Raw genomic sequence first — 72,089 nt, forward strand, 5'->3', positions numbered from 1 at the left:
CAGAACACATGTTTCATATTCTGTCATATTATTAGTGCAATCAAATTTTAGTTTCATAGTGATTGGGTAGTAATCTCCTTCTGGAGATATCAAAACTACTCCAATACCATGCCCTAAAGCATTTAATGCACCATCAAAATATGTCTTCCATATATCTTCATTATGCTCTTCTTTATCAATGTGCAATACAGACATTAAGTCTTCATCTGAAAAATCAAATGTCATAGGCACATAATCTTCATGAGCGAGTTCTGTAAGAAATTCAGCAATAGCACTTCCTTTGATTACCTTTTGAGATACATATACAATGTCATATTCAGAAAGTAATACTTGCCATCTTGCTATTCTTTTCGACAATGAAGGTTTTTCAAAGATGTACTTGATGGGATCTAATTTTGCCATGAGCCAAGTGGTATGATACAACATGTATTGTCTGAGCTGACGAGCTATCCAAGCTAATGTACAACACATCTTTTTTAATGGTGAATACTTTGACTAGTAATCGGTAAGCTTTTTGCTTAGGTAATAAATGGTCTATTTTTTCCTTCCTGTTTCATCATGTTGTCCTAAAATACATCCCATTAATTTTTCATGCATCATTAAATACAGGATAAAAGGTCTTCTAGGGACAGACGACATTAATACTAGCGGGTTTAATAGGTATTCTTTAACTTTTTCAAATGTCATTTGACAATCTTCATCCCATTCTTCTGACTCGTGCTTTTGAAAAATCTTAAATATAGGATCATATTTGACTTTAAGTTGAGAAATGAAATGAGCAATATAATTCAATCTTCCTAAAAATCCCTTACTTCTTTTTGCGTGAGCGGATGTGGTAGCTCTTGAATGGCACATATCTTATCTGGTTCCAATTCTATTCCTCTTTTATTGATAATAAATCCCAGTAATTTTTTTGAGGTTACACCAAAAGTGCATTTAACTAAAATGAGCTTGAGCTAAAACTTTCTTAATCTTTCAAATAGCTTTATGAGATTAGTCAAATGATTTTTTTACTTCACGGGATTTAGCAATCATGTCATCTACATACACCTTTATTTCTTTGTGCATCATATCATGGAATATAGTTACCATGGCTCTTTGATAAGTTGTCCTAGCATTTTTCAAACCAAAGGGTATAACTTTATAGCAAAATGTTCCCTATACTATTACAAAAGTAGTCTTTTCCTTATCTTCTTGTGCCATTTTAATTTGATAATAGTCTAAAAATCCATCCATGAATGACAATAGAGAATGCCTAGTGGTATTGTCCACTAAAGTGTCAATATGAGGTAATGAAAAATTATCTTTTAAACTTTTTTTATTCAAATCTCGATAATCAACAAGCATTCTCACTTTGGCATCTTTTTTGGGTATTGGGACTATATTTACAACCCATTCAAAATATTTGACCACTTCTAAGAATCTCACATCAAATTGTTTTTTCACTTCTTCTTTTATTTTCAACAACATTTCAGGTTTCATCATTCTCAACTTCTATTTAATTGGTTTGCACTCAGGCTTCAACGGTAGCTTATGCATTATAATTTTTGTATCCAACCCTGACATATCTTGATACGACCAAGCAAATACATCTATATATTCATGTAGTAACTTTATCAATTCTTACTTTATTGGTGATGACATTGAAGTACCAATCTTAACCTCTTTTTTAGTTTCTTCATCCCTCAAATTAATAACTTCAATGGCTTCTTGATGAGGCATGATTTGCTTCTCTTCTTATTCTACTAATCTCAATAATTTTTAGGATATTACATGGTCTTCCACATTCTTTTCATCATCGAGTTCACCAATATAAACAAAATTTTCAAAATCAAATCTTGGAATATTGTTATGATGATCTTCATATTCATTATTCAAATACCTAAAAATAAGTGAAATGGACGAAATGTAGAAAGATGTATAGTAATGTAGGGAATTAAAATTAAAGAGGTAAAAGAAATAGACAAATGTGATACACTTGTCATTTATTCAATTGAAAATGAGGAAACAAACACACATAAAACATTTAATGCTTTTAACAAAAGCATTTAGATTAGGTTCAACACATTACTTTGGAGAAAATTTAAAAACAACAGGTAGCTCCTTAACATGCCAATTTTTCAGTTATGCACCAAAAAGAGTAAGATAAACCTATAGACAGCTTGTATCTTCGTTTTTCTTTTCTTCACCCACCATTTGTATAAAAAATTCAACGAAGATATCATTCAATGATGGTGTAAACTCTTTTTTATGTTGCCTGCTACATCTGGATAGATATAACTAGCTGGGATGAAAGTCACGTAAATGAAAAGAAAATATAGGCTTTTGGTTTCTACTTTTTACCCCAAAAAATGAGCCAACCTTTTTTCTCTTTTTTTCTCTATGAACTTCATTCTTTCTTTTCAAGTTGGCTTGTACCCCAACCCAAATCGATCATCTTTCTTAGGCATTATCCATGGTCGTTGTATCCCTTACAAGTCAGCCCACACTTGTTGTCTTTTCTCTATCACTTCTTTAAGTGCCATCTTGAAAGCTTTGGATAGACATGGAATAGACACTTTTGATCTTTCACTTACATAAGTTGCATTAATGAATTCAAAAGATCTGAAAAAACATTTTGAAGCTTTATCAGTTGCTTCAACATATAATATGGTAAAAGGTTTAGTCACCAATAGGTCTTCTTTACCAGCAATAATGACTACATTTTCATCAATTATGAATTTTACCTTCTGATGCAGAGTGAAAGAAACAGCTCCTGCCATGTGATTTCATGGTCTTCCAAAAAGATAACTATAGAAAAAAGCGATATCTATGACTTGAAAGACTATATCAAAATTACATGGTCCAATTTAGATTGGTAGCTCAATATTGTCTATCACTTCAATACGAGTCCCATCAAAAGCTCTCATTATCATATGACTCATTTTCATGTAAAACATGTTAACTGGTAATCTAGATAGTGTAGTCATAGGCATGACATTCAAAGAAGATCCATTATCAATGAGCACTTTTGCGAGTGTATGATCCTTGTATCTTATAGAGATATGTAAGGCCTTAGCATCACCTCTACCACCATATGGAATTTCATTCCACTAAATGATATATAAATTTCCACTGTGATGTTTCTCACTATACGATCAAGTTTCTCCATTGATATATTATGAGCTATATAAGCCTCGTTAAGTACTTTGAGTAAAGCATTTTTATGAGACTAAGAATTTAACAGTAACGAAAGCATAAAAATTTGAGTTGGTAAGCAATTTAATCATTCTCCCACACTATATTCACTGTGTTTAATAAGCTTTAAAAACTCACAGGCCTCTTTTTCTATAATCAAATTTTTACATTCTTTATCTAAGACTGAGGTTGAGTAAGTCTCTTGATCGTTGGATGATTTATCTTTTTTTTTTTAAGCTAGTTTCCCTTTTTTTTGCTTTTTTTTTTTCGTGCTCTCTCAAGTGCTTCTAGGGTATAGCATGGCCCACTTCAAGTTATACCTCCAATGTCAGTTACGTTTGATGTACTTGTATCACATGAGCCATATTGAAGAGAACCATTATCCAAACCTTGTGACAAGATATTACAATTATATTTCCAAGGGACTCCCATATCTGATTTGTACAAGAATAGGTTAGGGACCTCAATTGTCATTTTTGGCATAGTTGTACAAACTGGTTCGCCAATTTTAGCACTTAAATTTTTATCATAAAAGATTGTGACATGCTCAAAATTTATGTGAACTGGCTTATTAACCTTAGCACTCGATTTCTCTTTATAGAAGATGGTAATAGGCTTAAAATTCATTCAGTAAGGCCTACTTTTAGATGAGTCTTCAATCATAACATTCATTGAACTTTTTTCATGTTTTTCATAAAATTCAACCAAGAAAGAATCCATCATTCTCTGTAACTCCTATCAAAATGCTTTACAATCTTGAAGTGAATGACCAACCATCCTCATCTAGAATTCATAAGTGTAATCTGAATTATATGAAAATTTTCCATCATCTGAGTTTTCAGGTATTGGATGAATCATATTTGTTTTCACAAGAGTAGTAAATATTTCATCCATAAGGGTTCTGATCTCGCTTACTTCTCTTTTAATATTATGAGTTGTTTCACTATTTAAAGCATTTATTGATCTTCTATCATGATTAGGTAATGGATTGGCCTCCACACTTAGTCTGAACTTAGTTATGAAATTTAAAATTTCATCATCAATCAAGCTTTGCACCCTACGTTTGAAAGTTGTACAATTTTCCAAGGAGTGACCCTAAATTTCATAATGATAGTCACATGAAGCTTTAGGATCATACCATTTTGGATATGGAGGTTTCAAAGGCTTTATTGGCTGTCGATCCACTAAATGTTTTTGGAATAACCGAGGGAACAATTTCTTGTATGTCATAGGAATTGGATCAAATCATTATTGCTCTCGATTTTTTTGAGGTTCCATTCGATTAAAATCTATGGTATTTGCCTGAAGGGAAGGTCGTGGTGAAGGTGCTCGAGGGTGAACATTGGCTTGGAAAGTAGGTGTCTAGGTTTGCATTGGTTGGTAATGGCATGGGTTTTAGGAAATATTAAAAATGATTAGGTAAAAAAATTGGTATACAGGATATAAATGGTATGGGATGAAAGGGCTTAGTTTTGGTTTTTTAATGGTGATAGCTTGCACTTCTGCTTCTTTTTTCTTGGATAGTCCTCATTTCTTTCTTTCTATTTTTAATGGCATTTTCTATTATATCTCCCATAATCACCATATCAGCAAAGTTTTTCATGGTATAACCAATGAGCTTGTCATAGTATAATGCTTGAAGAGTATTGATGAACAAAATAGTTATTTTTTTCTTGGTGGGAGAAGGTTGAACCTGAACAGTAACATCTCACCATCCTGGGCATATTCTTTAAAATTTTCATTAAATTTCATTTTCATGTTTTGCAAGGACAGTCTATCTAGAGCCATATCTGTAACATGCTTGTATTGAGTAATAAATTCTTTAGCCAGATCTTTTTATGAATGAATATGACTCCTGTCTAATTGAATATACCATCTAGCAGTAAATCCAGTAAGACTATCTTGAAAACAATGGATAAGTAACTTTTCATTGTTTGTATGCCCAGTCATTCTTTGACAGAACATAGTGATATGTGCCTGAGGACATTTTGTTCCATCATATTTTTTAAATTTTGGTACTTTAAACTTTGGTGGGATTACTAAATCTGAAACCAAACTGAGTTCACTAGCATCAATTTTGCCAAAAATATTTACACCTTCAACAGCTCGTAGCCTTTCTTTCAATATATCTAACTTTTGCTATGCCTTTGTATTCTCAGATTATTTTGGCAAGCCTTTCTTTAGTTTTTCATGTTCTCTTGGGTCATCTAAATCTAGGACCATAATGGGTTTAACATAACTTGCTCCAATGTTTAAACCAACATATCCTTGACTACGTGGTTAAACTGTGAAGGGAGGTAAATTAAATTGAGCATGTGGCTACCTTTCAGATTGTGTCATTTGTGGGTGCATTTTATGAGAGGTTTGAGCATAGGGTGGAGTAAACCCTGGTGAATACAATGGATCTTTCCTATCACTAGTATTTTCTTAGGTTTGAGGCTTTTTTTTAGTAGTTACTTCTTCAGCTACCTTATTTTTTTGTCATTTTCCTTATCATGTCCATCATTATAGCCATTTCTTTTCAAGTCTCTTCTTGAGTCCTAGTCATTTGTTCTATCAACTCATGTTAAAACCTAATCATTTGCTCATGCATATCAAATTGAGCTTTTTCTATTTTTTTTATTTTAGATGCTTGCTTGCTTTTTATGGTTTTGACTTGTGAGTGAGTGTTGTAATGATGACGAGTGGTCTAATCTATGTTTTCTTGATGGCTTAACTATCCTTGCACCTGATTGAGTTAAAAGAAACTTTTTGAGATTTGTTATTTTAAGGTCTCTTTCTTTTAGTCACGATGCATTTTTTTAAAAAATGAAACACACATATGATGCACGAATGTATGAATGCAAAAGATGTGCTTGTTATATATCCAATATTTGCAAAAGATTTTAAGTCTAAACTTGAACCACCATATCATAACTTCACATTATCCTTACTAAATACTTTTTTCATTACAATATTAAAATTTTCAAAAGAAACGCCTCACATGCTTGTACTGCTCATAAGCATTCTTTAAAAAATTGGTCAAGCATTGGCTATGCTATCCTAGGTAAACCTTTTCTTTCACTTGTTTAGCTTCTTAGGCCATGTCTCTTATTTTGAAGTTGACTTCTCTTATCTGTTCTACTAGGCGAGTGGTTTGAAATTTTTTCAACTGATATTTTTTTTCCAATACTGTGCTTTATGTTCAAATTGATCTCGTTCCTCTCTTAAAACTTGAATGGCTTCACATCGATAATGCATTTGCTATTTCAAGTCATCTACGAGACCTTGTAGTACCTTTTTTTTTCCACGGATAGACTAAGTTCTTTTTCCTTAGATAATAATTAGACCGAAGCTGTTTTGCATTTTTTTTGGATTTTTCAAGCTCTGTAGTCATTATGGCGATGGACTTATGCCAGCTTTCAGAGATTTTTTCTTGTTCTCTTTCAAGCCTTCGAGATTTTACTTCACTCTTATCAATCTTATCTTTCCACTCATTAATCTCATGCTGAAGCCTTTTTTTTCAAGCTCTTATATTTCTTTTTTTTTCTTCAAATTTAGGCTTCATAATCTTCATATCTTCAAGAATCTTTTCATAATGGGTGTCTTTTTAGTGGCATGGTTTGTTTTCTTTAGGACCAACTTTGCTTATGACCCGTTGATTTCTTTATATCGATATTCAGGTGTGGCTTTGTTTGTATATCCCTCATGATCTACTCTCCGAGTCTGCTTTTACTTTCTGATAATCTCTTTTATCTTTCCTAGAAATCCTGATTCCTCAAAAGAGAATTTCAATTCTTGAAGCCCGTGAGTAATTGAGACAAATTGCTTTGACCCTAATTGTCGATGAACCAGTACCGGATCATAGCCTATACCTTTCCACAATCCTAAAAATAGAACCCATGGCTTGTCACCACATTTGTATAACATGGCTTCTCATGGCATCCATGGAGCTCTTCATATAACTTGAGCACTAGTGAGATCTTGCAAAATCAATACCCATTCTTTCTTGGTCTTTGATTCTGGCCACTCAACATTGTAGCATTCTTCAATTGGCCTATTTTTATTACTATAAGTAGGATAAAATTTACCCATAAGATGTTGAAGATGATTTTTTACCCAAATGTAGAGTAACTGTACACATCGTATGAAGCATCATTCTCTTTTTCGGTAATGATTCAATGATCTAAAGGTCTCTATCAGTATAAAAGGAACAAGATTGATTTTATTATCCATCTGCTCAAGAAAGTCAATCACTGATACCTCAATGTGCCCTAAGACCTTTTAAAAGATGATCAAGCCATAAATTACCAAAGCTATCATTCTCATGCCTCATTCATCCTGTAAGTGTTTGATGATGTAATAATGTAAGATTTTCACGGGATGCAAGCATTTTTACCTTTTGTTTGGATATACGAGTTCACATTCTGAATGGGGACCTCCATCATATATGCGAGTTTCTTTTGAGATCTAAGTTTTTGATCTTGCCAATAGATTTTGTTTGGATTGGAAAGATGCAACCATAATAATGTAGTATATTCTTCGATCATCGGGGTCATATCTATTTCATTGAATATGAAACATCTGTATGCAAGATCTCAAAATTGAACTAAAGCTTTTATCAATTGATTTTTCATAGGCACCTCAAGCAGTGAAGCAAAATGATGATATTTTTCCTTGAAAGCCATCTTCCTAGAAGTTGTTACACCGCACCAGATCTTGACCAACTCAGAAATATCAGTTTGTTGAAGTCCTAACTTGATTTCTTCAGGCAAAATTTCTTGTTCAGATTTTTTCAAACAATTTCCCATTCTATTTTAAGCTTCTAATGATAGAGTTATCACCACATTGATCTCTTCACACACAATGAGCTTCGAAGCTGAGAACATCATAATGGTGTTTCCGAAGCAAGACTAAAAATCTTCTTACTAATATTCGCATATTGAGAAGCACATCCCATATGCAAGTGTTTATGATGATGCATGATCATTAAACAAAAGAAAAACAAAACAAAATAGGGTTAGTAATCACATTAAAATAAATATTCCCTCATGTGTCCTAATTTAGGGTATAATAAAAAATGGTATAGCCCTATCTAAGGTTGGTTTCTTAAGGTTCACTATATGCATGGTTTGGTAATTAACATAGGCTAAAAAAGTTCCCAAATTGATCCTCACTGTCGCCCACTTTGGACTAGTAAGGCCCCCAATCCTCACCCATAATAGGCTATCGATGAAAATGGTTCAATTTGAATGGAAGTATTTTGCTAGCCCAAGCGGAGGTATTCTACTCCCTCATAAAAAGGAATATATTTGAGAGCTCAGGTATAAAGTTCATGCATGAATGCAAATGTGCACGTGTGTGAAGGAATGTAACAAATAAAATTAACAATATAATTAGCAATAATATAAAATAATAACATATCACAACCAAATGAAAAAAAAAATTAATATTTGAGGATGAGATAAGAAATTAAAATTAAATATCGAAAAGACTATGAAATCAAAATTTGGATGACGCATGTTTAATTTTTTTGCTTAACTCTCAGGTATCCCTAGCGGAGTCGCTAAGCTGTTATAACAATTTTATGTCTGGGAGAACTTGATCGCTAGACTTGGTGAAAATTTTTGGGGTCGCCACCAATCTTTTTATAGGGTGTGATTGCCACCCAAAATATCATCTTTTAATAAAAATCTTAAAATTAATTAAAACTTACTAAAAGAAGTTTAGGTCTACGAAATCAAGATTAGGTTTAAAAGTATAATTACAAGTGAGAAAAATATTAGCACCCTTACTCACCCGTTCGAATAACGATACCATTTAAAAATGCATAATCCTATAATTTTGATAACATGATCTGTTTTTTATTTAAGTTTAATTTCCTAAAATTTATTTTAAAATATTTTTCTCTGTTACAAAATTAGCATTATTATTATTATTATTTCATATTCTATAAATTCTCCAACGCTTTGGTGGAATTTATAGAAAATCATTATTTAGAAAATATTTCAAGAAAATTGACCATTCACAAAATTCTCGAAATTTCGTCATAAGATTTTAATTATTTGTTTTAAAAAGAATTTTAAGAATATTCCGACTCTTTGATGAGTTACCAAAATTTATTAAATAAATTTTAAGATTATCCCGATTCTCCAGTGAAATCTTAAAAAATTTTGAACAAGTTTTAAGATTATCTCAATTTTGGCAAGATCCTAAATAAAATCATTTTTTTATAGTTAAAGGAATTAATTAATTAATCTTTATTATGATTATTTTATAAAATTTTATTATTTATTCTTTAATTATATTTTTTTTATAAAAAAATTTAAATTATTCTGACTCACTGGTGAAATCTAAATATTAATATCTTATTTAACGAAAATCGAATTCTTTCAATTTTCTATATATTTTTTTAAAAAATTCAAGATATCAATTATTATTAATTTTATTTTTTATTATTGTTTTACATTGTTTAAATCAGTCTTTATTTTAATGAAAATAATTTTGGATTATCCCAACTCTATGGTGAAATTCGAAAAATTATTTTTACTTGCAATAATTAAAGAAAACTAAACTCTTTTTACTTTCTCTAAAAATTATATTCAAAATATTCATTTAAACAACTTATTTTTTTATTTATCAATTTTTATTTATTTTTTAGCAAAAGTTATTTTTTAAAATTATCCCAACACTTTGGTGAAATTTAAATAATATTTTTGCTTGTAATAAAATTTATTTCCTTTAAGTAGTTATTATTATTATATTTTTTTATTTATATTTTTTTAGGTCCTTATTTTATTTTAGTTTCATTTTTTATTCTATTTATTTATTTGTTTTTAAATGATTATTACTAGTAATAATATAAAATAATAAAAAATAATAATAACATCATAAAAAATAACAAATAAAAATAAAAATAAAAATTGAAACAAAAAATAAAAAAAAAAGAAAAAACCTATGAAAGGGGTCTGGTCGATGCGCGGATCTTGCGCAGGTCAAGTTCGGTCTAGACGCCCAAAACGACGTCATTTTAGGGCGCCTATAAAAGGCCTATTTTATCTTTTATCTTTATTTTTTTCCTCCTAGAGCCTCTCTTTCTAAAATCCCAGCACTTCTCGCCAGCCGTCGTAAAATCCAGTTTTGGCCATTCGCTGCCATGCACCGATGGCCAAAAACTTCAATCGGTGTCGAAAAATTCAAAAATTTTCAAATTCCAACGATGAACCTAGATTTCGATCATAAAAAAATTCAAACAGTCATCGAAAAATTCAAATAATTATCAAAAAATTAAAAATTTCTCAGATTCCAGCGACCCAAAAAAATCTTAAAAAATTTTAAATTCCCAGTAATCCTTTTTGCTTTCTAAACACCCTTCACAGCCTAGATTTTTCAAAAAAAACTACAACTTCCTAGATCGAAATTTTCATTATCAAAAAAATTTTTTTTTTGTGTTTGCTATTGGTTTTTTTTTTATTGTGTGTGTTCCCTCTTATTGTTCTTCTTTTTGTTTTTGTGTTTGTTTCTTGCAGAGATTAGCTCTATTTATAGAGCTTCTGAGATTCAAGATCCCATCTTTTGAAATCCTTTTATGAAAAATTTAAGTGTCTATCCGGTGACTTTTGGTCAATGGATTTCATGTTGTCATGTTAGGCAATGTCATGAAAAAATTTAGACCACTTAGCAGCTTGATTTCAACTGTCAAAATTGAAATCAAAGATTTTTTTTTTTACTTTTTTTTCCTTTTGTTTTAAAGATTAATAATAATAATAATAATAAGAATAATAAACAAAACTATTCAATAATAAAAAAAGAAGAACAAAATTGGTGCATGTTATATTTTTTTCTCATGCCTAACCCTATAAAAATTTTACCCGTTTATAACTATATAAACTTGTTTATTTAGAATCTTTTTTCTCTTAAAATTTTTCTTAAAAATTTATTTTCTCTTAAATTTTTTTTTTAAGTCTTTTTATTCATCAAATAATATCTAACAAATCTTAAATAAATTTATTATAAAATTTGAGACACTATATCGACATATTCTGCTGCACGAACTGCTGCCATCCCTTCTATCGTTTCTGATTCTTTAAACCCTGCAACCACACTGTACAATGACCCCAGTACCTCTTCTTTACTATTCCTCGCAATACTACCTATTCTAGCAATCGTCCTAACTTTATTCAATGCCCCATCAAAATTGATCTTCACAGTTTCACCTTGGGGAGCTTACTGCTGTACCATTCGCATAGTTTTCACTATTGGCTTTCATGCGAACGTAAATAATCTTCCATGTACTGGTTCACAAAATCCGCAGTTTGTTGGCCTAATCTCATCACCTTATTCTTCACGGCATAATTTTTGCTTTCCCATATTGCCCAGCAAAGCATGGCAATTTTGCTAAATGACGCCTTACTGTTATGTTGGCCAAACACGTCATCCATTCAGGTATGATTTATGCATGTGTAATCTGCCATGTTTCATTTCATTGTGCTTGATCTCACGCTTCCTTTGTAAAATGACAATCCTTGATGGCATGTATGGAGGTCTCATTTAATCTATTACACCATGTGTAGCTAGCTTGATTAATCATTTCCCAAATTTTCAGAGTGCCAAGGACTGGTAGGTAATCGTGGCACAACCTTCAGGTAAAGACTTTTATTTTGCTTAGTATCACGAGCTGCCAAATCTGGTTCCATACTTGGTTTGTTTCATTAGCAGTTGGTCCTCCTGTGCCTATATCATTCTGGTTGTGAGAAAGTTCCTTCATAACCAACAAATGGTAGCCACTCTTCGCACTATATTCTCCCGACTTTGTGTAATGCCAAACCCATGTATCCGGTTGATCACTATTAGTAATTGGGATAGCCTTTATTTCCATCACTGCGTCTTCAAGAAACACCATATATACTTTTGCTAAATCCCACCTCAAGCTGTCGAGGTCAAGCAAATCCCGTACCAATTCTATCCCTTGTTTGTGGTCTGCATTAGGCATAGGTCTAAAGTTTCTTGTTATTGGAATCCACGGGTCTTGCCAAACCCTAATATTCTCTCCATTGCCCGCACGCCATCTCATTCCTAGCTCCAGTACCTTTTTGCCCTTCCATGTACTTCTCTATATATAGGATGGTGCTTTGCTGAGATCAATATCAAGGAAGTCAGACTTGGGAAATATTTTGCTTTAAGTACCCTATGTATTAAGGATGAGCTGTTTTGTAATAAATGCCACCCTTGTTTAGCAATCATTGATTTGTTAAAAAGCTCCACGTCTCTAAAGCCTATGCCCCCCTCCTTTATTCTAGTGCACATTCTCTTCCAAGCCATCCAGTGAATCCCCCTCTACTCCGAAGATTGTCACCACCAATATCTGCTGATGACCATGTTAATCTCATAACATAGTCCTTCTGGGAACATAAAACATGACATAGCGTATGAGGACATTGACTAGAGCATAGACTTGATGAATACCTCATTTCCCCCTTGTGATAACCATCCGTAGCTCCACTGCCTGATCTTCTTTACCATTTTTTTCACAATTCCTCCAAAGCCTTGCTTTTTCCCCCTACTAACAAACATAGGAAGTCCAAGGTATTTCTGAGGACTAGAAGTGGCTTGTACCCCAAAGGTGTTCTTAACAATCTTCACAACATCTACTCTTGTATTTTTACTGAAAAATAAGCTCGACTTCTCATAGTTGATTTGCTATCCCGAACCTTCTTCGTATACCTTTAGCAAGTCCCTCACATGTTTGCATTCCTTTTAGTCTGTTTTGAAGAAAAAGTAGACTATCATCTACAAAGAATAAATGAGTGATTTGAGGCTTGCACGTACCCCATGTATCAAGCCATCCCATTGGTACCTGGACAGGAGTGCTGATAGATCATCTTTACAAATCAAGAACAGGTAAGGAGAAAGAGAGTCTCCTTGCTAGAGGCCTCATTCTGGGGAGTACTATTAGTCACATGACTATTAATGACCATTTTGTAGGTAACGAAAGTGACACAACTCATAATAATTGACCTCCATCCAAGACCGAAACCTAATTTTTCCATAATGGTATTAAGACAATACCACTCAACCCAGTCATAGGCCTTGCTCATGTCTAACTTAAGAGCTGCCCAGCCAGCCTTGCCCATTCTCTTTCTATTCATGCTATAAAGAAACTCATAAGCAATAATGGCATTATCAGAAATTAAACGCCCAGAGACAAAAGCACTTTATTGTTCGCTAATACAGAGAGGGATTACATTCTTCATTCCATTAGCTAGGGTCTTGGCAATGATTTTATAGATAACATTATAGAGCCTAATAGGCCGGTATTGGGACATTTTCCTAGGATTATTGTTTTTTGGGATGAGAACAATATGGGTATTATTGATATCCTTCAAACAACCATTCCTATTAAGAAAATGTAAACAAAAAGCAGTAACATCCGACCTTACAATATGCCAAAATTTCTTATAAAACAGAGCAGACATACCATCCAGTCCAGGCATTTTATTTAGTTGTATCTGTTTTACTGCATCGTAGATCTCCTCAGCTACAAACTCTGATTGGAGCATATTGTTCATCTCATTTGTAATGCAAGGGGATTGTTTCCAAGATTTTATTAGTAACAGCTGGTTTTTGTGATTTGAACAAGCTGTTAAAGTAATTTATTGCTTGTTCAGCTATCTTCAATTCATCATCATGCCACCCCTCTTCATCTTCCACGCCTTGAATTCTGTTTGTCCTTGCACCTTTTTAATGCTTGAGCATAAAAAAATTTTGTGTTGTAATCCCCATCCTTAAGCCAATTAACCCAGGCCCGCTGTTTCCAGAACAATTCCTCTTGTTCTAAAGCCTTGTTTTGACATGATTTTATTTCTTTCTCCCTGACAAGCATGTCCTCATTGGCCGGTTGTTTTTATAGCTCATAAAGGTCCTTTCTGAGCTTTTCTATATTATTACTTGGGCCATCAAACTTCTTCCTAGTCCAGTTGCACAAACTTTCACGTGTCTTCTTCAGCTTTGCCTTCACATCATAATTTATTTCATCAGCCCAGCAAGATTTCTCTATATCCTTACTTTCGGCTTCAGTGGCCCTCATTGTTTCAAAACTTTTTTTCTTCATTTTTGACAGTCTTTTCCTCGTTGCTTTGGCTCATTCAGTGTCCACCAAGATCAGATAGTGGTTTGAAACTGAGCAAGCCAAGTGTCTTACTAGATAATTTGGGAACTCAGTCATCCAAGATCTGTTTGATACAGCTCTGTTCAATCTTTTTCGTACATATCCTTGTGAGTTATTCCTTGTGAGTTATTGTGCTCACGATTTTATTCTTCAAAAGATACCTAACAAGACGGAGATGGTGTGAACCCTTTTATGAGATTCAAGGTCCGTGACAATTGCACCCCCAGATTAATTACCAATTTCGTATTCCTTCCATCTTTGTCTTAAATGCAGATCCTGTCGTTAAAACCCTTCAGTCCCGACCGTCTTCATCTTTTCCCTGGACGCCTCTGTTTGGTCTCTTATATTGTTGAAAGCCAATATCCATTGGACCACGTAATTACTTGGCATGCTAAGCTCATCACTTGGGCCTTTTGACGTGGGCTTATGCAGTGTTGTTATTGCCCACTTTATTAGGCCTTGGGTTACCACCTTAGATACAAAATTTGACATTCCCTGTATTTTCGCGCTAGGGATATGCTCAGTATCCTTGTTTCTTTCGTCACAAAATGTGCCAAATCCTGTTTTTCATGCACGTGATTACTCCCCAGAGTCCCCACCATATTCAACTTCCTCACAACTCCATTTCGATCATTGGCGTTGGATCGACGTTATGATTGTATGTTTCTCTCCCATTCCCGTTCCTTCTAGCCCCTGCATTTCACTTTTCCCATGACGTGGCTTTGTTTTTAAGCGGTGATGCTCGAAGCCAACTTCCATATTGTCTTGTTGATGAAGATTGTCCCTGTTCTCTCTTCCCATGACTGCATTCATCCTTCCGTAAACGTAACAAAAAATGGGTAATCTCTCGTAGCTTAATCTGCCCCATACCTCCTTTTCGTGCCCTATCCTTTCACAAACGTAACAAAAACTAGGTAGTGTCTCATAACTTAATCTGCCCAATACCTCGTTTTCCTTAGCATATGTGGTTAGTAGCACCGCTCTCCTTAATGGTCTTGTAATATCTACCTCTACTCTAATGCGTAGGAACGAGGCCCAGCCTCCTACATCAAGGGTTGCATTGATAGATTTGAGATTACCTAGGTTTTTCCCAAATATGACTTGCAATTTCCTAGTTTCGCATCTCTAATGGCAGACCATAGACCCAAAAGAGTGCTGTAGTAAAGTTGTAATCCTCCGACTTTAATCCACCATCATATTCCTTGAATAAAATCAGTTGTTTATCAAAACTCCAAGGAGACCCTTCTGTCACTCTTTTCACATCAGCATAATGATAGCACCCAAAATTATGGTGTTTTTACATGCTAAAATTGGTGCTAAAATTTAAACTTTTTATGGATTTTAGTGCTTTAATGTTATTTTCTTGTTCTTAAGGTCTTGGAAGTGATTTCATGCAAACCATGCAATTCATGAATGTAGGAAGACATTCAGCCATACAAGGGAAGTTAGTAACCGGACCCTATTTGCTCATCACCACTTATTCATGCAATTAAGAAAGAATTTCACATGCATATGGACTCCCTTATTCAACCAAAGCTAGATTCAAGAGGAGTGCTTAATCATTTGAAGAATTCTACTTGCATTAGGACTTGTTCATATGGCCAAGAAAAGAAATTGCATCCATGAAAGATTCTAAAGAGATTTGGCCAATCTATTCTAAGAAGATTACATGCAATTTCAAAAGCACACGTATTCTATCTATGCGGCTACTTCAAATTAAAAAAGAGATTAAGCTTTAATGCAACATTTTGAAAAATTTCAAGCTATCATGGACTTTTGCATGATCAGTTAAAGGTGTTTTCATCTAAGAAAAACTCTTTTGATTGTTCTTGGAAGAGTTAAACATGGACAAGGACTCTATTCATTTGAATTACAAGACTTGGGATAAAAAGCAACTACATTATCTTGGAAATCCTACCTTAGTCGAACCTAGGATGAATATGTGATCAAGATGGAAGCTAGCATGATCAAATGGCCAAGTTCTCTTCTACAAGACTCCATTCAGGCAAGGTAATTTGAACATGAAGAATCCATGTGCAGCAAGGCTCTTTAAAGATCATTGTAACCCTCGTCCATTAGCAATTAAGTTGAAATTAAACTCTTGCATTCCATACCTCCTAAGGCCGAACCTACCTTTACAAAATAGGAAGGCTGTTCACTTGTATCCCACACGCCACATCCCTCACTTCTTCTTTCCTTTTTTTTTTTTCTTCTGTTAGTTCTTTTCTTTAGTTATTTTTTTGTTTTAATTATTGACTTAGATAATAGATTTGTTAATAACAAAGTTGTTTCATAAATTCTTTTCTTCAATACAAGTAGTATTTCTTTTCAAGATCTATTTTACTCCAAGCATTCTTACTTCACTATTTTCAGCAATCATTTTTATTCTTCTAGTTTAATTTGTTTCCATGCAATCTTTGCTTTCTAAGTTCTCTTTTATGCAACATTAGCTTTGGCCATAACTCTGTTTCGTACAAGCTTTTAAGTTTCATGTTACAAATATTGATCCCATTATATCTTTTAATTTCAATAATCTCAAGTTTTCATTATTTTCAAGTTTTCAATTATTTTGTTAGATCTCATTTGATAACTTTATTTTTGCTTACCAAATGACAGTTGGTAGAGTTAAGATCTAAGCTTGCATTGTTTTTAATATTTCTTTTCTTGTTTTGCAATCCAATCCTAAATTTTTATTTGTTTAGATATAAAAGCCTAAGATTTCAACTTTGGTACTTGAAAGCTATCCAATATTACAATCTATAATCCCTTGAGAGACAATACTTAAATACTTTCACTTTATTACTTAATCTATGCACTTACAAATATTACAAAATTAGGCAATCACATAAGATAAAAACTTAAAAAGGAAGAGGTTGTCCTGCGTGTCAACAATATCAACCTCTCTTGCCAGCATCCATATTAGCTTTAGTATACTTTTCATGGCCTTCTTGTTGTAGCATCGATTGGTTAGTAGTTTCTCAACCATCCATGCCTTTTTGCCATCAGCCTCTTTCCTTGATCTTTTTGTGTGAGCATCAATACCGACTTTCTCTTCCAAAGAGGAAGTGTTGTTGGCAATTATAAAATCTTCCAAATTTTTTGAAAAAAAATAAATCAAATATCTAATAATAAAAAATATCTAAAAATATATTCAATTCGTCAACAAAAAAGTCGACCTAAAAAATCCTAAGACTAACCAACATATTAAATCTCAACACATATTAAGAAATAAAAATACAACCAAAACAATAATCAATTGAAAAAATAATCTATAAAAAAAATCAACAAAAAAAAACTTATCCAAAAATAACACAAAATTCTTTAAAAAATTTACCAAATCTAGAATTACTTTTTTTTTCAAAAAGAATTGTCTTCTAATTATGAAAAAAGTAAAATTAAAAAAATAAAGATATTATATTTGATATTTTTTAATAAATTTAAAAAAAAAATGACAATCAATCAACACAGATAACCATATAAAAATCTCTAGATATAAGATTTTCAAACTTTTCTTCATTTCTTTAATTCTCACTGAAAAGATTGAGATGAGATTAGATAGATTCTTGAGACTTTATTTATTTATTTTGCTTTGTTCAAAAAAAAAAAAAACCCTAAAAAAAGGGTTCATTGATCAAAAGAAAATTTTCAGAAAGGATAAAGGAAGAAATCAGGTGAAGGTATTTGGAAAAAGAAATGAAGCAGATGAAGGGAGAGTAGAACTTTTTGTAGAGAGTATGAAGAGCAGCTGAGAGAAAAAATTAAAGAAGAAAATTGATTAATGTTTATTTTTTAGTTTGTATATATATGTATATATATATGCATATATCAGGTTTTCAAAACAATACGTTTAAAATGGTAAAAAAAAGGAGGCATCTTAAACCTATCTAACCTGACTCATAGTCAATCAAGACCCAATATTAAACAGTCTTACATCCATAAATTGGGTCAAACCCAATTGTAATTTAGGTACGTACCTCATTTGTTATATTTTATTTTGCTTACGTACTTTGTAATTTTTGTGAATGAATTAAAATTATGAAATTACTTTAAAAAATAAATTTTAATAATATTTACAAAAATAAATTATCAATAAAAATTTGTTTTAAAAATTAATCTATTAAAATTTATTAAAAAAATATTAATTTAATATATATTAGATCATGTAATGAAATACAAATATTTAAAAATAATAAAATGCTTATCAAATTCTCAATTGCAGCTGCAATTATGTTTACATTATTAGTTTATGAATAATGACTTTTAATATATTTAATTTTTATAATTAATAAATATATGGTGACGTTAATATTAATATTAATATTAAAATACATTAAGATAAAGACAAACTAAATATTTTTTAAAAAATGATTATAAAAATTTTACTCTCATTGTTATACACGAACAAAAAATTACAAAAAGGTGAAAAAAAATCCTTAAATAAAAATTCAATAATCATCCAAACCCTATTGTTTTATAACAACTAATTAAATCATCAAACATATATTTTCATTAATTAAGCCTTTATCAAACAAAAATTGATTAACTTTCAACACCTATTTCTATCCAATTAAAGATTCAATTGAGTGCAAATATATGTTTAAAGATTCCATTGGATAAAAACAAATGTTTAAGGGTTTAACTGATCCAAAATAAAAAATTCAAGACTTAATTTATTGTAATAAAATATTAAAGAGTTAAATAATTATTGAATTCTTTTGAAGACCTTTTTTTATTCTTTTGCCATAAAATCATAAAAAATAAATATTTAAAATAATTATTAATCATAAATTATTAACACTACTATTATAATTTTAAAATTATCTCTATAAAAATAATATTGAAGTATTATGTTAGATCATAAATCTATAATCTAAGTCATTATAAATCTATAATATAAGTCATTATTATAAACCAAAAGGTTAATATCATGAATAATTCTTAAATTATAGTGAAACATTCAATATAATACTTGAATTTTAAAAATCTCCAATATAATATTTAAAAAATAAATTTGTTAACTAAAGTGGTAATCACCCTTAACGTAACTAATTTCAAATAATGACATGTGACGGACAAACAAGCCTTCAAGTACCACATTAGTTAACCTATTAATAATTTAGGTACCATATTAGAAAGTTTAAAATTCAGATATAATATTAAATATTTTATTAGGAACCATTCATAACATTAATCATAAACCAAATGAACTTTGATATGGGATTTTAACTAAAACCACATTGACCTTTTGCCCCGGATCCTTATCTCCGATGTCCCTGTTTTCTTTTCTTTGCTTTTTTTTTTTCTTTTTTTCCTTTTTTTCCATTTTGCTTTTCTTTTTTTTTTTTTGAAACATTTGACTTCATTGTTTACAAACTACTTTCTTGAATTCTTAGAATTCTAATTGAAACCTCATTCACTTTTTATCCTGGACTCTCATCTCTGAGGTGCATGTTAGATGCTCTTAATATTAGATATTTTCCTTGAAGTTAGGCTTTTGAAGATATATTGATTTTGGCCCTAGTGTAAAAAATAATCCTTGGTTAAGGTTCCTTTTGGAACAAGAAATTTAACAGGCTTAAATAGGTAGCAAGTGAATAATTTTTCTACATGCGAAGGATAAAGCAAGATGATCATTCATCATTTTAAATATGATCACTTAGTTAGAAGAGCAAATTATTTGAAAAAAGATATCAATGGCTTCTTTTTGTTTTTTTTTTTCTTTATTTTTGTGTTATAACCATCAATCATTTTTGCATGACTGATGCCTTATCTTGTTTTCCACTCCAGAATCCTATAACAGTGAAAATTAGGTTGCATAGGGTGTTCCAAATTTAATTGCACAATTCATAAAAAGGCTCATTTTGGTTCAAAATTGTCTAACATTTTTGGTAAAATGAAAAGAAAAAGTATTAATGCATGAAACAAATTATCTTAGGCGAGAGGAAATTTTGCTTCTTTTAGTCAATGTGCCTTAAAATGTGAAACAAGGGTTACTTGAGAAAGAAAGTTCAGGCATTTTTCGTGTCTATGGTTATCGAAAGAATTTTGATGGTTCAATCATATAAGAAAAATATGACACACATTGAATTACTAATTAAAAATTTGAAAAAAATATTTTAATTGATTTTCGAAATTCAAAATGAATTTTTAAAATTGCCCTATTTTGTTCATTACCCAAGCAAATATTATTATGTCAATATGTCAAATAATGACAAGGTTTGCAAGTTGAAATTCATGACCCTTAAAGGATTATGATTGATAAATAAATTTATTCAAAAAGATTGAAACATGGCAGTAATCATGAAAAGGTATAAAGGTAATATATGAGTTTATTTTTTAATAGTAATCATTGATTATTTTGAGATTCTCACCATTTATAAAATGTATATTTCCCTTTAAAAATGCCTATTTTTTCAAAAGTTCTTTTTTATTATTATTATTTTGATTTTGAAAATCACTTATATGGGACTTTATTCTCAAATAATTGCAAATAAATTCTTTTGAATTTATATCACACAAGAGTTAGCAAACAATATTTACAAATCAACAAAAAACCAAAAATTAAAAGCCATTATTTTTCAGGGCATTTCTCTTTTTATAACTTTTAAGAATTAATTCAAATTTAACAAAATTTTTTATTTTTTCTTATTTTTTTGAAAAAACTCAAAATTTTAAAACTAAAAAGGAATTAAAAATTTCCAATGCAAACAAATTTATGAGACAATATAATATACCATGTCCATTCATTCAATGTAAACATTCAGGCGCAATTCAAAATCTACATTCTTAATAGTGATGGTATACAAGTTTACAAAAAAAATCCTCTACTTAGCACTTCAGCTTTAGAATCTTGACCCTCAATTCCACCACTATCAATTATCAAAGCTACCAACCAGTTCTTTAATTTTTGCAAGATTTGCATCGATCAAAGATTGAACCATATCTTTGAAGGCAATGTAATTTTCTATGGAATGTCCTTTAACCCCATCATGGAATTCACATTTAGCACAGAGATCGCACCATTTTGGGTAAAGAGGCTTTCTAGGGGTTACAAGAATAAAAGAAATCATATGACTACCAACAAGCAATGAGAAAAGCCCCGTGTAGGATATTGGAAGTGAATGGTGTATTTTAACTCTTTTTCTTTTGTAGCTTTATGGATGGCCTGAGCTGATTTTTCATTTTGTGAATACCTATGGTGAAGGATTTTGGAAAAGGGACATTTGAACATAAGGATGAAATGGTTAAGGAAAATCATTGGCTTGAGGGGTCAAATTGTAAAGAGGCTGGGGCAAGTGTGGTGACCAATGACCATTCACTAGATTTTCATGTATCATGCTGAGGTTTTCCTCATTTCACCTTTCAATGGTTATTTTTTGAACATGTCTACCAAAAATACCTCCATTCCTTCTATTATGAATATTTGCAATGGCATCCATTATTCTTTTTTTTTTTTATCTTATCTTCGATTCTACCTACAATAAATAGTAAATCTATAAAATTTGAAGAGGTGTTACCAATCAATTTATCATAGTAAGGAAAAGGAAAAGTATCCACAAATAGAGAATTCATTTTTCTATTAGTGAGGGGTAGTCATACTTGTAACGCTACCTCTTTCCATCTAGCGACATATTCCTTTTAACTTTCATTGAAACTTCTTTTCATGTTTTGAAAGTTAATCTATCTGAGGTTATTTCTAACATGTGCTAATATCGCTTCAAAAATGCTCGAGATAAGTCTTTTCAAGTATAAATTTGGCTTTTTTTCAAATTATAGTACCAATTGGCAACTACCTTTGTCAAACTTTTTTGAAAGATGTGAATAAATAATTGTTCATTATGGGCATACCCAACTATTTTGTTACAGTATCGAGTTAAATGTATCTTAGGGCATCTGTTTTCATCATATTTCTCAAATGTTAAAACCTTGAACTTTGTGGGGATAACTAGGTTAGGAACTAGGTTAAGCTTATGGGCATCAATTTTTCTAAAGACATCAATTCTTTTTACCACCCTATGTCTCTTTTCCAACAAATTGTACTTGCTTGTAAACTTAGTATTCTCAACTAGTTTTGGCACCCCTTTCAACTTCTCATATTCTTTAGGATCATCCAAGTTGGATATTGTGATAGGATCATAAAGGGTAGCCCAAGGATTGACATATATCTAAATTGGGTTAGCCTAGTACCAGTATAATTACAAGGCTAGTAGTCTATTGATGGTACTTGTGTAGTACGAGGATTCTAAACATAGGGATGTGTGGACCCAAATGGGTACAATGGTTCTTTAACAACAACTTCGTCTCTTACCTTAAATATTTCAGCAATTCTCTTTCCTTCCGAGAGCCTTGACACTCTCCATTTCAAATCCATGAACTATCTTTCAATATCTTACTATATTTCCTTAACTTTTTCCCTCATATCTTCTTAAGCCTATTCAATATTTTCTATTCCAGTCTTTCGATCTCGCATGTTGTGAACAAAACTAAATCGGCTCAAAAGATTTAGTAAGAAATCAATACCATTAAACCTTTATTATTCGAAAAAACAAGATTATCTTTACTTTTCATGATGATAAATGTGCCTAACAAGATCAGGTATTCATGAGTGGTGTAAAACATTATTAAGATGCATAGATGCTTAGATAATAAACATTTGTATACATACGATGCTTAAGTAACAAAAATCATACCACCTATATTAATGTGTATGTAATGGGATGCAACATCATATAACAATGGTGGTAAGATGTGTTCACATGAAATGAAATCTATTTTATAGAATCATATTATTCATGTATCTACATTTATGAAATATGATGGCATACTACATGAGTAACGAGAGGTATGTATATGATTGATGAAACATACATATATGAAATGCACTAACATACTTTATGAACGGGATACAATGCATGTACAATGCAAATCCAATAAAATTGACACTAACATTTGGGTTTGAGATAAGTGCATGTACTTTTTTTTTTATTTTCAAATTCGAAACATGATAAAAACAACCACAAAAAAGATTAAATGAACTACAAAGGATAAAATTCAAAATCAATACTCTTTTTTTTTTAAACCTACAAATGCAAATTTTGAACAAACACTAAACTAATCAAATAATATGCCCTAAAAAAAATGTATTGGATGGATCTTTTTATCCATTTTTCTTTTTATTTTTTCATTTCTATTCTTTTCTTCTTTTTTTTACCTATTACTTATTTTCAAACTATTCCTTGACTTCCAAAGATAACTCATTAACAACAAGACCTATTCGTAATTCTCAAAATTCTATGCAAATCTTGCTGACAGACTATCCAAGACAAATGTCTCTAAAGCTTTATGTAAAAAAAAAAAAATGATGCATGCATGCAACAATACCAAGAATACTTTTAAATGCAATGAGAAAGGGTGAATTAACGTTCTTGAATGACTTTTCACTTTTTCCTTTTTTGCTTTTTATCATTTTGTCACTTTTTTTCAATGCCCACAAAACAACTTGATCAGTTTCAAAATATATTTTTTTTTAAATCTGGGAACACAATAAATGCAGAACAACTTGATTCTAAATTCCAAAGAAAATAAATGGGGTAAATTATCTCTTTTCATTATCCTTTTTCTTTTTATTTGTCTAACAAAGAAATTAAAAAAAAAAAACTCTTTCTGTTTGCCTTTTCTTTTTCTCTTTACTTTTTTTTTGTTTTTGCCTTTTTTAGAAGAAAAATAATAATAACAATAATAATTCAAGAAAATATTTCCTATGAAAAAATAAGCACATAAAATTATCAATACTTAAGGAAATTTTTCTTTTTTTTTTTTTATGCTTTAGCTTTTTATTCAATCAAATAAACAATAAAAAAACCGTTTTTTTAATTTTTTTGTATTTTTTGTTGGAAAATACTAAAAAAATCTTTTTTTTGGAAAATATTTTTCAAAAATGCAAATTTTGAATAAGAACTAATCGAATCGAAAATATTTTTCTTTTATTTCTCTTTTTTTTACACTATTTTATTTTATTGCGCTATTTATATACCTAAATACAGATTGTATTGAAATATTTCTCTCGTGCCTTCATTTGGGTAATTTTCTACAAAAAGGAGTGACATGACTCTACCTAAAGTCAGTCCTTTAAGGCCCACTAGATGCTGAGTGAGCACTTATACGTTTAACAAGTTCCCAAATTATTCCTTAATGACATTCTGCAAGACTAGTAAGATATCCCGATCTTCATCCATTATAGGCTACGAACGAAAATGTTTCAATTTGAGTAATAGTATTTTGTTTGCCATTCCGAAAGTTATCACTTCATAAGAACATAGGTACTTTCCTGCTTCCTAAAAGAGACGAAGCCCGGGTATAAAGATTAAGCATGATATGAAATGTGTCATTGCGTGTATGAGAGAAAATAAAGTCACAATCTCTATTTTACATGATCCACAATTTATTATATACATAAAATAAATAATGAACAAATGACATAATTAAAATGAAATGCATGTAAAAATTTTTATTACTATTGTTATTTTAAAAAAATAAAATCAAAATCAAAGAAATTAAAGTTAAATACCAATTAAGATCATTAAATTAAAATTAGGGATAATACATAATTAATTTTTGGACTGGCTCTAAAAAAAATGACAATCCCCAGCGAAGTTACCAAGCTATCATAAAGACTTTTGAGGTTCGTTAGACGAATTTAAAAACAAAAAGAAGTCGTCACTAATTTTTTTTGGGCTAGGTGTGATTAGCCACCTATTAAAATTTACCTTTTTAATAAAATTTTAAAATTAATTAAAACTTTATCAAAAATATAAATTTTGAGTTTATGAAAATAATTTAGGTTCGGGAGTCAATTACACGTAGGGTAAGATTAACACCCCTATAGTGCCCATTAAAAAATGATACCAATTAATTATGTGACATTTTCAATTTTAACAAAATTATTTTAATTTTAGTATTTAAAATTTACTTTTTTTAATTTTATTTTAAAAACATTTTTATATTAATATTATGCTTGAAAAATAAATAAAAACCTCACATATTGAAAAATCCCTAAAAATATTCCTATACTCTGGTAATATTAAGAGGGACCATCTTACCTCATAAATTTTTAAGAATCATTACTTGAAATTCTCAAAATTCTATCATTGACGGTTTATATTTATTTTCAATATTTATATTTAAAAAAAATGTGAAGTATAATATCTATAATTTAAAATCAAATAATATTTTCTAAAAATTTATTTTTATGCCATTTAGAAAAAAAAAAAAAAAACAAGAAATCTTTGTCAAAAATTAATCTAAATGCTCCAATATATTGGTGACATTTTAGATAAATTTTTTTACCTAAATATTCCTAAAGAATCACTACTCATATTTCTTTTAGATCTTATCTTCAAAAAATTTTCATTTACTTTTATAATGATTATTAGTATTTAAATGTCATGTAATACTATAATTATTTGTAAATTTATTTCTAAAAGAAATACATATTTTTATACTATTAAGAAAAACTACTCAAATTAAAGAAAATAATAATAAAATGAAAATTTTTCGTATTGAAAAGAAATTTCTAAACATTCCAATACTTTGGTAATTTTTAAAAAATTCTCGAAAATCACTACTCAAATTTTTTAAAATCCCATCATCGAAAATTTCATTTACATTTAAAATTATGCAATGCTAAACAATAAAATAGAATATGCACACGAAAAATATATATTGCTCATTATTATTATTTTTTTATGTTATATTTTTCGTTACTCGTTTTAATTTTGTTTTAATCTTTTTAATTATTTCACAGTTATTAATAATCTTTCTCTCTTTTTTTTAAACAAAGTAAAAAAAAAAATCTTGTTATTGAAAGTTTTTCTATATACCCCGATACTTTGACGGTATTTTTAGAAAAATTTTCTCACCTAAAGATTTCTTAAGAATTTTTACTTCCTTAAAATCTCATCCTCAGATATTTTTCGTTACTTCTCCCTTTTTTACTTAATTATTTATTTATTTTTTTATCTTAAACCTTTTTAATTTCTATTATCATTAATGATTACTATTATTTTTTTTCGAAAAGTAAAGATAGTTAATAACATTCGTATATTGTTATATTAATTTTATTCTTAAAAGAGTAATTACATATTATTTTACTATTATCTAATATAATTTTAGAAAATGAATGAAAATCTTTTGTATTGAATTTTTTTAACCATTCCATTACTTTGTTAATATTTTTAGAAAAATATCCTCATTTAGAGATTTTGAGGAATCACTACTTGAAATTCCTTAATATCTTATCATCAAATAAAATATTTTTTTATCCCTATTATTATTATTATTATTATTATTATTATTATTGTTAATAAACCATTTTTTTATATCTTTCTTTTTATTATTATTTAAATATTATTAATGTAAAGCATCCAAACATTATTTTTATCCATGTGTTTGTTTCTCTAATATTTTTTCTTTAATCCTAAAAACAACAAAACCCGAGTTGCCCCTACCCATATTTAGACAAAGCTTTGTTTTTTTCGTTATATGGCTTTCTTCCCAGCTTTTGTTTTCTTTTACTTATGGCCTTATTTTATTCTTGAACCAAATTAAAACATAGAAGGTATGGCACCTCTACAACTCATACATGGGAAGGTTTCATGGTGGCTTTCATAATATCTCTTGCATATACCATAATACTAAGAGCATGAATGACAAAACTATGAAGTTTTAAACCAAAAGAAAAAAAAAAGATTATCTAGATTCCAATGTGATAGAGCATTAGCAGAAACCAAAACAAAAATGAAATAGAAAGGTTTAAACATTCCCACAAGCATATATCTCGCATGCGGCACATGAAAGGTGGAAACTTTATGTTTCCATGCAACAAACCACACGCAAAAGAAGAAGAAGAAGAAGAAGAAACAACTAGAGTAGAAAATTTACAACAAAAGGGAAAAAGACAAAAAGAAAAATATACACCGGTTGTCCTTTATTCCTATTTATGGAACTCAATTTTCCTGCTAAAAATTCTTAACTTCACATTTAGAAGCAAAAAAATGCTAGTTTAAAGAATGAACCCACTTTCATGAAGGTTTTTTTTTTATTTGCATCTTGTTATGTTTTTTATTTTCTATTTTAGTAAAGCCAAAATTTCAAACTTGCCTAGTTATGTTTTTAAATTAGTTTTAGCTTCATTTCACCCATATCCTGAAAAGGCAATAGATTTTTCTACAAATAGATTTTTTTTTATTGAAATTCAAAAGATTTATACCACAATGAGGACCTAAACCCTATGGAAAACCTTAACTGAGGCTCTTGAATGGAAAACAATTCACAAGCCATTTGAGACCTCAGTTCATTTTTTTTTGTTTTGGAATGTTTTTGGTTTTGTAAATGGAAAAGCTCCCTTTTATCCTCAACAATCTGACAAGATGAAATGTGAAACTCCCAACACAATAAAAAGGTTAAACATAACAAAGATCTAAAAAGATAATGATAATTTTTTTAGCTTCTTAATATTAAACAACCTACTTTATGCTTTCCTATATTTTCACACGAGATCGTGTTTGAGGAACAAAAACATAAAAACATTTAATTATTGCAACAAAACCAAGTTATATGGAATGCCAAATGATTTTTTGATTTTTATACTTTTATCTAAACTTTATACAAAAACATAATCACCATCTTACGCATAAAACCCATATGGATGAAGAAGTCACCTTTCCTATAACTCTCCTTGAAAATAGTAGCTCTCTTTTCCTTTGGTTCCGTTCCAATCTTTTTGCCCCAAGCCTTCATTTCCTTTTTTATCATTTTTTTTTGTTTTCTTGCTCTTCCTAACTTTTTTTTTCACTACTTCTCCCCTTTTAAAAAGCCTTTTTTTCTTTTATTTGAATCACTTATATATTGCCCCTTGGTCCTTTATTCCTTCCTTTCCAAGTTATTTTCTTTTGTTTTCTTTTTTTACTCCTCCCCACTACCACCTGCAAAGCCTTTATTCTTAGTTTGTTTTACTGTAAGCATTTTTGCTTTGTTCTCTTTGTGGCAAACCAACTAGTTTGCAACTGAGTGTCCTATAGTACATATGGACTTTAGCTCTCACATGAATGAGGAAAGCATCCTCATAAATCCTACGCAATGAGCTTGTCAGCAACCATACGAGCCTCTATTTTTTTGTTTATTATAGGCCTAAATAATGATGCATTTTATGGGCTCTTAAATGGGCCTTCTTATGGACTTCAAATAGGCTTTGTTTAAGTCTATAAAAATGCCATATTATGGGCATTATTTTAGGCCTTTATAGGGGCCATAAATTGGGCTTGTAATTGGATCTTTTAAATGGGCCACCTTGTCAGCTCAAAATGGGCTTTAAAGATTGGCTATCCATTGGGCTTTTCTCAAGTTGAAAACGGGCCTTTAGTTGGACATTTTTTTTAGCAATTCTGAGCCTTATTTGATGGCTATCTTGGGTCTCTAATCGAGCTAAAACATAGGTCATTTTAAAATTATCAATTTTGATCTCTATTTTGAAATTTCATAAAACGAATCCGGTTTAACAACATTAGACCATTTAGGATAAAATTAGGTGTCTACACCACTAGTTTGGAATGTCATTACTTGATTTTTAACCTCACACAAATAAATATTATAAATACAAGAAAGTATCTATCGATTTAAATATTCAATTAGCATATACTTTGATACCTATGAAAAGAAAACATAAAAAAAATATTTATGTAACAATGTTATTGGCAAATACATGCCTATAACCTAAAAAAATTAATGCAATCAGTAAAGAAAAAAAAACTTCATTTTCTTGTCAAGTAGTGGTCAATTTTTATAAGAAAAATTTTATGAGTAAAATCTAAATGCACCATGTGGAAAAGTCCACCCTTTTGATCACTTGAAATTAAAATAAATTCAAACAAAATTTGAAAATACCCTTAAATGTGTTATAGAAAAAATATAGATGCGGCCACACTTCAAATAGTGCTACATCAAAGTCCTTAGGAAATGCATACATTTTTATAGGCTTCTTGGATGGTCCTCTTTCTACTTTTTGCCCATAACAAGTCTATAAATTGAAAAGTTAATTCCCATATGATCTACAATCAAATTCAAATTCTAATAATCTTAAGTTAAAAAATATATCTAGATCCATTAAGAAGAAAAAAAACCTTATAGGGTAAAGATATGGTAGCATGATCCTTACATTATTCATTTCTATGCATTTAAAGGAAAATTTTCATTTAAATTTTCTTATTTTCCAATTTTGGAGGAGTTCATATGAAAAATTTAGTTGTTTTTATAGGAAAATTTTCCTTTAAATTTTTTTTGTTTTCTAACATCACCATTTGCATCCACCATTGCTTCTAAATATGGATTTATGGCCTACCTCTCAAGATGATGAATGAAAACATGGTAGAAACATTATGCAGCAAGATTGACATGTTTAAAAAGCAAATGAAAACAAGAATCAAAGTGGATGAGGAAGATCCTTAGAGTTAGAGTGGAAATCAACATTAACAAACCATTAAGATGTTTTGGTGAACAGAGGCAAAGGTAGTGAAAATATCTAGGCTAGGTTGGCTTAAGAACGACTTTTAACTTTTTGCTACACTTATGACGATTGCGTAATTGTGACTTTGATTGTGATACAGACGAGGCAGACAACGACAAAAATGAGAGGATGAAACAATATAAGGAGTGATTGAAAGCTTCACCAATAAAAAAACATTACATAGTGTATGAAGACGAGTTTAGGAAATCCAAAAAACATGTTAGACTTCAAATGAGAATGGTGAATAGCCGAATAATGCTAACATAGGTGATTGCCATAAACAGCAGAGTAGGGAACAGCCAAGACACAGTAGAACAACTTATTCAGAGTAGCAAAAAATCTGTAACAAGAAAGTTGAGTATGGAATAGGGTGAAAAATTAAGGACTCATCTCATGGATGCAGCGTATGAGAAAAAGAGAGAAAGTTTGTCACACAATTAAAAAATGTAGTCAACTAGGGTAGTCAATGCAATGTTATTCCAAACGAGTACATTGCAGACAAATGCAATGATATTCCAAAAGTGGCTGAATGCATTAGTGAAGACCATCACGGTGTTGAAATAATACGATACATGAGGTGGCAAAGGGACCTACCTTGGGTGTGGAAAAGAAAACAACCTACGGTCTACATTGAAAAGGAAAACCAAAAACATGGGACAAAACAAAAAGGCAAATAGAGTAAAAGTGGTGAAAATGAAGGACAAAGAGGAGCTGGCTGATTACATGTTCATGAACTGGCACAGGGATGAGAAAAGACAAAGGAATGACCAGATAGAAAACTGAAAGATAAATAACATAGCAGCAAAGACTAGGTCCTAGTCCCACCGAGCACAATGAGGTTTATTGCATGGAATTATTGTGGGCTTGGGAATGCACAAGCAATTCGAGCTCTCAAAAATATAATAAAGAGAGAATACCTTTAAACATGGTTCATTGGCAAAACTAAACTACATGTAAACAAGATAGATAAAATAAAAAGAAAGTGTGGAATGAGTTTGTGTTTTGGAATAAGCTCAAAAGGCAGGAGTGGAGGTTTAATGATGATGTGGAAAAAAGATTTATCCCTAAAACTAATTAGTTTATTGAAACATCACATACACATAGAGTTCGAGGGTAAAACAAAAGTAGAGCATTGTTGTATCACAAGGTTTTATAGAAAGCCTAATTCAAATAAAAAGCATATGTCATGCGAGTTGCTCTGTGCATCATTACAAACATCAGATAAGGCATGGATGTGTTTTGGTGACTTTAATGAATTAATAATGAGGGATAATGAAAAGAATAGAGATAGACAAAGATTTAAGCACTAAATGAAAAATTTTAAAGACTCAACAAATGATAGTGATGTGTTTGACATGGGTTTTGTTGGAAAATGGTACATGTGAAAAAAAGGAAAAACAACCGCAACACTAATTTGAGAGAGATTAGACCAAGCTTTGGCAAAAGATAATTGGTGCACAAGGTTTCCTATAGGAATAGTGAAACATTTGATAGCCTTGGTGTTTGATCACTGCCCATTAATGGTGGATACAAAAGGGTAAAGAGAGAACAGAGGGATAAAGAAACAAAGGAAAAGTTTTTCCTTGAAGCTATGTGAACAAATGATAGGAAATGTGAAAGAATAGTTAAAGACAGCTGGGCTAAGGGAGAGTACAAGAATTTAACATTAAAACTATGTGGAGTAGGAAAGGATTTAGCTAGGTTGCATAAAAAAAAGTTCTAAAGGAGTAAGAAAAAGATGGCTAACATAAGTAAGGATATCCATGCTAGCAAGAAGGTTCCCTAATGGATGGAAGACTTAAGAAAAACTAGCTGGAGAAAAACTAAATTTATTGCTTGAAAAAAAGGAAGCTTTTTGGATTCAAAGAGCAAGAGTCAACTGGCTAAGGTAAGGTGATAAAAACACCGCGTTTTTTCATGCACAAGCTTCAACCAGGAAACTGTTTAATACCATTAAGGGAATAGAAGATTTAAATGGAGTTTGGAAAGATAAGGACAATAAAATGCAAGGCATTGCCCTTCATTATTAAATAATGCTCTTTTGTCAGAATTCAAAACTGAGGAGATTCATAAAGCCACCAAACAAATCCACCCCACCAAAGCACTTGACCTAGATGGTTTGCCATTTTTTTCCATAGATACTTGAACATTGTTCAATCTGATATCACTAATTATTTTTTATTTGTGTTGAATGAAAATGAAACCTTAAATAGCATAAACAATACAAATATAGCCTTGATCCTTAAAGTCATTATTCCATAAGCCTTTGTAATGCCATTTATAAAATTGTTTCCAAAGCCATTGTTAATAGGCTTAAAACACTGTTACCTAGTTGTTTTAATGAGTCATAAAGAGCATTTGTGTCTGGCTTATGAATTGTTGTACACACCAAAAAATAAAATACAAGGTAAAATTGTCTTTTTAGGGTTTAAATTAGACATTAGAAGGCTTATGACCATGTGGAATTGAATTTCCTTAAATCAATGATGTTAAAAATGGGTTTCTATAGAAACTGGGTGTCTTTGGTTATGAAGTGTGTTACATTTGTCTCATGTTCCCTTGTTATTAATGGATCTATAGCTAACACTTTTGTACCAAAAAAGGGATTAAGGTAAAGAGTCATTTGTTACCCTACCTATTTTTTATTTGTTCAAAAAGATTGTCAGCCCTTCTTACAATAAGTCAAAGGAATGGATTGATGACAAGAGTAAGAGTAAGTCAACATGGCCAACAAGTCAATCACCTATTTTTTGCTAATAATAGCCTATTGTTTGCAAAAACTAATAGGGATGAAAGCAAAATGGTGAAAAACACGCTATAAAAATATCAAGATGGTTCAAGACAGATGATAAATTTTGATAGGTCCATTTTATTTTTTAGTAATAACACAAGATGAGAGCTTAAAAAGGACATTAAGGAAATTTTTGGTATAAGGGTACTATCAAGTCCAAAGAAAAACTTAGGCCTGCCAAGAATGGTAGGGAAAGACGAAAAAATTCTTTTAAGGAGCCAAAGGATCGAATCAGGAAAAAGATACAAAGATGGAGTCACCGAATGCTTATCATTAAGAGGGAAGAAAGTTTTCATTACAATTGTATTACTTATTATGAGTTGCTTTGCATTACCAAAATCTTTATGCAAAGAAATAAATAGCATAGTTAGCAATCACTGGTGGGGTAATAGGAAGAATAAAAAAAGTCTACATTAGCTAAGTTGAAGTAAGATGTGTATGTCCAAAGATTTAAGTGGTATGGATTTTCATGATATGAAAAGTTTTAATCAAGCACTATTACGTAAACAAGGCTGGAGATTGTTGAAAGGGACTTCATCATTAGCTTACAGGGTGCTTAAAGAAAAATACTTTCCTAGCGGACAATTACTAGAAAATGAATTGGAGAACAATCCATCACTCACTTGACAGAGTATATAAGAAGCTTTGGATTTATTTAGAAAGGGAATTATATGGAGGGTAGGGAACAGTGAAACAATTAGGATATAGAAAGATACTTCACTGTATGTTAATGAAGAATTGAAACTGTTAGTGTAAAGAAGGGGATTGGACGAAAATATGCTGGTGAATGAGCTAATAGATATAAAGTCAAAGCAATGAAAAAAAAGTTGATCTACAACACTTTCACACTTGAAAAAGCTGATATCATATGTGCGCTACCAACTAGCATACTCAACCAACCAAATACCTTGATCTGGCATTTTAATAATAATGGCATATACTCAGTAAGGAATAGATATAGACTTTTTAGATTAGCTATAATTAATATGGTAGTGGATCAAAATAGGAACATTCTTGAAAGATTCAAATGGAAGACATTACAAAGTGCTACTGTACCAAGCAAAGTGAAAGTTTTTGCATAAAGAATGCAATAAGAAATCCTACCTATGAACACTAATCTAATTAAGAAAAAACTATTAGAAGATGGGAGTTGTTCATAATGTGAGGGAGAAGAAGAATCTATGTTGCATGTTATACGTGATTGCCTTGCATCTAACGAGGTTTGGAATCAGATAGGGATCACATGGGAAAGGGATAATAATAACTCCCAAACTATAGCAAACTCAATGGCAAATATTGTAGGTCATACAGAGGAAGATAAGTTTAATATTTTTCTAATAATAGCTTAGGCAATATGAAATAATAGGAACAAGAAACTAAATGGAGGAATAAAAAAACAAGTCCCAAAAAAATAATAGGTTTTGGGACATCATACTTAGATGAATTTGTAGCAACTCAAGAATGAACTATGACAAGCTACAATACCACATACTAAAGTAGGAAAGCGCCACCTATTTTAGTAGCAAAGGTGAATTTCATGGGGCTCTTAACAAAAATCTTTGAGTTAAGGGTGTGGGGGTAATAATCAAAGGTCATGAAAGGGAAGTAAGGGGTGCATTAGTAGTAAAATTACATAAACCTCAAGACAAATGGACTATAGAAAGTTAGGGAACTATGAAAGCACTATTTTTTGTCAGAGATATGGGTTTCATAAAAAATCGTATTGGAAGAAGATGCACTGGAAATTATAAAGAAGCTAAACAATGCAGACATTGACCTCTCTCCAAGTCATATCATCCTAGATGAGATTTGGTTGCTTATAAAAACCATGCAGAACTTTCAGATAAGTCATACTAGATGTGAGGGAAATAAGGCAACACACAAATTAACAAAGTTTGAGGAACATTCAAAAACAGATTAATTCTAGGTAAAAAAATGTCCAAATTCTTTTTATGTATAACTGTCAATGATCATAACAATTTACATCATTAATAAAAGTAACCTTTCTTTAAACAAAACGCACCATTTATTAAAATCATGATAATTTTAATATGTGTGAGATTTTATATAAAGCTAATAATCACATATCCTAAGTTTTAAACCCCTAAAGTATTTGGGGAAAAAAAAAAAAAACCTATCTCACAATGTGAGGTAGGCCTTAAGCCCAATCTACATTTATAGAACATGTCTTAAACACATACCCTAGACAATGAATTTGTTTTCCTTTTTTTTTTTTTATAGAAGCAGTAGTTTTCATTCATTCATTACAAAAGTTCTTTACACAAAAGTTGAGGAAGAAAATACATCCATACCTTTTGTACCTAAAAAAAAAAAAGACATTTTTGCAAAACTATGAGCTAGCTTATTAGCAGTTCTATTAATATGGTGAAAAGCACATCTCTGCAAACCAGAAGCTAATACCTTGATATCTTGGATTATATTACTTCTAGCAAAAATGAATTTCTCACTTCATGTATCTCTTTTATAACTAAAAGGCAGTCATTTTATACCATAATTTTCTCCACTCCTTGGTTAATAGCTATCTACAAACCTTATTTAATTGCATACACTTCTACCATTAAAGCATTATTTGCCTTTGCTCCTATATAACAAGCTGAGAAGCGAATATTTCTATTAAAGTCCCTAAGATCCGACCCCATCCCTACCTTATTCTTTTGGGCCGCATAAAAGACAACCACGTTAAGCTTAAACTTGCTCAGGAAGTAACCAGTCCACTTGTTGTTTGTGTTGTTATGAGGATAGGTGTTGTGGTTCCCATGCATATTTATCACTCAACATGCAGTGGCCTTTCCCAGTAAGTTTTTATGCAACAGATAAACCCTGTGATGTAGACATTTCATAGCCAATGTAAAACCCCCTCCTAGTCTGCTAGGTATAGGAAATTATGCCAAACATCTATAGAAATACCAATATGAGGATCATAACCACTGGAAAGATCAGCTAGATATGCATGCTCATGTGGCATTCAAAAAACGCATGTTGCCATGACTCCCCAATAGTCCCACAAACTAGACATTCACTCTCTACTTGCACTTTTCTCTCAATGAGATTGTCTTTTGTTGAGAGATATCCTTGAATCAACCTCCAGAAGAAATACTTCACCTTCGGTGCCACCTTCACTATCCAAACAAGCTTCACATAAAATGTTTATGTTTTCTATTTGGACCTCTTCTACCTAACTCTTCTCTTGCTTTGTAGTAAGCTGACTTCACCATGAGCTATCCCAGCATGGATTCATTCCAAATGAGAGTATCTTTTTAACAATTCTATCAGCTTTATCGCTTTAAAACATCTTTTTAATGATTTCATTTCTTCATAAATTTGTTTTTGGATCAATCAAGAGAGCCACTCTCATCAGTGTCAGGGTTTGGTTTCTTGATTGCTCAACCATATAATTTGGGTGTTTGTCCACCCATCTATCTTTCCAAATATCCATGTATGTACCATTTTTTATATTCCATCATGACCCTTGAAGTAGTACCTTTCTTCTTTCTAGTAGACTAGTCCACAAGTAAGAGGTAGTTATACCACGATTTACAGTTAGAAACAATTCATTTAGAAAATATCTAGCCTTTATAACCTTGAAGCATAATGAATCCTTATTCTAAATTAGCCTCCACCCTTACTTGGTCAACAAAGCCAGATTAAAAGCTTTTAAGTCCTTCATCTCGAGGTCACCATCTAACTTGAGAAACACAACGAGTCCCACTTACATCAATGGATCTTCCTTTTGCCATACTTATCCCCCACCACTAGCCTACTATTAAATAAGTTAGCTCATTTAAGAAATTGTATGGAAGTTTAAAATAGGACATAAGGTATGTTGTAATTGTTTGTGCAATTGATTTTAATAGCATCACTCGACCAGCCTGAAAAAAGAGTTTACAACTCTATCTTTGGATCCTTGCCTACACTTGGTTCTTTATGGGTTTGAACATAGCTTTTTTGACCCCACCACCAAACATAGAAAGCTCTAGATATGTGCAACTTTCCATTAACTTATGGATGCCAAAAATGTCAATTAGCTTTGCCTTACAATTAGACCTAGTGTTTGCACTAAAATACACTGCCCACTTATCAATATTAACCACCTGACTAGAGGCAGCCTTATACTTATGTAAAATTTGCATCAAACTCAACTTCTTTTCTTTCTTTGCATTTATGAAAAATAAACTATCATCTACAAACAGTAGATGGCAAATTCGAGGGCTGTGTCGTCTAATCACCACTCCTTTCAACCTACCTTCCAACTTTGATTTTTAAAGTTGGCATGACAACCCCTCAACACACATGATAAAGAGATAAAGCGAAAGAGGATTAACCTATCTTAGTCCATGAGAAGGAAAAATCCTACAACACTATTAACTGTTGATCAAGATCGAATGTCACCGTACGCATACACATCATAATTTGGGTTATCCATCGTTCCAAGAATCCCAATCTCATTATCAAGACCTCTAAGTAGTTCTATTCCACTCTATCGTAAGCTTTCCTATTTGATTGTCATATGGCCATCTCTCCCTTTTTGTTTGTTTCTCATATAATATAAGGTTTCAAATGCTACCATAACATTATAAAAAATGGATCGACCAAGCACGAAAGCACTTTAAATCCCACTAATTATCTATGACAGAATCTTTTTCAACATATTTGCCAACATCTTTGAAATAATTTTATATATAACATTACACAAACTGATCGATCTGAAATCTTTGACTGAACATTGAGGTTAATTTTTGGAATCAGTACCAGGTTTGTGTGGTTTATTTCTTGTAAAGCTGATATAGCATTAATACTAGGTAAAATAATCCGAGTGATATCCTTCCCAATGACATGCCAGTATCTCTGAAAAAATAAAATGTTCATTCTGTCTGGTCCCAAAGCTATCCCCAGATTCATTTGGTCAAAGGCTTCTTCTATTTCTAAATTTTTGAATGCCTCATTCAAGCTCTTGTTCATTCTACCACCACTCTCACGTCTACCACCCCACAGTAGCTCTTAATGTTCACCATGTTTGTGGACATATACAACTCCTCAAAATATTGCAAGAATACATTTACCATGTCTTTCTTGTGCTCATGTCATTTTTTGTTTCATCTTGGATCCTAAAAATTGCATTATTTCGTCGTCACCACATCCCTATACTGTGAAAGAATCTTATGTTCATGTTGCCTTCCTTCAGCTATAGCTCCTCCTCCTTTTGATGCCATATCACCTTTTTTTTTTATAAAGAATATCATTTAGTTTTTTTTTACCTTGTTCATAATTATCTAATCCAAGCTTTTTTGTTTTCATTCCCCTTTTAACTTGGGCTATTTTTGTTTTCAGATTCCTAAATCGAGAATTACTTTAAGACATGAGCTTTCTTCCATAACCATTGATCGCCTCACATAACTCATTGATGTTTGTTAGCTAACTTTTTATCCACTTCCCATGAAAAATATTCTCACAGTTTGTATCGTTAACATATTCTTGAATATGAACAACCTTTTACCTTTCCACGTACCTATATTAGACTACTGTAGTGAAAATATCAACAACAAATTATCAAAAGTGGTTGAAACCCCTTACCTCTCCATCAAATATGGAAAAATAGTTAAGAAAAAATTATTACATAACCCTCAATCCAACTTTTCCCATATCATTCCCCATCAACCTTTCTAGTCCATGTGAAAATAAAACCCGTCATAAGCACCTCCAAGAAGCCACAATAATCCATCGCCCCTCTAAAGTTATCAATTTGCCATGCATGCCTTTAACTCCCACTCAATTTATCCTCTTTCGCTCAAAATTCATTGAAATCGTTTGCGCACAACCAAGGTAAGGAATTTCTATCATTGAGGTTTCTCATTGAGTTCCACGACTCCATTTTCCTATATGTCTCTAGCCTTCCATAGAAGCTTGTAAACCTCTATTTCCCTATATCATCAATTCTATCTATAGCAATGTCAATGTGGGACTTAGAAAAAGATAGCATATTGACTTCTACTTCTTTCTCCTATATAAACGCTAATCTTCCACTTCTACCTTCACTTTCGATAGCAATTGCATTGTTAAAACCTAGCTTATACCTCATCCAATTTTTTCCATTCATTTTCCTTTTGGTTTTTAATAGAAAAATGAATAGGGGCTTATTTTCATTAACCAACCTAGTCAGCTCGTGAACTGCACATGGTGCCCCCAAGCTGTGGGAATTCCATACCAATAGACTCATTGTTCCCGATGAGGTTGGCTCCCTCCGTCGATAAACTTCTAATGTCTCATCCACATATCTTCATTCCCACTTATTCTCTTAACTTTTTATATGATACCACATTAGTCTCATTCATAGACATTGAGAGCTCATGGACACGTTTCCTCTCAATGTGAAACATAAGTCTCCTGAGAGTAGCCCTTCTACGTGGTTTATCTTTTATTTTCTTCCACTTATGGTTTGGATTGGCTACTAATATTATAACCTCTATCCACGTATTTGACCCATCTTCCCCTGATTGCTTTAGGCTAAAGCCATCCTTCCTTAGTTGTTTTGGGCTCCTCAAATTCAAGCCCATTAAGCCCAATACAATTTCCTTATAATTATCGCTAAAAAATTCACTTAAAAACTCAATGCCATCTTTTAAGCCTTGCCCTAAACCACGTGACAAACTTTTATCAAGATCCTTTGACCTCTATACAATCTTCTTCAAAGAATCTTGTTCTAATTCAGCCTTTATGGAATGAATCTTCTTACCCTCATTAGATTTTGACTGGCTGTCGCTCTCGACACTGCTTTTTTTATATCTTTCCCATACCTATAGTCATCATAGTGTTTGATCACAAAATTTTTTACTAAATTGTTTGGCTCAACATGGAAAGATCTAGCTTTCATGGATTTATAAAACTACGCTCTAGACACATCCGCTTTCATCCAAGACCTATATCCCTTTTCACTTTTTACATTGCCTTCTTTTTTTATGGCTTCATCATAATTATTCTATGTATGGTCTAGCCGACCATAAACATAACTAAAATTTAGTAGTCTTTTATATTTAAGCACCACAATATGTGTATCACCTTCTCCAAAAGGACATCCTAGAACACTTCTTCAACGATTTATGGACATTTGACAAACCCTGATGTGTAGAAAACATTCTCCTGCCACATTTTCTTTGTTATGATAAACCTCTTCGACTTTGCCTAAAGATTCTCTTAGCACTATACCAACCTTCTTATTCATCAAACCTAGAAGGAGCCCATGCACTTGGATCCAGAATGGACACCAATTCATGCTAATAGAGTCAAGTGGGCTCATTCCACTGAACTCTTTGAAGACCATTAATGCCCTATTGAAAAACCATGGTTGACCCACTAGCACTTTATGTTTCTCATTTTGATTTTGGAACAAAAATAGGAACAGCTTATCCCCTACCTTTTGAATCTTTAGCCTTTCTGAGATCCTTCAAATTCTTATAAGCACTATCTTCATAGCCTCTACGTTTAACCTTTTTTTGGATAAAATCTTCCTTAAGAAACAGTTTTTCCCCGCATTGAGAATAAACGTTACCCATTTCATTTCAATCTTTACCTCTTATTGCTCTTTCTCTATTAAAGACAGTTTCTTCCACAACTCTTCCAAGCTTTCGATGGACCTTTTCAACTCTATCTTAAAACTTCTAGACGAAAACCACAAACTGGAATAAACTTTAAAAAACTTACCATAGTAAGATGAAACTCCCACTAAAACCCCAAGCAAAAAAGCTAAGGGAAACCTAGGAGAGACTTCAAAAGTGCACATTACCTGTTACAATTATAATAACTTTAACAAGCGTAAAATTTTATACAATTAATAATACCCATATGTCCTAACTTTTCTTTGTGATTTATGATAGCCAAATTGAAAAGATTTAAAAGAGGTTGACATTTAAATAACAAGTTTGTATACCATATACCATCTATGAAGTTTCTAAATTAAAATTTGTTGTATACTTTTTTAGTTATATTTGCTATTTCATATTTTTTAATATATCTTCCTATCTGATATTTGACAACCCTTCAACTCTAGTAATAGAGTCTAAAATAAAGATATAATCAAATTGAATCAAGTTGATATATTACAGGTTAGAGTCAAGCTTAGCTCAAAAATTCAAGGTTTGGAGCTCGATCAAATTTATTTTTCATGCTCGAACTCAGCTCATAATTAATTGAATTAATCAAAATCAGCTATTAAGCTTAATTAGACTTGATAGTATTATAAATATTAATATTAAACACTATATTTTATTATTTATTTATATATTAAATATATGAAAATAAAGATAAAAACTTAATTTTTGGGTCGAGTATTAAACTATTTGAATTCGAATTAGCTTATTACTGTAATAGCTTGAGTTTAAGCTCGACTCAATAATAAAAGAGTCAAAGTCATTTTCTTTTTCAAATAAAGCTCGAATAATTTAAAATATCTTGACTCATTTGCACCCAAATCTAAAAAGTTTACGTATCAATAATGAAATAATTTTTTAAAATAAAATAATTGAAAAATTAAGAATTAAAATGAAACTCTATTCAATGGTTAAATACTAATAAAATAATGACAAGTAAATATACTAATATTAAAGTGGCTGAATGAGTCGGTGACAAACTAGATACAACTCAGTTGATAAATTTACTTAAAACTAAATTTTAAATTATAATAACAAAATAAAGTTAAAGATATTTATGTATTTATATTTTTTAAAACTAAAACAATTTGTTTATACTCATTTTAAAAAAATTATTCATCCATCAATTAACTTCTTTTAAAAAAAAACATAATTTTCATTTTTTTTAACAATTAATTTTTTTCACCCACATGGTAGTTGTGTAAAAATCTAATACTAAACCAAAACTACACTAGATTATATGTCTATAATGAATATTGATTACATTTCCTAATTTATCAATCAAGAAAAATAAAACTAGTGTCAAAAAAAGTTCAGAGCAAGCTTAAATTGCAATCCAGAGCCCAAAGAAAAAAAAATCTTTTAATTAAATGATGGCATAGGAAAAAATAAAATATACATTGCTCAACTAATCTACCATGCATTGGAGTTTTTTTAAAACTTGAACAACGTGTATTCTTTTTAGTTTTCTTTTCTTTTTTAATTAAATTCATTAAGAATTTATTTGGTTTGTAAAAACATTAAAGAAATAAAAAAAAATTAGAAAGTAAATAAAAATTTAAAAAAGCCCATATTTTAATTTTCTTGATAAGTTATATTTTTTATATCTTCTTAACTTGTTTTAATATATTTCAATTTCTTTAGATTTTATTTGTAGTTTTCATTCTTTTTTTTTTAATCAAAAATTTTAAGAATATATATCCTTTCGAAAAGAAAAAAATAAAAAAAAAAATTTAAATATAACTCATTATTGGACTTAGTGGAATGCTAGGGACACTCTCCTTTGCAGATGGTTTTCAACACTTGAAATCTTATAAAGCCACGTCTTTCCAATTTTTGAACTTAAAATTTGTCAGTGTCTCTACCAGTAAATATTTTTGTCCCAATTTTCAGGTACTTTGTAATCGTTACTGTTGACCGAATTTTTCCTTCACGAAAAGAATGTAGAACTAGTAGAGAATTTTTTATCAAAGTGATTTTTTTTTTTTTTTTTAGTTTTCCTTCATACAATTTTTATTAATGATTGAACTGTACAAGTTAAAACAACTCTCAATAAAAAAACCAATGCAAAAACCAACAAAATAGAAATTATGATACAACAAAAAGATAAGCGAGCTTGATGCAAATGACTCAATGATCAAATATCACAGATAAAAAACAGTCGAACACCGACAGAAAGAGACAAAGGTTTGAAAAGATTACCAGAATAAGCTTCTCATGGGCATTTTAACAAACGTTTGGTAGTCCCAATCAGCCACTATCCATATGGGCCAAAACCGCCACATTAAACATCCTAGATTCAAGTAAAATAGCAATATAATCAATAAAAACAAAGTTTATTAGAAACCAAGAAGAATAGAAGCCATTGTAGGAGTTGGGGATTTGTCTTTCCAAACTTGGTATCCTTCTAATCTCAAAATTCTAGTTTCTAAATCATGGGCAAACTTCATTTCTTATTCTTTTTAGTTTCAAGGTGCACCTGTTTTATCTTTTTATATTGATAAACAACAATTTTTTTAATTGAACTTTCAAAATAAATTTCATCAATTGAAGGGTAAAGGAAAATTATATACAATCCACTAAAAGTTCAGATAAAACATATATTTCAAAATAACAAATTCTTATTTATTTTTTTTTTTACGAATGAATTTAATCAAGTATTAAGAAAATGATAATAAAAAGTTAAAAATAGAAAAAAATTTTGTTATTGATAAAAAAGACTCAGCTTTGAACTTCTGTTTTTTTTTAAACACTCGTACACTTTTACTATGGAAGGAACAAAGAAAATTTTGAGAAAACCATAATACTCAAGTAACCTACGATATGAAGTTGTCGGTTTCAGATAAAAATATGAGATGATGTGGCTTTACAAGGGCTCGTGTATCCAAAAGCGATTGTTTGGAAGACTGTCGCTAGCATACTTCATGGACTTATTTATTTCTGGCAGTCTTTTTTTTCCTATAAGTCAGAGTCATATTTTTTTATTCCAGCATTTTTTTTTTGCTTGAACTTGTCATACATCTTGAAATTTCAAAATATTTTCGGGTCCAAAAACTTTGATTGATTTTTCTAGTCTTTGTTGAAATTTTCGAATATTTTTGGTCCAAAAAAGTTGGTGGGTTTTTTCTAATCTTTTTTTTGTGATCCATTTGTTGACGTCTATTTTTTGATCCAAAATTTTTTATTATTTTTCTGAAAAAAAACAGATTTTATTATTTTAATGTTCAGATTAAAAGGCGGATAAGTTGTTTTTTATAATTAAATTTATAAAAATCTGTGTTTAATTTTTAAAAATAATAATATAACATTTTACCAAATTATTTATGCAACAACTTTTAATTTAGATCAAATAAAACAGGAATTGTATTGTAAGCAGTACAATTCTATTATCTATACAATGTTAGTAAATTTTGGCATGCCAAATCGTAATTCAATCAATGTATCCCTTGTTAATAAATTATTATAAAGAGATAAATTAATTTTTAATTTTGTAATTATATTTATAAAAAATTTTAAGAAAGCAATAATTACAATAACAATAATAACAACAACAACAATAATAATAATAATAATTAAAATAATAATAATAATAATAATAATAATTATTATTATTATTATTATTATTATTATGAATAAATAATCTATAATTTGACCCAAAAAAGCTATAATTGCATTGAAAAAAAAATTATTAAAATTGGTGAGTTAATACCGAAGAATTATAATTAGAAGTAGAATCAGAAATTGGAGACTCAATGTGTTTTAATGATTAATAAACAATTTAATACATCACCCAATCTTATTAAAAAACTAAACTAACTTCGTTTAAAAAAAATGGGGTTGCATTAGAAAATCATCTTTTAATCTTTTTTAAACATGTTTAATAGCTTATTTTACAAAAACAATTAATGAAAATTTTTTAATAAAAAATGTTTAAAATCCTACGCAGAATGAGTCAAATTTATTTAAGAAAAGTTTTTATTATTAAAGTAATATTTTATTTTATTTTAATCTTTTTCTTTTTTTTTAACTTTTATCAATGCAAAATATCTATCTTTTATAAAAGATTAAATAAAAAGTTTATGCAACATTTAATTTTTAATAATAGTATATAAAAATATTTTATATTATAAATTTAGTGTTTAAAATTTTCAAAACTAATGATATAATATTTAATTTTTTATTGAATTTTTTCAATTTATTAAACCAACACTAGTGTCGTAATAAATAAAATAATATTTATCATGATGGTACAATCACATGATTTGAAATGATTACATGAAGCACAACATTAGCATTGGTATTATCTTATAAATAAGTAACAATACCTTATACTAAGAAGAATGATATGGTATCTCGAAAAACAAAAATGATTTGTTCACAAGAAATGCCCATGATCGGGCCGTGTTCGCTTAACACACTAAATATTTGAGTTTTGGCTGAGTTCGTCACATTCATTTATGTTATATTAATTATTAAAATATTATTTTAAATTAATTAAAATTAATATATTTTTTAAAATATATATATTAATATATATAATTTATTTAAATATATAAGATAAAATTTTTAAAAATTAAAGAAATAATAAAAATTATTTATACTCATTAAATATTTATTAGTGTTGAAGATAAATTTAAAATATTTATTAGATATGAAAACGAAGATAAATATAATAAAAAAATCTATAAATAAAGAATGTTATATTATATCTATATCTTATCTATCAATATCCCTAATCAATAAAATAAAATATAACTAAATAAATACTTAAACTAAATTAATATATAATAAGATTTAAATCTAATACATGAGGATTTTAGGATTTCTCCCTTGACATTAAGCTAAAATCTCATCCACAAAAAAATAATTGAAAGTTAAAATTAAATTAAATTAAATTAAATATTATTTATCAATATAATAATATCTTCGAATCAAGTACTCAATTTAAGACGAATACCCCAACCTGCTAGTCAATTAACACTTCCAACGACTATCCGTAACAATTATTTTAAAGAAAACTTATATATGATGTTCATAGAGCTGATCTCACAAATTAAGAGTTATTGACTAAATGATAAAATTACATAAATATTAATAAATAAAAAATTATTTAAAAACAAAGATAAAAATTTCAAGTGACTATTTTATAAATCAGCATTGGAATACACTTTCAAAATTAATTTTATCATTTAAAGTAGTATTTTATTTGGGAAAACATGTATATATGCAAGTATGCATCTACATTCAAGCACTACAAAAAAATCTAACATATAGTGACGCTCAAAAGAAATCGATAAAACCTCAAAATCCGTCAGTATAGCATCATAAACCCTATACCGACAATTAAAATATGTATTCCGATAAATTTTTAATCGTTAGTATATCCATTGTCAGTATAGACCTATATTGATGGTTTTTAAGATGTTGAAATAGTTTACAGAAATATACCTACAATTCAAAACCGTCAATAAATGCATATTTATTAGTATTATACATTTTACCAATAGTTAACACCTCTCAGTGTAGACTTGTATGTTTTAATTTTTCTTAACTATATCGAAAGTTAATACTTATCAGTATAGATTTATATGTTTTAATGCGTTGGTATAAATTTTAAGGCATCGATAAAAAAAAATTTGAATTATATTTTCAATTATTCATATTAATTTATTTATAATCATAATATGATATGATTTTATATAAAGTAAAAATACACAAAAATGTAAAAATATTTAATAACATTTGAAATAAAAACAACCAAATTGTTTTATAATCCACAAATTTAAAATAAGTCAAGAACTAACATCATTGTACCAATTTTAGAAAAAAAATATTAATATCTATGATTGAATGTCTACAAACATGGTGCTCGAAGTTTGCATTAAAGAATCCTCCTAGTGCTATTACTAATGGCTGAACCTCAAATCTTCTATATATATTCTGAATAATGTTTTGAAGATTGTTCACATCAAATGCATATTAATTTAATACAACTCTTGTTCCAATGCCAAGGCCACACAATTCATTTTTTGATCATCCAGATTATTATTTAATAAATTTCTATAAAAGTGAAGCATGCATTAAAATTTTAGAAAGAAAGCTTTTTTTGTGATGTTTTTATCCATAGGCCTAAGGATAAGTTGCTTATTAGATTAAAAAAAGAAGCTCTTCCCCAGCTACATGTTCCATAGTCATATTTATCAAGAGGCCACCAATCTACAGCAGAACAAATGAAGTTTTCATCTGTTTTTCCTATTAAAGTTGTTCCATTAACAAAAATAATGCCGCTAATAACATTTTCAGCTCTCATCTACTTTTGAGGTGACAAAAATTGAGCCTAGATTCATCCAATACAACCAAAAATACAAAAAAAAAAGACTGTTTGATGACACAAAATTGAAATACAAAAAATGAAAGATACATTTGAGAAATGACGAGAGTCTGGATGTTTCAACTTTGATTCAGCTCTAAAATAAAATGGATGTCGATGGGTTTAAGTTTGTAGAGTTGGTGAAAGGTAGAGAGAGTTGGTGAAAGGTAGAGATTAAGTATGTAGAGTCGGTGAGAGGTGGAGGTAAAGAAAATAATTTAAATTCATAAGCCCAACATTTTTTTGGGGATTATTCAAGATATTTTTTTGTCAAAAACGCATTGAATAATCATTTACAAAAAATTCAATAGGGTTATTCAAGATATTTCTGGTCAAAAATGCCTTGAATAATTCTCTCAATAAATTTTTATGAGAGATTATTGAAACATTTTTGGTCAAAAATACTTTCAATAATCCCCTAAAAAAATTTGGAAGGGATTATTGAAGGCGATTTTGGCCAAAAATACCTTCAATAATCCCCTTAGTAAATTTTTATAAAGGATTATTAAATGCATTTTTGGCACAAAAATGCTTTCAATAATTCTCTCAATAAATTTTTATGAGGGATTATTGAAGACATTTTTAGCAAAAAAACGCCTTCAATAATCTCCTGAAAAAACCCCTCAATAAATTTTTATAAGGGATTATTGAAGGTATTTTTGGCCAAAAAAGCCTTCAATAATCCTTTTCAAATTTTGTTGAAGGAATTATTGAAGGCGTTTCCCATTAATAAATTTTTATGATGGATTATTGAATTCATTTTTTGCCAAAAATGTATTTAATAATCCCCTCAATAAATTTTTATGAGGGATTATTGAATGTATTTTTGGTTAAAAACACCTTCAATAATTTCTTTAATAAATTTTTATGAGGGATTATAGAAGGGTTTTTGACCAAAAATGCCTTCAATAATCCTTTTCAAATTTTGTTGAAAGGATTATTGAATGCATTTTTGACTAAAAATGTCTTTATTAATCCCCTTAACAAAATTTTTTGTTTGGATTATTAAAGGCGTTTTTAGGTAAAAATACTTTCAATAATCCCCTCCAAAATATTTTGTATGGATTATTGAAGACATTTTTGGCCAAAAATGCCTTCAATAATCCCATTCAATTTTTTATAAGCCAATAGTTTTTTTGTTTTGAGCCTATACTGATGGCTACATTAATAACCATCAGTATATAACATATTTATACTGATGGATAGTCAAATACCATCAAAAAAAATTTATTTATACCAATGATTAAATACAGTGTTGGTATAAGTGTGGTGTATTCTGATGGTATTAAAAAACCACTAGTAAAAGTCTCTTTTATTGATGAAATTTAACTGTCAGTAAGTAATTCATACAAAAAAGTTTTTGTATGGATTATTAAAGGTGTTTTTGGTCAAAAATACCTTCAATAATCCCCCTCAAAAAAATTTTGAATGGATTATTGAAGGCGTTTTTGGCCAAAAACGCCTTTAATAATCACATTCAAGTTTTTGTAAATCAATAGTTTTTTTTTTGTTTTGAGCCTATACTAACAGTTACGTTAATGACTGTCAGTATATGAATATTTATATTGACAGATAGTCATATACCATCAAAAAAAATTCATTTATACCGACGATTAAATAAAGTGTTGGTATAAGTATGGTATATTTTGACAATGTTAAAAATATGTTAGTAAAAATCTCTTTTACTGAAAGAATTTAACCGTTAGTATAACCAAACGTCAGTATATGAAAAATATTTTGTAGTGAAGTTTTCTCTTCGAGGTAAAAAAAACTAATATGTCTAATAAAAATTAAAATGTACTAATAATAAGAAGAATAATTGAGTTCAAGACTCAATCCTTGTTGCTTGGGAATTATCATGCTAAAAATATGTAAACTCATTCAAATTTAAATTTTTTAATTTTCAAAAACAAGGATCATATGTGGATTTTGTCAAGCAAAATGTATTACCAATCTAGTAGTGAACTCTGGGTTTCAATAAAAACAAAGAACCAATAGAAACTTGAGCTACGTTGTAGTAAACCATCAATTATCCAAACATCAAGCCTCTATAGATGAACAAAGGATGAAAGAATCTACATAGAGAAAATGATGATGTTTTGGTCAAATTTTAATGCTAGTTAGAAATCGATTGCCTCTTTTTGTGAATTAGGGTTTCGCTCAACACATAAGACTTATGCATAATGAGAAGGAAGATCAATGAATGCTTATAGAAATGGAGGTTTTGCCAAGTCCTAGTCTTGCTAGGACTTTTAACTATTCTTCTAATTGAAATATTGATTTATTCAATTAAATCTTTAAAGTTTTTAACTTCTTTTAATTAAGTGAAACTTAATAATTTAATTTAATCTTTCATACTCCATGTCTTATTGTATGCGATCCATTAGATTTCTTAACATATTTGCCATAAATATGAAAATTGTGATTCATGTTTAATTAGGATTAGATTCATCAAAACTTTTAAGTTCATTATTAATCCTCTAAATAATCACTTTTATATTTATAAATCATCATTGATACATCTAGCAATGCGTCATGACTATCCACTTATTAAAAAAGGTCAATAAGATTCGACCAACCTATTAAAGCTTAGATTCTTTATATATTATTATCCTTTCATCATTTAATATCTCAGTTAAACATTAATCATGGATGAGTGTCTACTTAATTAGCTTAACCAATGGTAGGTCTGGGTTTTAGACAATTAACTCTTCAAATAAGCTTTAAATCTATTCCAAATTTTCATTTCACATTGGCCAAAGATTTCTTAAATTAATTTTATTGATATCAATTAGATATTTCAGTACTAAATGTGATAAATTTTATCTAGATTACTCTTGTATCTGTAATTAAGTTAGGCCCAATTAAAATCTAATCAAATTCAATTACATAAAAATATAATTTTATTAGTTTTTTAAATAAAAAAATTTATAGACATATTTTCTAAAGGTTTTAAACTTAAATAATATAGAAATTTAAGACTTTTAGAGTAATAAACATGAAAAATATAAGAAATTTTTATTTGAGAATGTATACTATTAATAAGCATATTAAGAGTTTGAATGTCTTTCTTAATCCCACCCATTAGCTCTATAGCTTTGTAAGGTTTGGCATTCTTTGCATCCACCTTTGCTTTCTTTTCCTTGCCTTTGGTTAAAGAGACTAAAAGGGCAACAAACTTATCTTTTGTTATGGATTTTTTATGTGTGTCTAGCATATTGAACTAAATGCTTAATAGAGCTTTCAACTTATTCATGTTGAAGTCCATTATGAATTTTGGCTTCCTAAAAAACAATCGCAAATTTGTTTCATCCAAAATTTCATTTTACTTTGGTTAAATATTTCTTGAACTAATACATACCAGATTAATGAGATATTCTTTGATTACTTAAGGTGATGAATCTTATCTCAATTACTTAAGTACCTTTATATATCTTATATTATACCAACATTATCTGATTAGGATATCTATGACTTGATCCATAAGTAAGAAAATATCGTAATGTATTATTTCTCATATAAGATCTATAGTAATATCAAGTTGGAGGATCACTTATACAACTACTACCTGATAATGTTGCCATATACTCTAAGTGATTTATCAAATGACCTTTTTATGTCAAGGTATGTTCAGTGAAATTGTTCTTATAACAAGTACTACTAACATGTTAATTGAAGTTTATTCAAATTTTAAACCTATGAAATCAGTTACTTATATCATAAGCAAAATGATAGCATGTGCCGGTCATAATAGTTTTATCAATGTCCTATTTCAATAAAGAATTTATTAGGAACATTTAAGGAATACAATTTTCATGCAATGATAATGTCATAACTAGAACTTATTGTAATATTTTTGTGAAGCTTATATTGTTAGTGCAGGCCTTGCAAGACAACGAGATTGATTGTAAAAACATTTATTAGTCATCTATTTTCATGTAATATACATTACTTTTTTATTAAAGTATAAGGTATTTCTTTATACAAAAGTTTTAAATGAATAATTTATTGTTAATGACTTATGTAGATAAAGCCTTTGGAATATTATAGGCTTTACAAAGCAATTATTTAATGACATAATTATGAGATTCTTATACATCAAAGCCTTATTCCTAAAGATGTTCCTGGTCATTATATTGTTGAGAACAAAGGCAATAATAATGCTTAAAGACAAGTACATGCTAAGTTATCTTACTTATGGAGTAAGCAACTAATCTCATATGTTGAAATATAGAGACATTTGGGATAGCATGTGAGTCATTGTTAAGTTCAAACATGACCTACTATGAGAGTTCCATTTGATATTTCACTTAAATGTCATGGAGTATACTTTCATGTGTTAGTAGTGTAATTAATCTTTTGATTTGTGATATTAGGTCACCTTGTATTTGAATTATTATACTTTTGTTGCAATTGTAAGGTCAGGGCGTTAGATACCTAAAACAAAGATGATTTTGGGTATGGCATGAAACATATAAAGGTGGATGGGTGATCCAAAGATAATTGATTCATCACCCAAGTGATATAAATGAACATATCTACTTATTCATGGCTAATATTAACCATAAGTCCTTAGCTAAGACAAATGTGATCTAAATAGGTTAATATATAAGCTACAAGACTAATATGTAAATATTAAAAACTAGATATTGCACATGCTTTCTATCATTCCAAGATATATGATGAAATGATTGAATTACACCAACATATTGTACACTAAAAGGTAATTAGTCAAACCATGTTGACTTTCTTAACGTTTGGGTGGGGATGATGTATTGCTAGATTTCACACATAATCTGTAAATATAAAGAGAATTATTGACTAAATTATCTTATATTTATTGCAAAAATGTTGGAAACCTAATGGGTTGCACACAATAAAATGACATGATGAATTAAAATGAAATTGGTGTTATCAATTAAGAATTTCACAATAAAGACTTAATTAAAAGGTTTAATTAAGTGAAAGGGTAAAAGTATAATTTTTTTATAAATAAGCACTTAACCTATCTCTATAAAACATATGTTTAGTTGCCATCTCTATATGCATAAGAGAATTTGGCATAATAAAGAAACATAAGAAAGAGGAAGAACTAGGGCTAGTGACTAGACATTTATAGGTTTTGCTAGTCACTTACTTATTCACTAAGAAGAAAAGCATTTTCTTTACTGTGTTGTGTTCTTAATCTTTCTAATTGGTAGTTGTGAAAGTCACAAGCAAATAGGAGGATTTTAACTCTAAACTACTAGTATAGTATTCGACTAAACACAATTCCAACCTCAAGAAGGTTTCAACTTGTCATCTATGTAGATTACTATTAGAAGCTGTGATTGCACTAAAATTTTAGCATTTTCTTACTTATTTATAGTGTAATTTGACTTGTTCCTTGAAAATTTTGGCAAAAATACTTCAAAATGCATAATTATCTCATGTGTAGGTGAAAATATGAAAAATGAAGAATTTTGGAGTATTTGGACTCATTTTAGAGGATTTATGGTGATAAAAGTTCAAAAAAGCCATAACTAGTGTGATTGTTCTATCTTGCCAATTAGGAGAATTTTTTTAACCCTTTTTTCTATGAATTCTTAAGTTCAAATGAACTACATGGAACCTTATTTCAAGTTTCAATTCTCATAATTCTTATTTGGAATTGTTTTCCTTAGCTCAATAATGCATTATCACTTTTCAAGTATCTTTCTATATGCTTAGAATGTAATAGTTGCATTAACAAGTTGAAAGTTAGTTTTGAATTGATAATTTTCTAAAATTTTTTTAAGAATTATATTGCATAATTTGTTCACTTAATTACTTGAATTTTGGTAGCAAAAATGAAAGAATAAAATGTTGTATTAGGCAGCAAAAATGAAGAAACAAAAGTGCTAATGTACTATGGATACAAGCATCACATGATCAATGCATCTTGGTGTCATTTTAAGAGATTTAAAGACAATCATTTGGAGTTGTCGAGTTGGCTATTTGAAGGTCTCCCATTGGTCATAATTTTGACTTCTTGGAGTGTAAAGGATCATGAGAAGAGAGCTTCAAAATAAGGAGAGCTAAAAGAACCAAACAAATAAGCAAATGCCATGAAAGAAGGGAAAAAAAAAGATATAAAAGATTGGCAACATTTAGATACATTTGTCAAAATTTTAGGTGTGGAGCTACCTCCCATTTGCCTATAAATAGAAGGAAGTGGCTAGCCAAAGGAGTTAGATAGATTTTTAAATTTTAGTTTTAAGTTTTCTACATTTACTTTTCTCTTCACTTTTATTTTCTTGCTTTCCAAATAAGGTTCTTTGGTAGCCAATTTTCTTTTACTTTCCATGCAAACTTAAGCTTTAATTTTCAGTGAACTTTATGATTTCTTCAATAAAAGTTTAAGATTTTCAAGTTTGAATGTTCAATTTCAACTGCTTTCATAAGTTATTCAAATATGTTTCATGATATGTGGTTTTGAGTAGTGTTTTGATCAAATCTAGCTTGTTTTAAGCCAAAATTTTTTTCTTAGATTCCTAACTCATATATCTTAAAATTTGAAAAGAATTAACTTCAAATTCAATTTGCATAGTTTCAAAAAAACTCCAAAGTTTCAGCTAAATATCAATGGTAGAGTTAAACTTTGCATGAGTGACAGCATAGCAAGGATCTTCTCTCTATTTTGGCTTTTGATTTGCAATTCCTGTAATTTGTACACTTTACTTCATGCATCTACTTGTTAATTTTCATTTAATTGATTTAAATTCATGTTTTTACATGTTATTTGGATGATTTTCTTGTTAACTACTTTGCTTTTATTATTCTTGCATCAAATTTTGATCTACTTCATTGAGTTTATTTTTTATTGTTTCTTGCTATGTCTTGGTTGATTTAGGTAGTAAACTTATAGATCTAGATTACTTTAGCTCAATTTAAGTTCATTAAATTTGTAGAGTTTTAGATCTAATTTTCTTATTGCAAATTTTGTTTTTTCATATTTGAATTCTTGTTTTCGGTTTCAAGTGTTCTAGCTAGTTCTTGTGTTTTTTGTTTTTTAAATTGTTCTTCAATCTTGTTTTGATCTTAGTTTAGTTATTGTTATTACAATTTCTAGTTTAAGTTCATCCAATTTGTTAAAGTTCAGATCTAATTTTCTTATTAAGTTTCAGTCCTTTCAAATTTGCAATTCATTTTCAGTTTTTACTAGCTCATTTGAGCTTTATGTTTTTGGTTCCTTACTTTTCATTTCAATTATGTTTTTACTTAGTTAGGCTACTATATTTTACAATTTACATCTTGTTTGGTTTATTCCTATAGAATTTTCTTAGTTGGAAGTTAAAATTAGTTAGGTAGTCAAAGTTAGTTATTAGTTAGTTATTTTGGTTATATTCACCTAGCTACTATTTTACTATTTACATCTTGTTTGGTTTATTCCTTTAGAATTTTCTTAGTTGGAAGTTAAAATTAGTTAAAATAGTTAAAGCTAGTTGTTAGTTAATTATTTTGGTTTTGTTCACTTAGCTACTATTTTACTTACTTCTTACAATTGTCATTTTAAATTTTTTAGATTACAATTACATTTTAATTCATGTTTAGTTCATTGCATGCCATTTTAGCTACTATTTTTGCACATTCTTTTGTTTTGCTTAGTTTACATGTTGCAGGCTTACACCTTACAATACTTGCATTAAATGCTTTGTTTAATTTTAATTTTTTTAGTTAGTTTGATGTTATGTTTCCCTTTGTTTGATTGAACTAACTTTAGATAGAGTGTGGGGATAATAGGTACTTGGGCTAGAATCTCTTTAATAATCCCCATGGGATTGATATCTAGGTTTTTTAGCTTCTATTATTACTTGTAAGGCTTATGCAATTGCAGAAATTGCCTAAGCAGGCTAGCACTTGGACAACATTGGTTTTTGACAATCGAGCTTTGGTGTACAAGATAACAATGGAGGATGTTTAGATTTGGAATCCCACTCAATCCAATGCATGAGGTATGAACAAGACTTATGTTTGCAAATCTTGTATGCTTGTCGATTAAGATGTCACAACAAATTGATCTTGTGTGGATTTGATTTTTTTTTTATTTACTTCCTTTACATTTATTTAAGTTTCTAATGTTTGTTTGTGTGACAAGCACAACTGAATCCTAAATGATGTATCAAAGTCTTGGTTTGTTTGTGAATTCAATTGAATTGACACTTAAACTTGTTACCATGTTACAAAAGAGTTTTGTTTTTGGGTTATGTTTAATCTATCTTATTGGATTCAGGTTTGGTCAAAACTATTTTCTAAAGATTTAAATTCTATTTTTGATGTCTAATAACTCCATTTAGCTTGTTTAAATATTAATCTAAGCATGGTGATATGATTGTAATGTAAGGATAAACTAATGTCGATTATGTGTATGTTTGTGTACTGTTATGATGAATTTTTGTACTATGAAAATTTTGATTTTTCTAATGAGTTTGCTACTATTCTAAATTGATTTACAGATTTAATTTGATGCAAAATATTTTGCTTGGAGCTAGAAATTAGTAGAAACGACTACATATGGAAAAGTTCCATGTAAACCTCAAAATTAAGGTGAACTGATTGAGGTGTGCCACAAGAAACTCTTTTTGCTTCAATTTGATTCTGAGTTGTTGACATTCAAACCTTGATTTAGTGCTACAATTGATTTTTCATGGCTTAAGAAGCATGATATGCCACAGGGAAGAGATGACTTAAAGAGTCCATAATCTAAAACCCTAAAATTGGGTAAGGTTTTTCCCAAACCATATATTTAGTTGCCAATTTCAACCATAATTGTTATGGGGTACAATTGTTAGTTTAATATGATTAATTATGACCATTTGATCATCAAAACAAGCCAACCATTTATTTTCCTAAATTGATTGGGAGACATAATCAAATTGTTTGACAAAATGAAATTTGACTTAATCATCTTGATTAATCCTAATTGCTTTAGGATTCATCCTAATAGATGATTGGGGAAAACTTTGTAAGTGCATAGGCCGTAAGTAGTAATAGTGACCAAAAGGTCAAGATGTTGATCTCACGAGGATTAACTAAAAAGATTCCTAAACTAAGTACTTTCTGTCTCCATACCCTTCTAAAGTTAGCTCAATCAAAGATTGAACATGAGATTAAACTAAGTACAAAAATAAAACTAAAGAAGGCATCAAAATGGAAACTAGGTAAATACAAAAGAAATAAACCAAACTAAATATAAATGGGAAAATATAGTAACCTATTTTAAATGAAATCATATTTGAAATGAGCATTAAGAATTAAAATCACAAAATTCAATTAATTAACCTAAACTAACCATGAGGTCAACAAGGAAAGCAAAAGTTAATTTGCATCAAATTGAATACAATCAAAAGTTAAATTGTAAAACCAGTTAAACACCTAAAGTAAAAATGGATTTGAAATGCAAGCAATGAAAGATAATTTGCAAAATCTAAGCTAGAATATGAAAACCAAAAGTATAGCAAAATCTGGAAACTAGAATTTCAAATTGGAAATTTAGATTTAATTCATGTAAAATCAAATGAATATGAATTGAAAATTGACAGTACATTGAAGGAACAACATGAGAAGCTAAATTGGAGAACAAAAATTGGAAGGAATTACAAGAATCAACAAATAAAAGTGCCAAACAGAAACTACATTTGAAAACTGGAAATTAATAATTCATGGAAAAAAAATTAGATTTACAATCTTCTAGAGGGAATGAACTAAAACTGAGCTAAAGCAATCTAGGCCTATGAGTTATCTACCTAAATCAACAAGAAAATAGCATGAATTAACAAAGAAATCAGTTCAATGAACTCAATTTATAAAACAGTGTAGAATCTGGAAAAACAGTATACATCACAGAAAATTAACCAAACAGCAATGAAAAGCATGAAATAAATTGCACAAAATTAAAATAATCAAGGTAACAAGCAAAAATAAAGATCTACAAAAGAAAAGAATGCAAACAAACTACCAAAGTGGAGAGAAGTCCATGCCAAACTTGCTGGATCAAAACTGGAACTGCACTGTCACTACATCCAGCCAGATCTTCCAAGCTTGATCTGGAACGCTGTTTTGCAAGTTTAAGCTGAATTTTTAATATGCTTTAGCTAACGGAATTACGAAACTATGAAAAAAATTTGAGCAAAAACAAGTAAGATGTGAGTGAGGTATCATCCAAAAACCACAGGTATGTCAGAACTGGCAGATTCAAAAACAGATTTGAGTATCAATAAGATATCAGTAGATTTGAGCTAGAAAACGAATTCAAATGCAAATTTTATTGAAAGATTATGAAAAAGAACTTAAAAACACTTAAGAAACAGTAAGATTGCAATGAAAGTCAAAGGAAAAATGCTGGAAATAAATCTGTTTGGCAGATAAGAAAATGTTGGAAAGTCAAGAACTAAAAATCTAAATACTAATCTAACTCTCCTCCTATGGCCAGCCCTCTCCCCCTATTTATAGGCACAGGGGAGCAGCTTAAGGCCTTAAAAGTTTCCAGAATATTCTTCATTTGGCTGGTGCTTTTGGAGCCTTCCCCAACCTATTGCTCACGGCTTGGTTGCTGCAATGCTGATGCTGGTCTGGTTTGGCGCCTCTCTTCACAACTTTGCGACCCATCTTTCACATACATTTCCTGGTCTAAGGAGGTCAATTTAATATCCAATTAGAAGTCTTTAAATTGCCAACTCAGCCCATCTAATCGGTGCTCTTGAACCAGCTTGTGCCTTGCAATTTTGGTACTTCTCCCGTGCGCCCTGCACCGATGTCCTTCTTTCATGCTTCATTTTTTTTTCTTTTCTTTTTGCTGCAAAAAATTCCAACATTTCATGAACATTTTTATCATAAAATTCACTAAAAAAAACTATGAAAATAATATTAAAAAATAATGCAAGAAAAGTTAAGAAAAACTCCCTTAATTCTAATATGACCCATTGACATTAGTTTAGACAATTTGCACAATTTGCACCAAAAATCCTCCAAATTTTTATCAAAATTGACCAACATTCCTAATTTTCATAATTTGTACCTACACATGAGATAAATGTATATTTAAGAGCAGTTTTGCAAAAAATCTTAAGGAACAAGCCAAAATATGAATTAAATTGCACTAAAAATAAGCATAAAAAACTTAAAATTTTAGTGCAATCAAACCCCTAAACTTAAGCTTTTGCTTGTTCTCAAGTATACCAAGATTGAACAAGAATCATACTATACTTTTAATGCTTTATTCAACATGGAAGCCTCCTGGATTGAATAATAAATATAACTAAAGCAAAATCATGAACAAGTGCTAAGATACAATAATCCACCTAAGTTAAGATCATTCTTAATTATGGTTCCACAAGCGTGCAACACCTCCACATATCCTTGCATGTAATCTAATAATGTTATGCAAAACATGAAACTTTAATAACAAGGATCAATAAAGTATGTTCATGTTCCATAAGTTTGCTTATCACATTTCTCTCCACTAATGTAGATAAACACATGACCAATGACCATTTAGGACTTTATTAAGCTTATAATATAAGGCTAGGGTCAAGGTATGATAAAAGTCATTTAGACTTCAGTACCCTAACATGCATCACATGTCTAGGATCATCTATAGTTTTGCTTTTAAGGTAAGAAAAAGTAAGATTGACTAAAGAATCACCCCCCCCCCAAATTTTAATTATGCCCATTTTTCTTTTTTTTCTTTTTTTTTTTTGCCTTTGCTTTTTCTCTTTTTTTTTTCCTTCTTTTTTATTTTCCCATTCTTTTTTCATACTCCACCCTCCCTCCCTAATAATGCATGGCTTACAAATTGTGCATGAATGTCCTAATGCATATAGGACAAAAGACCAAAAAGATTGAAATATATTCATATTCTTATTTTTATTTATTTATTTTGAATACACTTGTCTAGTAGACTAATATGCTTTATTTGTTGAATTAGGTATGACGTTTGATGATATTTTGGTATCTACTAGCTACTAGATATTGACTGAATATTTGTGAATTATTTTGCTATCTTAAATATATAAATTATGGAGTATGGAATGAATTAAAGATATTATTACTTTTTTATGTAAGTTACTGTTTAATGTCTTTAGTGGAACATTACTCATAAGGGTTAGATACTTGGATAGTTGGACTTGATGTAGTATAATTTACACTATGTAAATGTGTAATAAGGCATAAGCTACTAACTATTATTTAGTGTTTAGTGTCTTAAGGAATTTAGTACTTAATCTTACTTGGCTAATGTTTAAGTATAACTTGTAAGTTGTAAATGATAAATAGTTTATAGTTGTTTATTATTTTAACCATGTTTTCATGTATATTCATGTTATTCATGTCTAATTGTATATATCCATATTATTCGTGTTTATACATATCTATTTAAATAAATTAATTGTATACATGTTAGTCGTATTGTGTCATGTTGATGTTTAAGATTTAAATACATTTTATAATTTATGTGTTCATGATTTAATAATTCATATCATTACACGTGTCAAACACGACACAAGACATGACACAAAAACACAAATTGCCAAGTTTAAAAATAATCAATACTATGCTTTTGTGTAAATCCCTTAGCAACAAGATGACCCTTAAACTTATCTATAGTTTCATCTACTTTCATTTTCTTTTTGAAAATCCATTTGCAATAAATTGGTTTGCAACCATAAGAAAGATCAAACTAAGATCCACCTATTGTTTCCAATGATGGAATCTATTTCATCATTTATAGCTTCTTTCTAAAAAGCTACATCTTAAGATTTCATAATCTCTTCGAATGTCCTAAAATCCAATTCTACATTAAAGTTATATTTAATGTGTTTGTTGACATTTTCTATTGCTCCTTCAACTAGGTTCATTTAGAAATCCGAGCCAAAGGTTTTAACCTTCTTTACTTTTTTACTTATTTTAGGTACAAGGTTATCTTCCTTAGAATTAAATTCTAATTTGAATCTATATTCATCAAACATGGCATCTCTAGCTTCAATCACCATATTAATAGGTATTGAATCATTAGGTTCTATTACCATGACCCTATATGCTTTGCTATTCTATGCAATTCAATGAATATACATTCAATTTCCTTTTTACTTAATTTCTTTATTTTAGGTTCAGAAACCCTTACAATAGCTCTACAACCCCATACCTTAAAACAATTTAGTTATGGCTTTCTTTTCTTTCATAATTCATATGGGTTAACTTATTTCTTTTTTTAGGAACCCTATTTTAGATACAGCATGCTATTAACAATGCCTCACCCTAAAAACCTTGTCCTAAACTGGAGTAGGACAATAAAGCATTAACCATTTTAGTTAAAGACTTATTTTTCCTTTCAATCACACCATTTGATTGTGGACTATAAGATGGTGTAACTTCATGAACAATTCCATTAGAAACAAAAAGGTTATGATCAAAATTTTCACCTCCCTATCAATTCTTAATATCAATTTTATCTTTATTATTATTATTGCACTAAAATCTTAGCGTTTTATCATATGTTTTTAGTGCAATTTCTCTTGAATATTTGCTTGTTTCTTGAGAAATTCGGTAAAAATACTCCTAAATGCATAAATATTCAATATGTAGGTGAAAATATGGAAAAAGAGGAAATTTAGAGCTTTTGGACTCATTTTGGAGGAATTTTGGTGCAAAAAGCTATGAAAAGCCAAAACTAGTGTGCTTGTGCTATAATGCCACTTATGGGAGATTTTTTTTATCATTTTCTTCTATGATTGCTTTAGCTTACTTGAGTTTAATTTAACTTTATTTCAAAGAATTTATCCATGACAAATTTTAAGTCAATCATTTTGTATATATTCCACCTTGAAACAAGGAACTTTTTGGATGTTGCATCTTCTTTCATATACCTTATATCCAACTTGTCCTAAGCCTATTTGGCCGATGAACATGAAATGTATATATCAAACAAGAAATCAGACATATCATTTAAAATGCAATCTAAGCATGTGTAGTCATTATTCTCCCACTTTTACCTTTTGCGAGTTTTAGTGCGAGTTTCATCTTCTTTCTCTTCCAGTCTTGGAATGGTGTGAACATATGCAATCTTCAAAATGGTTAAAAAGGTATGCATCTTTTGTTATCACCTTAAGAAATTACTTCCATCAAACCTTTCCAATATTTGAAAATCAATTTCCATCTTCTTTATGGAATTGAACTTGTCCATATTGCAAAGTAAACCTTAAAATTGTTAAACAAAAAAAATCACAAAACTAAGAGTACCAAATAATACAAATTTCATCCTCACCAATTATGGTATATAAGAGAGGTTGAATCGAATGCCTCCAAGATATAAAAAAAAGTCTAAGTTTGGTTTAGTTTGCACTAGAAAAACCAAACCACTAAACATTTTTTAGTGAGAAACAAAAGTACATTGTTTTCAACAAGGTTTTTTGTAGTCAACAAATACTAAAGAAACTAGCCTTTTAAGACAAAATTGAGAGAAGGAAATGTGTAATTTAGAATTGAATTGTATTTCAAATGAATTCACATCAATCTCTATTTATAAATATTTAATCTAAGGTTATGACTCTTTGATTGTATTATTTCAATCAAAGATCACTTCTTTTTAGTTAGAAATATGTTTCTTGGAAAGATTATAGACATATTTATTCTTTTGAATAGTTAAACTTTTCAAACAATGAGAAATCACTTATGTATCTTTTTATTTTTATTTTTTTGAAAAATTAAAATAAAGGGAATTAAATTAAATGTCAAATAAAACCAATTAAATCCAACAATTATTAATAGCACATAATTAAAAATTTTGGCCTAACTCTCAACAATCTCTACTGGAGTCGCCAAGCTGTCATAATGTATTAGTCTGAATACTCGATCGCTAGATGTAAAAATTAAAATTAATCATGAAAAATATGAAAAGTCGCCATTATCCTTTTTTAAGGTATGATTAGCCACCCAAAATTTTATATTTTTAATAAAATAATAAAATGAGTTTAATGCTTTATTAAAAAAACAATTTTGGTCTGTGAAAACAAAATCAAGTTTGGGAATCGGTTATACGTGGGGAAAGATTAACACTCCTACAATGCCTATAAATTGATACCAATTAATTATGCACTATATATAATTTTGGATAAAAATGGTTTTCTATATGAAATTTAATTAATTCCCTTTATTTTGTGATAAATTAGTAAAAATATCTTTTATTTAGGAATATTAAGAAAATCTTCAAATTAACGAAATATCATCAAATTAGTAAAGGCAGAATTTGAAGATAATTTTTCCATTTAAGATTTATCATAAGATTCTATTTAAAAATAATAAAATAACATTCTTTGTAAATGATAATTATTGATAACTTCCCGACATCTAAGAAAAGTACCAATCAATTATATTTTACGGAATGCTATTTTAATTTTATTTATTCAAAACTAAAAAATTTTAAGAAAACTTTTGATATGGTAAAAAAATAGATTATAATATAATTAATATTAAACATCCATAACTAGAGCAAACATATATATATATATACACACACATTATAAATGAAGACATTAAATTAAAAACAGAACATATGCAAAATGATGATAAAATGTGAATTTAAGAAATGGGTTTTCAAATATAAAAAAACCACCCAAACTCTTTAACATCTAAGCAGAGTTTAGGTGAGAATTTTTTTTATTTAAAATCCCATCCTATTAGTTTTTATTATTTTTACACTTGTTAATTTAACCAATTTATTTTGAGTAGTGAAAATGTATAAAAATTCATAATGAAATAAAATTTCTTAAATACTTCAGCATCTAGGAGGCACTCGAGAACAGATCACTTCATAAAATGTTTTCATGCAAATCTATATAAATTTAAAATGATTTTAAGGTTTTGGTTAGATTTGGGTTCAAATTTTAAGAATTTACGAACTTCTTTAAAAGTCTCTAACATCTAGGTAGACTTTCAGAGTAAGCTCATTTTTATAATTTTTCTAAAAGAATTTTCATATTCTTATATATTTCATACATATTTTTTCTTTCTTTCAATGTCAACATCATCATCATCATCATCATCATTGTTATTATTATCAATGTAAATGAAATATGTCAAACATAAATTTAAGAATGAAAGATTAAATTAAAACAACCATAAGAATCCAAAAAACAATCATAAGAATCAAAACAATAAAAAAATAAAAAATGCATGAATCAAGTTTGCAATCAAATTTAAACAATTATAAACAACTTGCAAGAGTATAATTAAAATCAAATACACATGAAAATAAACTTTATTGAAAACAAACTTTAAGTTTTATATTTTAAAAATTATTTATCAACGAATTTCAACTAACAAACTTATATGAACCCGTCTCATTTAAAACTAACACAAAGAAGATAAAGATCATGGCCCTTAGCTTTTAAGATTTGTATTTCAATAAACTTATTCATTATAAAAAGTTATGGGGTCTATCATATTTTAAAACAAACATAAGGGTGATCAAGCATATGGTCACCATGTCATGGCCTCTCATGCATTTTCATTCTTTTTTTTTTCTTTTTTTTTTTAAAAAAAAACTACCACTCTTCTAATCTAGAACAAACCAAAGTAAAGCAAAGAGAGAATAAGCAAAGAGAGAATATACAAACTCACAATCATGGTCTTCATGCCATGGCTTGTGCTACCTAAATGAAGTTATTATCATGTATGTAAAAATATTTTTTTTTTGTAAAAGAGGACTACCTTTGTACCACTCTACCAACACATATGGAGGAAACTTAAAGATTCAAATCTTCCTATAAATCAAGGCCATGTAATAGAATAAAACATAATCAGCAAACAAATTGAGGTTTTAAGCTTCATTTACAAGTGACACAGTTAGGCACAGCCATGAAAGAAAAAAAAGGTTTGAAGTTCCTATTTACAAGCATCTCGCCAGCAGTCCATGAAAAAAGGAAGTTTTGTGTTTTCATGCAAAGAACCAATATGCAAGAGAGGGAGAAGAGAAAATACAAAAAAGCCACATGAAGTTGGAAGCATGTACAATAGCCTAAAGAGAAACAAAATTCAAAACAAACTCGTGAACCCTGAAACTTTAGTCGGCATGCAAAGGAAATTAAAAACATGAAAGTTAAACTTAGAGATTACCCGAATCCATTTTTTATTTTCCAACAACATACATTGAACAGAATATGTGTCATATACATTGACAAGGAAAAGAGGAGAAATGAGTTACCTTTTCATTTTTTTTTATGATAGCTTCTAGGTTTTCTTCTCCTTAGGGTTTTATTTTTGTTTCATTTTGTTTCTCTTTTTTTTTTCTTTCAACTCTTGGCAGATCCTATTTTCTTAAACTCTTTTAGTATTCATCTTTTTTCTTTTTTTTTTCTTTTGGTTCCTCCTTACAAAAATTGACTGTGCTATCCTTCTTTTTCCCTACATGTTTTTGCTCCCCTTTCAACCAGCCTTTTTTAACCTCCTATTATCCTTTTATGACTGATCCCTCCAGCATTTTTAATTGTCATCTCTTAAATAAAAATCTCAATCTTGATGAAAATAGACCCTTTGATGAGATTTCATCCAAAGGTCAAATCTTATTTTTTAATTTTTTTTAAGAAACCACCTTTGGCCATTGGATCAAGATCAATAAAAGATCCAATGGTCCACATTATTTACTGTACAGGTTAGATTTTTATGCCCTCCAAACACATGAAAAGATTATTTTACCCCTAGTGCAAAGTTTTTTGTATTTAGGCTATTTTCTTATAAATCAATATTTTCATGATCATTTTTTAGATTTTAAAACACAAAAAATTATGAAATATTATAAAATTGAGATCTGAAAAGTTTCATAAAAATTTAAGCTTAAGAATGTCAAATTATGAAATACCTTTATAGGAGTATTTTGGTAATTTTAAACTTTTCGATGTACTGCTATGATTTCAAATGCATAAAAAATCATGAAATATTATGAAAAGTTTCATGAAAATTCAAGCTCAAAAAGGATAAATTACAAAAATACCTTTATAAGGGTATTTTAATAATTTTATACTTTTAAGGTACGACTGTGATTTCAAATATGTCAAAAATCATAACATATTATGAACTTAAGATCTAAAAAATTTCATGAAAATCTGAGCTTAAGAATGTCAAATTACAACAATACCTTTATAGGGGTATTTTGGTAATTTTTTACTTTTCTTGGTACAATAAAAATTTTAGTGCTTTAAAAAATCACTAAATTTAATTTAAAACCACATTGATTCTATTTAGGTTTTGAATTTTGAAAATTAACCTAGTTTCTATCCATTGTGACTAAGTTTTGTGCAATTTTAACTTTGTTTGATCGGATTTGACACGAGTTGATTTTAGGTTTTTAAACGAACAAATTTGTAGGCTTTTTATGGGCAATAAATGGCCTAGATCCATGTTCACAAATGAACCTAGGTTAGTCATGTTGAAAAATATTTCGGATAAAATTTAGTGTTTACTATTGTTTCTCTTTACATATTTTTGAAAATAAAAAATAATGCAAAGACATAGCGGTAATTTTGTTCGAATGATACTTCCAAGCAAAAAACTTTGTTCCCCTTTTTTTGTTTTATTTTTTTTAGGCAACATCACAAATTAGAAAATAAAGAATGATCGAGACAACACCGTAAGTTAAAAAATAAAAATGACTAAGACAACACCATAAGTCAAAAAAATAAAAAATGACCTAAAAAACACATGTCAAAAAATAAAAATGGCTAGAACAACAACATAAGTAAAAAAAAAAAAAAGAACGACCGGGACAACACCATAAGTCAAAAAATAAAAATGACCAGGATAATACCACAAGTCAAAAAATAAAAATGATAGAGAAACACCATAAGTCCAAAAAAATAAAAAAATAACACCATAAGTCAAAAAATAAAAATGATTAGGACAACACCACAAGTCAAAAAATAAAGAACGATTGGGACAACATCATAAGTAAAAAAATAAGAATGACCGAGACAACACTACAAGTCAAAAAATAAAAAATGACTGAAATAACACCATAATTCAAAAAAATAAAAAACGACCAAGATAACACCATAAGTCAAAAATAAAGAACGATCGAGACAACACCACAAGTCAAAAAATAAGAATAATCAAGATAACACTATAAGTCAAAAAAATAAAAAACGATCGAGATAATACCACAATTCAAAAAATAAGAATGACTGAGATAACATCACAAGTTAAAAAAAGTGACTGTTAATATGGATCATGTGCTAGCTAATCTTAAGCTCATGTGCCAACTAATCTGAGTTCTTGGGCCAACTAATCTGGGCTCATATGCCAACTAATCTGAGCTCTTGTACTAGCTAATTTAAAATTATGTGCCAGTTAATTTGAGCTCATGTGTCAGCTAATTTAGACTTAATTTTCATCTTGTATGATATCTCATTTTTCAACAATCTTTTCGCTTTTTGTAAAACTTTTCAAACCTTTTTTTTTTTTACATTTTGGTCTCTTGTCAAACTATTTTTTTCTTTTTTTTTATTTTTCATGATAGACCTTTTTTTACCATTTTTTTCTTTTTCTCTTTCTAATATTTACAAAGTTAACAAACACAATCATGGTATGAATGTCTATTTTCATCAAATGATGTGACTAGAAATGTCAATATGAATGCAAATATCAATATGAATGTAAGAATGTGAATGCTTGATGTAAATATAGGAGACTTTTCCACAATGCAAATACCAATGTTCTTTTTATATAAATGCCCTACAAATACTTTTTTCAAGATGCAGATACCATGATGCAAATGCAAATACCTTATATCATGCAAATGCAAACATCTTATACAAGTGCAAATGCAAGTGATGCAAATACGAATATCTTTCTTATGATGCAGATGCAAGTAATACAAATGCAAATGTCTTTTTTGTGATGTAGATGTGAATACAAATATCTTTCTCATTATGCATATACAAATGCAAATGCAAGTGATACAAATGCAAATGTCTTTTTTTTTGTGATGCAGATGCAAGTGATGCAAATGCGAATGTTTTTTTTTTGTGATGTGCATGTAAGTATGAATGTGAGTGATGTAAATGTGAATATATATATTTTTTTGTGATGTAGATGCAAGTGATGCAAATATGAATGTTTTTTTGTTGATGCGATATGAATAATGCAAATGTCTTTTTTATGATGTACATACAAGTACAAATATGAATGATACAAATGTGAATGATGCAAATGTGAATGTCCTTTTTTATGATGCAGATACAAGTGATGCAAATGTGAATTTTTTTATTGATATAGGTGTGAATGATGCAAATGTCTCCTTTTTTGTGATATAAATGTGAATGCAAATTCTTTCTTAAGATGTACATATAAGTGATATAAATGTGAGTGTTATTTTTTATGAAGCAGATACAAGTGATACAAATGCAAATGTCTTTTTTCATTTTTACAACATGCAGATTAAATGCCTTTTACAATTGATGCATATTCAAAGACCTTTTCTCTTTTTTTTGTTTCATTTAAAAAAAAAATTATTCAAAATTTCAAGCTTCACTTTTCACCAAAAATTATCTCAATACCTTGTACAAAAATGCTCAACTAATGTATGAAATTTTAAAAAGTGATCGCAAAATTACCCTACATAAAGTATTTTCACAATCAATGAGAAAAGTTAAAAACTCATGACTTTCAAATCTCTTGTAAATTGATGATTACTATTTGAAATGTTTATGGATTGCATGATTGGCAATTCAATTTTTTCACTAGTGGGCATATTTCAAATAAGGCTTAATGATTACTATTTGAAATATTTGTAGATGAGGTGATAAACTTTCCATTGATGGGTATACTTCAAGAAAGGCTCAACGAGGGTTGTAAAGATTTCTCTTGGGCTCACAAAAGAGATAAGTTTTCTAAAACACTTTTCTTTTATTGAAAACATGATACTTCAATGTGCATCAAAGCTAATCAATATTTTTTAAGGAAAATTTAGGAAGAGAAAAGGGCTGATTTTTTTTATTTTCATGCTTTGGTGAGATGCAAAGTATTTAATGGGTACTGATCCTTTAAAGGATTTTGCATTGTGACTTTTTATTCTGAATAGAATCTTGGAACTCTAAAATTCTTTTGAGGTCTCAAGAATGATTGTAGCTATAAACTATCTTTTTTAGGTTTTCACCTTAGAGCTTTTCTTTTTTTTTTTAACAATGAAAAACTTGGTAAAATCTTTAAGGACATAACTCTTTAATTCAAGTGTTCACATTTGATTAGAATAGACTTTTCAAGGTACGTAATGTAAGCCAAGGTTCAAGGTTCTAAAAGAATGGATAAATAGGTTCAAAATATATTATTCAAGGTAATTAGGCTAAAGATCTTATGAAGCATTCTCTAAACGAAAAGCCATGTATCTATCCTTCTTTGCTCTTTTTTTTTATTATTAACACACCATGCATTTAAAAAATTCAAAACTAATTGAAAAGAGGTAAAAACTTTTTTTAAAAGGGGTTAACGGTCTAAACAGGAAATTATATAATAAATGGGGACTCAAAAGATTCATGGTGATTTTTCCTAGAGAAACTCTTCAACTTTAAGCCTTCATGCTTGATCCAATATATTTCAAAAGTTGTAATGTAGGTTAAGGTTCAAAGTTATAAAAAAAAAAAGGATAAAAAGGCCCAAAACAACTATTTAAGGGTATTTAAAACAAAGGACCATTTTTCTGTTCAAAGGATACACTCTGAGGTCTATTCTTTTTTGCTTTCCATCCATTCATTTCATTTCGTTTCTTCTTTTATTATTCATTTCCTTTCCTTTCCTTTCATTTTTTTCTTTTTTTTTTCTTATTCTTTCATTGAGTAGGTTTAAAACTTATTGTGAACTTCATATTAAGCTTTTACCCCAACATACGATATTCCATTTAGACATCCCTAGTCTTAACCCTTAAATATATTTTTTTTTGCCTTTTAGGGTGAAGGGTGATCCTTAGTTAGGGTTTATTTTAAAAAAATTCAATCAGGCTCAAAAAGGTAATAAGGGATAAATTTTTACATTTGTGAAAGGATAATGAAAGATGACCATTTGTCATTTCAAGTACAAAAATTTAAATTGAAGAGGAGTTCTCTTGAAGAAAGGTTTTCATTTCAATAGTTTTTTTTTTTTCATTTTTCTATTTTAGGCCTTTTTCTTGTCCCCTTTCCAAAACTTTGAATTTGTTATGACTTTATTGGAATTTGTTCAAATTTTCTAAGAACATGATGTCATAACCATTTTTCATTTCTCTCTTTTTTTTTTATTTATCATGTGTTTTTTTTTTGGGACATTTGACTTCAACTTTAGCAACCAACTTCTTAAATTCTATTTTTTTGAAGCTTCATTCAACTTTTACCTCGGACTTTCATTTTTAAAGTGCATGTTAGATATTCTCAATATTATACACTTTTCTTGAGTTAGGCTTTTGAAAATATCTTTATTTTGCCCTCAATTTAAAAGTGATCATTGGCCAGAATTCATTTTGGAAACAATAAATTTAATAGGCTCAAAAGGGTAACAAGTGGATAATTTTTTTATAAGCGAATGATAGAGAAAGACGGTCATTCATCATTTCAAACATGATCACTTGATTAAAAAAGCAATGTATTTGAAGAAATAGATAAAAAGCTCATATTTGTTTTTGTTTTCAATTTCATTTTTTTGTTTTGTTTTTTTTTATTTATTTATTACAACTATTAGTTATTTTTGTGTGACTAATGCCCCATCTTGTTTTCCTACTTAAGTTTTTATCAGGTCATATGGGATGTCCAAAATTTGAGTGCATAGTTCATAAAAAGGCTTATTTTAGTTTCAAATTGTCTGACAATTTAAGGAAAATAAGGGATAAAGGTATTAAGGCATGAAACAAATTGTCTTAGGCGAGAAAAAAGTTTGCTTCTTTTAGTCAATATGCCTTAAGATATGAAACAATGGTTATTTGAGAAAAAAAGTTTAGGTATTTTTCGTGTCTATGTCATCGAAAGAATTTGGATGGTTCAATCACATTGGTAAGATTTGATACACATTGAATTACAAATTACAAATTTGAAATAAATTTTCAAATTTGGTCTCTTTTGTTCATTACTCAAGAAAAGATTATGGTTTCAATGTATCAAATGATACAATGTTCACTAGTGGAAATTCATACCCTTTAAAGGATTATGATTGGTGAGTAAAATTATCCAAAATGATTGAAACATTGGAATGGTCAGGGAAAAGTGCAATGGTATTAGATAAGGGTTTTTTTTATTTTTTTAGTAATCATCAATTACTTTGAGATTCTCGTCATAAGAATCATATATTTTCTTTTGAAAAAACCTATTTTTTATTTTTTTAATATTGAAAATTGTTTATGTAGGACTTTATTGTGAATCATTTTTTGCTTTAAAGGTTTAACAAAAGTATATATACAATCACTATTCTTTGTCTTTAGCTAGCATGAAAAATAATGAATTCAAACAAATAATGCATGATATGCAAATCAAAATTTATTATTATTGATGATAAGTTCAAATTCCTTCTTGTATTCAAGTCGAGTTACTTAAAGACATTTTTTTGCATCAAAAGTTTGATGAAAAAAAATTTGCAATCATCATTCTTTCTCACAGACTCTTTCACGCACACCATTATTAAAAATGAAACATAAACATAGACATCCATTCATAGAAAATTCAAAAGTTTTCCTTCGTTCCCAAAAGTTTCAAGTTTATACATCAAGTACAATCTTAGGACAAAGACCATGAAGTTCTAGTCTAGCTTTTACTCTTCTTTACCTCGCCTAAGAAATCCAAAAGAAATAGACTATAGCTGCTGGTAAATATGACCCTTTGTTTTAAGCCTTCTTTTTTTTTCATTCATTATCTTAGCTAGTTTGACTACCACCTACATCATTACTTGTTATCTCAGCATGGATCAATGAAGGATTCCTGAAAATAACTAGCTTTATTTTGGCATCAAAACCAAAATATCTGACTTTCATCAATCCTTGTGCCCTATGTTTTAAAGCCATGCAGTCTTTTAGAGAATGGCTCGTAATGTCAAGATGGTATTCATATCGGGCATTAGAGTCATATCATTTGGGAAAAAGTGATTTGTGAGGTTTAGCAAAGATTGGGGCAATGAGGTAGTTTTCTAAAAACAATGGGTATAACTCTGTGTAGAACATGGGTATTGGGTTAATAGAGTTTTTTTTTTGGTGTTGCGAGAATTTTTCTGTTCTATTGTTGGTTTGCTTTGCTAAAAAAAATAATGATATAGTTTGTCTTGAAGTGAATTGAGATACTCTAGGTCAAAAATTGGATTCAGAAGATGGTGACAGGATAGCATGCTAAACAAGTAGTTGTGAAATATAAGGTGATGAAAATGAATTCAAGTGTGGAATTCTCAGAGGTTGTATAAATTTTGGGGGGCTTAATCCTAGGTGCTTGGAAAGGAGATCAAAAATAATCATGAAAAGAATTTAGGTGTAGATTTGGACTCAAAATAGTTGATGAGAGTTGTTTGAAGCTAAGTGACTGCATATTGAAAATCAAACTTTTGAGTTCAATCATTTGTGTGGCCAATTCACTCATTCCTTTCTTGAGCTCACCCAAACTTTGGTCATTATTTAAATCACCCAGTGCCTTAGTATACTCAAGAAAAGTGTTGGAACCAACATGAGTCAATTCATCTTGATTTAATAGAATCGAAAATGACAATAATCCTTAAGAGACAACAAACTCAACCATACCATTAGCTTTAACCATTTCCATCAATTGAGCTATCTCTTATTTCATCTCTCAAAGCTTGAGCCAAAATTCTTCTTGATTCAACTTTAATGCACTAATCCTTACTTTCAATTGATCTCTCAGTTTCACCATTCCTATTTCCACCATGATAAAAACTTTATTCTGAGACTTAAGCCAAAAATTTTATATTATTACCCTTATTGAATGAATGCCACCAAAACAATTTCTAACTTAGGTGACACACAAAGCATGTTTATGAATACATGAAGATTTAAAAATGTCATGAAATGCAAATATGCCTAAGACAATGGATTTTTATATTTCCTCATCTATAAATTTGTATGCAAATAATGTAATGTTATGTTATAGTGGTGGTGGGATATGAAATGCAATTCATGTTCTATAAAACCCTACTATTCATGAACCCATATGCATGAAATGCAATGACATACTTACATGAATGATGAGATATATTCTTATGATTAATGCAACATATTTATATGGAATGCTTGAACCTATCAAATGTATAAAATATGTCTACAAAAACACAATGCATGTGTTATGTTTCCCTAATCAAGTTGACACTGCCTTAAAATATGTGATGAGATGGAGTGCATGCACCACCTATTAAAATGTGCATGAGAGGCA

At 29.5% G+C, this 72,089-nt stretch overlaps 1 protein-coding gene and 1 long non-coding RNA gene across 2 annotated transcripts in view; both read right to left on the minus strand.

Moving 5' to 3' along the window:
* Nucleotides 1-402, minus strand: part of LOC111313238 (uncharacterized) — a 1,752-nt gene extending 1,350 nt beyond the window's left edge. The window contains exon 1 of the mRNA XM_022913903.2: nt 1-402. Within this exon, the coding sequence (XP_022769638.2) occupies nt 1-402 (402 nt within the window).
* Nucleotides 403-17,041: 16,639 nt separating this feature from the next.
* Nucleotides 17,042-43,329, minus strand: LOC149512365 (uncharacterized). The gene is made up of 3 exons (XR_016332681.1): nt 43,155-43,329; nt 42,537-42,627; nt 17,042-17,410 (listed from the first exon to the last, which is right to left on the minus strand). It is a non-coding gene; the product is annotated as an uncharacterized LOC149512365 (long non-coding RNA).
* Between the last annotated feature and the right edge of the window lie 28,760 nt (nt 43,330-72,089).

The sequence above is a fragment of the Durio zibethinus genome, chromosome 23 (assembly GCF_047325235.1).
Source record: "Durio zibethinus cultivar Kanyao isolate XHJ-2024 chromosome 23, ASM4732523v1, whole genome shotgun sequence".
NCBI classification, from domain to species: Eukaryota; Viridiplantae; Streptophyta; class Magnoliopsida; order Malvales; family Malvaceae; genus Durio; species Durio zibethinus.